General features: G+C 37.6%; 4 protein-coding genes across 4 annotated transcripts; 2 read left to right on the plus strand and 2 right to left on the minus strand.

The window, feature by feature from the left end:
* The first annotated feature begins 9,045 nt into the window (after nucleotides 1-9,045).
* Nucleotides 9,046-12,910, plus strand: LOC107185803 (striatin-interacting protein 1). Its single transcript, XM_015573564.1, has 12 exons — nucleotides 9,046-9,066; nucleotides 9,249-9,290; nucleotides 9,368-9,484; nucleotides 9,574-9,857; nucleotides 9,939-10,428; nucleotides 10,504-10,705; nucleotides 10,781-10,935; nucleotides 11,037-11,281; nucleotides 11,365-11,592; nucleotides 11,671-11,842; nucleotides 11,912-12,116; nucleotides 12,527-12,910. Exons 2-12 carry the CDS (start codon nucleotides 9,288-9,290, stop codon nucleotides 12,790-12,792), a joined length of 2,367 nt encoding a protein of 788 aa, XP_015429050.1. The 5' UTR covers nucleotides 9,046-9,066; nucleotides 9,249-9,287; the 3' UTR covers nucleotides 12,793-12,910.
* Nucleotides 12,911-14,031: 1,121 nt separating this feature from the next.
* Nucleotides 14,032-19,056, minus strand: LOC107185895 (glucose-6-phosphate 1-dehydrogenase). The gene is made up of 7 exons (XM_015573667.1): nucleotides 18,917-19,056; nucleotides 17,288-17,412; nucleotides 16,380-16,747; nucleotides 15,340-15,938; nucleotides 14,751-14,956; nucleotides 14,486-14,646; nucleotides 14,032-14,380 (listed from the first exon to the last, which is right to left on the minus strand). Exons 1-7 carry the CDS (start codon nucleotides 18,921-18,923, stop codon nucleotides 14,290-14,292), a joined length of 1,557 nt encoding a protein of 518 aa, XP_015429153.1. The 5' UTR covers nucleotides 18,924-19,056; the 3' UTR covers nucleotides 14,032-14,289.
* A 9,942-nt stretch (nucleotides 19,057-28,998) lies between these two features.
* Nucleotides 28,999-29,747, plus strand: LOC107185896. The gene is made up of 3 exons (XM_015573668.1): nucleotides 28,999-29,060; nucleotides 29,227-29,365; nucleotides 29,426-29,747. Exons 2-3 carry the CDS (start codon nucleotides 29,230-29,232, stop codon nucleotides 29,656-29,658), a joined length of 369 nt encoding a protein of 122 aa, XP_015429154.1. The 5' UTR covers nucleotides 28,999-29,060; nucleotides 29,227-29,229; the 3' UTR covers nucleotides 29,659-29,747.
* A 90-nt stretch (nucleotides 29,748-29,837) lies between these two features.
* Nucleotides 29,838-31,518, minus strand: LOC107185765 (the record flags this gene model as incomplete). The annotated part of the gene is made up of 7 exons (XM_015573522.1): nucleotides 31,419-31,518; nucleotides 31,162-31,348; nucleotides 30,956-31,084; nucleotides 30,710-30,895; nucleotides 30,236-30,503; nucleotides 29,967-30,156; nucleotides 29,838-29,890 (listed from the first exon to the last, which is right to left on the minus strand). Coding segments are annotated over exons 1-7 (1,113 nt in total), but the record flags the coding sequence as incomplete, so codon positions are not given.
* Between the last annotated feature and the right edge of the window lie 21,342 nt (nucleotides 31,519-52,860).

Below are 52,860 nucleotides of genomic sequence, written 5' to 3' on the forward strand. Positions count from 1 at the left end.
AGTAACTGGGCCAGGTTATAGGGATGGTTATCATATCATGCAGATTTTGAAGTTTTGGGTAACCAATACATTTTTCATAGAAAAAGTAACTGTTTTTGGAACACCTGCAAGAACAGTTACCAGTCAACGAATTTTCATTGTTTTTCAATAAAGATGCTTGATACGATAATCTTCCCTATAAGTATTTAGGAACACGTTTTTTAATTATAGATGAATATATCTCGAGATTTTATGTACACAGTTTCGGATCCATTTTTAAAAAAGCCGTTTTTACAGTGTTCATACCAAAATGTACCGTTAATATGTTGAATACATGATAACCATCGAAAATCAACTTGCAGGCCACGACATGGCAGCCACTATTTCGACGAACGTCAGAAATTGATAAAAAAAATGAATATAAAATGAATACTAACAGTATTGGACATGATTATTATTTATTCATTGAAAAAGAGTTAAAATGATTTGTTCCGCATGCTTTATCCGGTATGAATCGTCGAAATTAAACCGGAAAATCGAGGCGGTCGCGTTATTGGGGCCTGGAGCCGCGAACACGCCGAGAAAATTGAAGTCCAGTATCGATTGCGTTTGTACGTGGAAAGAAAGCTATTATTAAATTGGATACGACGATTCAAGCACGGGACCCGCTGACGACGATTCCTTTGTGTTCGAGAAATTGCGCCGCGAAGAACGTAACCGAACTGGAGAAATGTATTTCTCGAGCGGCTAGCAGCTTGGTCCATTCGTTTCGTTTCACACGGCTCTTTCTAACGTCCCCTCGGTCTAGCGACGTAATCGTCGGATCTCGGCTGTCCGATTTTCTTTCCTCCGAAATTTCGGCGATGTTCAACAATCCTTACACAAGGAACTAATACAGATTTGAGATGAAATGAACAGTGAACAGAAATGAACAACCATGCACCTCCTTGCTAATAAAAAATTTCAAAAATATAATACAGTAGTTTCTGGGTTTCGAAGAATTTCAAAATATATGGTATAGGATAAGACAAATTAATACAGTAATGGTATGAAATAGAAAATGTTGTTTGCTCGAATTTGAATGATATAAATATGTAAGTTGTTCTACTAGGGTAGTTGGTCTATTATGTATTTTACATTATATTAAAAAGAAAAAATAATCCTCCGGAGAATGTATTTGTATTAATACATTAGACACTGATTTTGTTTCACGTTGACGTAGAACGATGATAATGCAGTGCCCAGAAGCATAAAAGGAACCATTAAGAAGCCGTAGTATCATTATAGTCTAAAAGTTGCAATGGATATTTTTTCAATGAAGGATTGTGTAATAGTACTAATAACATTTTTTTGAGAAGAATGAGAGTTCAAACCAGTCAATACAGTAAATCATCGATGAGTGTTCGAAGATTCATTGGCACTGATTGAGAATGTTCAGACGCCATCCCCATCACTGGGCGCCTAACTACTTCCACAAGGACCTCCGAGCCCCCAGCGATGGGGATGACGTCAGAACACTCATCGATGATTTACTGTATAGATTCTCAAGAAACCACAAATACTTTACAAGATCAATTGAAGAAACACAACACTTTCTACGTATGAATATAACATGAACATTAAAATATTTTTGTCATTAACATCATAATTATTAAAAAAAAATGTCCAAGAACATTCCGAATAATGTCAAATAATGGCAAACAGGATACATTAGGTCCAGTGTTATTTCCCGGAGATTAATGTCATCGGTACCACCCGGAACAAAACAAAAATGGCGACTATACGTTTGCGTCGTTCATTTCATTTTACCGCATGACTGTTTATCGCGCGTGTATACACCGATGAATTCGGTTAAAACCGACACCAACTACATACATACACACGCCAATTGACAAAATTCATTTCGCACTCGTTTCCCGCGTCGAACTCGTTCGAATCGTTAAAATTATTCGCTCGACTTGGCGCCTTCAAAAGCGGACGGGCCGGCATACCGCTCTGCGCCCGGCAAGATGACGGTTTAAATGTTAAAATGCGTTTGGATTTCGTTACGGGCCAGTGAGCCCAGGTTCGCCGCGAGTAGAATGCGTGTTATTAATGTCGTGTCGAATATTCGGCATACTCTTCCTCGCCGCAATATCATTTTCAAATTAAATTTCTTCCTCCCGAATGCGAGACACGGGAATAACTTGTTGGAACCAAAAAATTATGTGCATAAGTCCAGACAATATGAAAAAAAAAAAAAAAAAACATTACGATATTCTTCGTTGCCTTTAAATTGGAACTCGGAACTGTACAAACTCGATGGACAGTAGGCCAATTTTCAATCAGCGCAAACATCAAGTTCTGATTTTAACGATTTCCGATTTCCGTTCAAGGATCGACGCCTCTTACGTTCGAGGATTAACGATTTCCGCTCCGAAGTCAGAGTGGATCGTTTTTCCACGACGTCCGAAAACGCGCGGATAACCTATTCCCGATCCCGAAAAGAGGGGAAAGCAAACAATCGCCCCTGTCCGCGACCGGCTGCAATGAATTTCATCTCGAGGATCAAAAATAGCATCGAGCCAGGTTTTTCCTCGTAGCCCCTCGCCGACTGGCGTCGTCCAGGCCCGCGATATCGGCGCGTGCACGGAACATTAAGTTTCTTCCTAACGAATGCGCGTTGCAATATTTTTCGGGGCACATATCCGCGCGCGATAAGAAAAGTTGCGCGCGTTCTTGGCCGGCGTTGCGATATTCGTCTTTTCCCTCCCACCGTGAGAGCCACTTTCGTTCCTCTTCGGCATTCATATGAAGAACAAACGGAATTATTATTATTCGTCTCGAAATTTTGTGTTCTTTAACACGTTGACTGCCGCAGAATTTTTGTACAAGAAATTTTATATGAAGTACTCAAGCTGTACGATACTACGAAAATAGAGTTCATGAATTTTGATTGAAAATGTAGCCCAACTTCACAAGTTGCCGAAGTTTCGATGGGTTCCATTTTACAAATTACTGTTACATCTATCACATTCTGAAAAAAAAATCAATATTCCACACAACTCACATATCTTTCTCCCTATTTTCATACTTCGTGCGTAACATCTATCCAAAACCTTCACCATCCTCGTACACTTACAATTTTGCTTCAGACTTTCGATAAACGTACCGATACTTTCAAGCAGGTGCGCGCAGTTGCGAATGTAGAATCCGTTTCTCTCGAAAGTTTCATAAAAAAACAAAAGTTTCCCGTTTAGCGGCGCGCTCGCGACGACACAAAGAATCGCGAGCGAGACACACAAACGAGGTATTCTAATGCAGTCCCAGCCCCTCTCTCTCGATTTCACGCGGTATATCGCAAATTTGTTTAAAGCCGCGTCACCGCGCGACATCGCGACGAGGAAGAATGGCGAACAAGGAAAAAAGTTTCCGCGCCGCGATCTCCATAACGAACGTACGACCGGTACATATTTCATGCGATAAGAAAAGTCTCTCCGCGTGCAGTTGGCCGACGCCGCGAGAGAGCATCCTCTTCCTCTCTGTCCCACCCCCTGTGTTTGCCTTCCGCCGCCTTCCGTCTCCGCTTTTCCTTATTACCCCCTAGATTCGCATCGGTCCAGTAAGCCGAAAACTCGGCTTCGTATCTCCATTCCGGTTCTTTCTACACCCCCACCTTCCCAACCCTCTCGCCCCCCCCCCCTTGCACCCCTAGGGATCCTAGTTCCTCCTTGTCTTGTCGACCCCTTTCTACCCTACGACCCATTCCTCCCCGCCACTTTTTTTTCTACTTCTACACCCGCGTCTCTCGTTATTTGTTATTGCAGAGTAACCGGCCACGTAATGAAATATACACGAAACAGTCCGCCATCGAACACGGAGGCATCCGCCACGGTGATTCATAACACGCGATCTCTCCTATCCCACCTAGGAAATATTGCGATTCCGCGCCACCGCCTTAACAACGGGAGCCTCGGCATCGTCTGTTTTCCAATTCCACCCCAAACCTCCCTTCTGCCTATCCACGTCCCTTCTCGCTCTGCCTACCTCCAGCCATCTGCCCCTCTTCCTGTCTCTACTCGCAGAAACCGACCAGCAACCCCCGAATTGGATCGGTGCACCGTGTTTACACACTTCTTGCCTGGCTCCGGCCACACGCGGTACCGTCCAGCCGACGACGATTTTTACCGCTTCGCGAACAAACTGAATCCGTAATTTATTCCTCGGGCTTACAAAACGTTGGTCAATCGTTTCTTATTCCCGCCGACTCGTGTTTTATTCTCTTGCGTAAGCGTGTTCCCAAGAAAATGGGGTCCGATGGGGCAGTAAGAAGAGGCAAGGGACCGGTGAGGAAACTATGAATTGTAAGGATAGAAAGCAACGGAGAAGAAGGACTGGTTGGCGCGTGACGAACGAACGAGAAACGCTCGACGGGAGAAACGACGGAGGAAATAATACGTGGCCGATAGGAGGGATAGCTAGAGGACTCTAGCGCGAGCGCGTGCTCGTAAATCAACGGGGAACACAATTTCACGGGAGGCTGCGACGGCGACGTGGTCCGTCGCACGCTCGATCGACCGGTGTCTAATTAATGGAGACGTCGATTCCTCGAACCACGGAAGAATGTTTCCCGTCCGAACTGCTCGCCGGCGTAACCTGTTTCAGAGACGCCGATGGGGCCGAGATATACGCCCGGATTTATGAATCACCGCCGCGGAGCTGCTGGAGAACGTTTTATTGGATCACGACGCGCGCGAGACGAGCGGCCTCCAAGCCCCCTTCCGGTCGGGCTCTCGAAAACGGAGCCACCGACCGACCGTTTAAAGCGGAAGAACTTTGACCCCGAAAACGACGATGAGGAAATTTGCTTAGTTATCTTATTTATGTATAAAAGTGTAGGAACGCACGGGTCAGTGATTGCAACAAATAATGTGTTGGACAACAGAGTAGGGTACGCGAACGTGTGTGAGCATATGCAAATGAGTAAGGGGCATGACTTCCGTACAGATAACGGTAGCGCAGGAAACGAATGTCTACTGTATTCTTCAGTGTTGCCGCTCCATAAGAGTCAGCACTAACGTAAACAGAAATAATTTTACTAATTCTTGAGTTCTGCAGGTCTGGGTCGATGTATTAAGTTCTCAGGAATAATTTGAGACTAATGGCGTTCATTTTGAGCGATTAATAACTGAGATATTCGCATTTTTCCATCACTAGGAATTTACACTCATCTGTCGGTATAATTTGGCTAGCAGTTTGAGCAAGTTACCGCGGGTGACGCCACCGGTCAAAAAAATGGTGGTATTCTGCAATTAAATACGATTTTAACAGTGTTCTGATCGTTTATTGTTATTGTCAATGGCAGGGGATTAATCTACGTTTTTTAAACTTCAAATCCTGTGCTTGAGGAAGACGACAGCTATACATATATGTGTGTACCATAGACAATTAATGGACATTTTATTAATGTTACTTTTTACATGTTCTTGTTTTATTCGTTTTTATATCTTGTCTTACATTTGTATATTTGTAACAGATAAATTCAGAATAGATGTAGTTTCATAAATAGTTTATCAAATCTACATGTGGGAGAATATATACACCGCTTTTATTAACATTTACATATTTATAATTTATATGGGACTATGAATAGTTTTACTGCCTATTGTAAGAATCTTAATACACACGAATAATTACTTTCTGGCAATTGGTAAATTTTTACATATGAATTTACTTACACGTTAGTTACTTACAAAAATTTTATTTATTGCGAGTAATTAAATAATGAACGTATGTTAATATTCAGTTACGTGTCTCTCAAATTAAGTGAAATACAGAAGTTTTATTATCTTGAAAATTAGTGTCAAAAAATACAGCAACTCCGTCGGTGCCGACGCGTACCGAACGGTGCCGGAGATGGCCGGAGCGGTCGAACGGGAGAGAGCGAGAGACTTAATAACTGCTTGGTATATAGAATATTAGGTGCGTAAACGAAATGATCGATGGAACTTTTTCCATCCCGTCTATCTCTTTCGTTTGAGTATTAGCGACTACGTTGCGTGTAGTTTAAGTTATTTTGTATTAATAGCATTAATTCGTATTAATTCGAATATTAAGATAATATTAGTTCTAAGCTGAAGAACGAAGACAACCGACGAGGGAACTTAGTTTTTTATAGGTTTAGGCTCAAGAAAGAAGTCATCCGCCGAGGGATTTTAGTACCGATAGTATTACATAGTTAAGATTTAAGTTATTTATAAGGTATATTGTGAAATGTGGGAAGATGTAGAACTTGTGATTCCATCTACCTGCCTTGGGCCTCCACTCGCAGCAACCTCCTCGTGGTGAGGCCTGGGCAATCGATATTATCATCGGTAAAGTACTGTAAACTGATGACAATATCGAGCTAATGGCTGCGAACTTCGAATCTATCTCATAAAACAATGTTCTATATTACATCGAACTAGGATGATTTTAGAAATCGATATGAGATTCAAAATGTAAAAATATCTAGTACTTTGAATGTTTTAGAAAATTATTCGAGATAAAGATGTACGGAGCTACTGAAAATTACTTTAGATTCCTTTTCCTTATTCTGTAAATTCTTTGATTGAAATGTGAATGCTGCTGGAAGTATGAACATTTTCACAGGACAAGGATATAAATGGAACTTTGAAACTTTTTTAAATGTTACAGTGATATTTCGTTGGCCTCCGTATTAACGCACTGCGCCGAACGCGGATAGCATGATATTGTAGTCGCAAGGGAGCAATTGAATTGAATAGACGTATTGTAGCGTGGCGCATCGTATTGTATTTCAAACTTTTGTTCCAAGTTCCAATTTCCGCCACCAATTGGTGGGGGCGCCACAAATGTGCAGGTTTTTCCGCCATCTTGGATTTTGAAAAAAGCGCGGGAAAAATGGAGAATTTATGGGACATTTAGTGGCGCCCCAACCACTTTGGTGGCAAAAATTGGAACTAATTCCAGAACTTTTCCAAAACTTAAAGTTTTAGAATTAATTATTTTGTTATTATTTATTATTTATTATTGATTTTTTGGTTAATTGATATTAGGAATAGGAGTGGAAATAGTGCCGGGATTAATGAATAACGCATATGCATAATTTGACTGTTTTTTATTGAAAAAATCGTACGAAAATATACAATTTACAATAGTATTTCTATAAATTTAACAACAATTGCCTTAAGTACTACTTACATACATGATTTTACAATATATTTATAACAATATTTGTATAGATTCAATAAAAGTGCCCTAAGATACTTATTTTACTTAAATCCTACTTATCGATATGATTTTACAATATACTTGTAATGATATATATATAAATTCAAAAAAAGTAGGCGTAGATATTATTCAGGCTTATAAAATATTGTAACTTATATGCCGCAAATAATTCCCTCTCCTGTAACTTGCAAATCTTCCGTACTGTCTTCAAAGCTTCATAAAGGTTTCATACATAAGGTTTGACGCCGAAATTTTGATTACCGGTGGCATACGGTAGACGTGTGTAATAATTTGCAGTAGTCCTCTGCCGGATTCAATCTGTTGTTATTACATGTGGATTACGGGACAATGAACGTTAGTGAAATGGTTTGCGTCAGTACACATTTGAAACGTGATCCTTTATCGCTGTTGCTCTTACAACTCTGTAGCTCGGTCGAATGTTGCTCGTGCAAATGTCGAATAGGGACTGACGCTTGTCGTGTTCCCGTGGACAAATTAGATAATAACCCCAGCAACCATGGCAGTTTCAGCAGATACTACTACAGCCCAAGTTTAAAAGACGTAGGCAGTAGTTAGTTTCTGTAGTAACCTGTTGAACCGGACAACTATAATTAATATAGGATTGTACAATATTTATGCAGTTATATTTAAGACCATACATTCCAATAAACACGTCAGGTAATATAAGCTTCATTTCATCGAATTGTCTTGCGTGTGAAATGTGTCGCGTGTAAAGAATTGTTAGATTTCTTCACCAATCAGAAACGATCACGAAAAACCACGAATCACTGTGAAAAATCACCGCGATTGGAAACGACCGTGATCGAATCACGAGTGATTCACAAGTAGCAGTTCACGCCATCTCTAGTGGAGACCAGTGAAGACATTACATGCGTGCAGCATTCCTTCTCCTCATCGTCCTCCAGTCGCTTTTTCCCTTCCCTCTACGTTGTGCGAGCATGAAAGGAGTTACTCCAGTGCTATTTCTGTCCTTTGGTCTCGCTTCATCCCTACCATAAGACACGCAGTCTATTATACATGCTATGCTGCGAACCAACCATAGAATATCCTGAAATTTAATCATTCTTATTGTGTGGTATGGATTTTCAGGAACCTATATTAAAAACACAGAAACGCAAAATATGATCACTGTGATCCGTGCAAACTGGGTTTCTGCCATTGGACTTCCTACCTTTTGATTGATACCGGGAATTATACCTACTAAAGTTTATGCTAAATTAACATTCGATTTAATTTTTATTTTAGTACTTCAAATAAATTTACCAAGTGGTAAGAGGACCTTCTATGCTACTTTTTTCCTTGACGAAAGCCGTGTTTGCTCGTAAGGGAACAACCTGAAAAAATTACTATAAAAATGATAATCCGTCATTGGTTCATTTTGTTACGGATAGGAGTGTGCCTACTTGCAATAATGTGACGATGCTCTTGTGGACAATCTAGCTAACAATACGACTAGTTTTTTTTTAGGATGGTTACTGGTTACTTAGTCTTCTAACGATAACACCTCTGATAACAAGAATCAGTGACAGGCACAGACATTGCATACCTATACGCCGGAAGGACGTTTCAATATAACCGAACGGAGTAAAGATACGTTGATCCAAACAAAAAAATAAAAAACATTGTTAATATAAATTCAGCGATAGATAGAACAACTTGAATGATTTAATTGGCCAAGAGAAATATTGATTCATTAATGAAGCCAGAGATACAGTGGACAATGCATCTCCAATCACTGTTAGAAAATGCTATGTGACGTTAGCGATGGATGTAAATGAAAATAGAAAGCATGATTGTTCCCGTATAGTTGGACATGCATGTATAATTAATACTGAAGTGAGTAAATGTTTCGAGAATTAAGTGAAAAAAAACCTAGTAGAAATAAGAAACGATTCCTACTTATCGTGGAATCGACTCATTTCTAACCTTTATCGTAGAAATACATACTACCGTTTGATGCCTGGATTGTTTCAATCTGTTCGCCAAAATACGCAATTCGTAAATACCATCTGGTATAGTTTTCCGTGTAATACTTGTTGAATTTACATATTCACAAAATGGTGTGTAACATATTTCTATCTTTGGTGTTTGTAAACTTAAGAATACAAACATTGAATTAGTATAACTTTTTTTTTAGGAAACACCTATATCTCTAGATGTGGACTTTGTTTATAATGATGCGGATACACATGCTAATGAAATTGCTGAGTTATACAGCTACAGTGAGCAGTATGAATTACATGTTAATCTTACTGTCAGTATACATAGCCAATAGATTGTTATTCACGATACACATACTATATTTGCCAAACACTAATAAACTATGGATGCATTCGTTCTTAGGCTTTCGAAGAACAAATGGAGTTTTACAAATTACGACCATGGTGGCAAAACTTGACAGAAATGGAACAGAAATCAGTAATTTACAAATTATTGGATCAGTTAGAGGTCTCCAATAAGCAATTGAGAATGAAGGCTGCAAGGTGTATCTTGTATTTAGCTCAGGGATGCTGGGCCGAGGTACAGTCTGATAAAGAGCAACAAGACTGGACTAGGACAAATGTAATGTTATTATACGAAGCTGGAGTTTTTCCAGCATTTGTTGAACTTCTTAATATTGAAATTGAGTGAGTCTGTTGTTCTCTTTGCATGGGCAGCTGCTTATCGAAAATAGCACTGTTCTTAAATGTGAATTTTCTGTCTCCTAGGAACAGTACAACAGCTACTTCGGCAATGAGGAAAATAACTGTTAGTCTTGACGATTCTATTGATTTAAGAGTAATCTTGTCTGTTTTATATATCATAACCGAGGTGATGAGAGAAGAAATGAAGAACTTAGAACACAGTATATATAGAGATAATGTTGAAACTTTCAAAGAAGATCTAATAAATCCGTATGGAGAAGAATTGCTGATAGTTAAACTTCTTGGTATGGTAACATGCTTCTGCAGTGGAACAGCACCGCACTTTCCAATGAAGAAAGTACTTCTACTTTTATGGAAGCTGATTCTAGTGTCTCTCGGTGGTATTGATACACTGAGACAATTGAAAAAGCAGTATCGCGAGGAAGCTGGTCTTGATACGGAACAGGAAGATACCATAGAAGTTGCTAAGACTATGAGAGCTAGCTCTCCTCCGAGCAATGCGGGAGACTTAATTGAAATGCAAAGTCAGAAGATAACTAGCAGATATCGACGAGTATGTTGCGCTGCATATTTAATTGCACATAAAGATTGTATAATCGGTAAAATTATATTTTGTAATTTATTTCAGCAATGTTTATCGAAACAAAAATCATTAGACGAATCACTGTTAGGTATGGTATACGAATTTGGTGACATGGGTAATGCGAATAATGGTAAAGAAGGAGAAGGAGAAATGAATGGTTCTAGTTGGTATCGGGCTTGTCACCTTGAAGAACAAAATAACCAACCACAAGTGAGGCCTAGTACCCCACCGGTTAATAAAGTGAAAGGTGTGTATATTGTTACATTTACATATGTTTTCATATGTAATACAATTATACATAATAATAATAAAATCTTTATAGGTTTACCATGGACACCAAAGGTCAGACAAAAGGATGTAGACACTTTTCTTGAAGTGTCTAGACTGAAATTTGTTGGTTACAAATTACAAGGAGACAGAGAAAGTCTGATTGGTTTGCCACAACCAATACACGAAGGTGTTAATACACTGAAACGAGTAAGTATAGATTCTGTTGTATCTCAGATTTAGGAAACCACGGATCTTATATTTACAGCTAACGAGTTATGTGAACATAAAACGGTCTATTATACTTTTAGCATATGTACACATCTTTAGCCGAAGTCCAAATACAAAAGGAAGAAGAAATAGCTAGGAACCCAATGAGTACACCAGAACCTCCGATTCGTCAAACACCGACGGAAATATTGTATCAAGCTATATTACCAAATCTGCCGCAATACATGATCGCGTTATTAAAAATTTTACTCGCGGCTGCACCCACCAGTAAAACTAAGACAGACAGTACAAATATAATGGCCGATGTTTTACCAGGACAAATGCCGTAAGGATAAAAATTTCAATCGGTTATCAAAAATTTCTCTTTGTTTATAAATATCTTCATTTTTTTTACGTTTCCTGTTTCAGTATGACGGTTGTACAGTCGATGACACTCGGTATTGATGTAAACAGACATAAAGAAATCATTGTTAAAGCAGTTTCTGCGATTTTGTTACTTTTATTAAAGCACCTCAAACTAAACCACATATATCAGTATGAATTTATGTCGCAGCATTTAGTATTTGCTAACTGCATACCACTCGTTTTAAAATTTTTAAACCAGAATATTATAGCTTACATTGAAGCTAAGCATGTGTACGTGTCCCGTGTATGAGTAAAATATTTCTTAATTGACCTGAATTGTAGACGTGTATTAACTCTTCTTTTCTACAGTATACCGATTTTGGACTTCCCTATGTGTGTTATCGGTGATCAACCAGAGTTGACAGTAGAAAGCCTTGAAATTGGGGACAGCCAAACATACTCTTGGAGAAACATTTTCTCCAGTATTAATTTATTACGTATTCTTAACAAGCTAACAAAATGGAAGCATAGTAGAATAATGGTAAATAATATGTTTGTTTAAAATTTGTCCTGTTTCGTAATAGACTTTAACTTTCTTTATTTTCTCCAGATGCTGGTCGTATTTAAATCTGCGCCTATATTAAAACGCACGTTAAAAGTTCGGCAAGCAATGATGCAACTATATGTCTTGAAATTATTAAAAATGCAAACTAAGTATTTAGGACGACAATGGCGGAAGACCAATATGAAAACAATCAGTGTAATTTATGCTAAAGTCAGACATCGTTTGAACGATGATTGGGCTTACGGCAATGGTAAGATACAGAATAATAAAGACTATATATTATTCATAGTATTGTTTTCATAATTTTGGAGCACTTCAATTTTAATGTTGACACTAAATTATTTGTTAAAGTAACTGTATTAACGTACAAGTTTTAAGGTTTAAAAAGTATCCAAGTTTGTACATATTACAGTAACATATAACAGTCGGTTGAAACTATTAACACGTTCGCCACCACGCACATTTTGCTAAACTATCTTAAAAGAGTATCGACATAGAAATACATTTGATACCTCGTTTTGTCTTCAATGATGATTACAAATATATGATGTGACACAAAAAAAACTCAGTGTCGATATTATTGATCAACATGTTTGGCGAACGTGAAATGGTTTACTCATTTAAAACACAATATTAAAATAATATTCTGTGATATCCCAGACTTAGAAGCACGACCATGGGATTTCCAAGTGGAAGAATGCGAATTACGTACGTGCGTCGACCAATTTAACAATCGACGATATTCTAATGCATCGAAGAACAAAGATATGGAACCAGTTGACACATCTGTTATATCAGTACTTGGGGCTAACATTAAGTTGAGTGAAGTGTTTAAGCAACATTACGAATTGTGGTTGCAACAAGAAGTATTTGAGAGAAATATTAACTGGGACCAGTTGTTGGATCCAGAATCGTGTGAACTTTAACGAGTATAATACATTAAAATCATATTTTCGACAACAAACCTGAATAAAGTTTTGACATTTTTACGAACTACGTATTATCGTGAAGTGATTACGAAAAAAAAGACGAAGTATTGTCATATCGGTGCACCAAGAACTGATTTAGTATTTGGTTTGTGTACATTCGACCTGTGCACGGTCCTAATCGAGCAGACATTCATTGAAAAGATTATTGTGAATCTATTCTTTTTATATTTGTTTGTGTGTATTTAATTTGTGCAATGATTATTACTTGTAGCAATATTTTATGATTACATAGTTGTAAGTGAATATATAATCGCCTCTTACGTATTTACGATGAACTAGGATAAATTTATTCGGATCTATATATATATACATATATATATATATATATACATCATTCACACTGTTCACAATTTATCTGTTTCTGTAAATTAAGTTTCAATAATGTAATAAGTATTCCGAAAATTGCATACCAACTCAGCCTTCCTGTATTTTATATCATTTTTATATGTACCCAATTTTTCCATTGTTACAGTGGTAATATACACAATGATAAACTTTACAATAATATCTACAAAAAAAAACAAAAAATACGAGTGTCAAGATATACGATAGAGCAATTTAGTTGTAACTGTATTTTTCTTTAAGAAAACTTTGCTAATTTTATATATTAAACATTTGTTCCGTTCATCATGTGGCAGTAACGTGTGTCTGACCTCTGTCTTTGTGTTCAGTTGATCTCTTAACTGTCTTAACGCAAGAGAGAGAGAGAGGAAGCTGAATAACAGATACAGTCTTATAAAAATTAATTAATTCAATTATCCATGAAGCAAATAGCCGATACTTTTTAATCGTCGCATTTTACCTCATTGGATAAGTAAACATGTAAAATGTAGAGCATAGAACTTATAGACTGAATAGTTCAACTTTCTCTTATTTATTTATTGTAATGTATAATTAAACGTTTGTAGGGCGACGTACTAATTATGTATAATTTATGATACTTCGTATACTGTACAGAATATTTTATGTGATTGACGACATATTTAAATCGTCCGAAGTAAATAAAATTATGCTCTATGTACGAATTGTAATTCTTAAATTGTTCATTAAGTTGTCGCATACAAAATTACATTCTTTGTATAAAAAATATATAAAAGATTTCATAACAATTAATATAAATTACCTGAGATTATAGAAATATACAAATCGAACGGTCATATTTTATTTAGAGGCACTTACATTTGTTTTTTTTTATTACTTAAACTGCATACTTTTACCACTCTACATTTAAAAACTGTTTTAACGAGTGAAAACCTTGATTTATCAATAAATTAGTTATATAAATTAATATATACGTATATAAAATGCCGTGTAAGTACCATGTATATTGGTATAAAAATATGGAATGCTATGATCACAGATAATAAATTGTAGTACAGATTTCTGTGGTTTGTGATGTTAGTAATGTTCGATATATCAAAGAAGTCCTAAGCATTACGGTTTCACCCATTTATAAGACCCGTAATAAGCAAAATTATTCAATTTTGCCATTTCATCGGCTTCCTTAGGCCCACGAGATCCGTATCTGAAATTACAGTGATACAATATAAATAAATATGAAAGTAACTGCGCATTATACATTTCTATGCTCGTAGTACTATGTACTTATTCTAAATCTATACAAACTTACTTGTACGGGATAGGTTTAATTTGTTCATTCTCTATTCGATGAAGCAATGGCGTGAAGATTCTCCACGCTTCTGAAAGTTCGTCGCTACGAACAAAGTGCATTTGTGATCCACAAAATACGTCCAAGATCAATCGTTCGTATGCATCGGGCAGTTTGAGATCCTACAGCACATATTAACATATCGACCAATTTATTGTATTGTAAAGTGTATTATAACATTCTTTCTTTTGGTATTTGATAAAGCTACCTAAGTACTTGTTCTCACCTTGTATCTACAACCGTAAGTAAGATCCAATTCAGTTTCCTCCATGTCAAACGTAATACCTGGTGATTTGGTCATCATTTTAATGTACAAAGCTTCGCCAGGTTGTACCCTTATCACTAACTCGTTTCTTTTGGCCTTTCCATCAAATATATCACCAGGTACGTCTCGATACTGCACTCTAACTTCCGCCTTTCGTTCATTTAACGCTGGTGAGCAATGAACAATCTAGTTAAATATTAACAATTCGATCAAACTGCCCTACAGAGCACCAATGAGGAATCTCAAAGCCAAGAATAATAACTATGCACATCAGATTAGTCTGTCGGTGCCTGCAAAACCCAAGTCAAATGCGGAATCAAATGGCTATGATTTTTTAAACAACTTTTGCCATTTATTGCTGGCAATTTGCTCGAAACTTGTACATAACTGGTTAGCAGGGTGCGATTCTGGGGTTAATATCTAGAACTAAAAGAGATAAACTACGCAGAATTCTAACTAACGATGGTAGCGCTTAGAAGAGTATCGTGACAGAGATACTTCTATCGGTGCTCTCTAGTAGGTATAACAAACTACGCATCATAATATTCACCTTTCCCACACCTAAGAATAAAGGGCACGCCATCCCACCGTTCGTTATTAATTCTCAGAACGGCCAAAGCGAACGTTGGGGTATTGGAACCGGGTGGTACAGTAGGATCATCCAAATATCCCAATCGTGCTTCAGGATCGTCAGAATTAGGTTCCCCGACATATTGACCTAGTACCACGTCCTCCAGTTCCAATGGTTTCATGGATTTCAGGACTTTAACCTTCTCGTTTCGTATATCGTCCGGATGGCAGGACGCGGGCTTCTCCATTGCAACCAACGACAATATTTGCAACAGGTGGTTCTGCATTACATCCCTTATGATCCCAAATTCGTCGAAGTAACCACCCCTCCCTTGTGTGCCGAACGGTTCTTTGAACGTAATCTGCACGGAGGCCACGTTGTCCCTGTTCCAGGTCGGGCTGAATATTCTGTTACCGAACCTGATGGTCATTAAATTTTGCACCATCTCTTTTCCCAAGTAATGATCGATACGGTAAATTTGTTCCTCTTTGAATAACGACGCCAGATGATCAGACAGACGCTGTGACGTGATCGCATCTCTTCCAAACGGTTTTTCTATGATCACCCTGGTCCAACCTCTGCAACCGGAAGCGAGGATATAAATGCCAACATTCGAGGTAGAGTTTCGCATTATATAAAAAGTAGAAAAAATATATATACAGTAAATCCCCGATAGGTGTTCGAAAGCTTCTCGGCACTAACAAGGTGAGGTTTTCAGGTGAAATGTTGACTTTTTAATGAGGCTTAGCACAATAATCGAGCTGGAAATTCCGAAGCCAATGATATTTGTTTCGGTCGCATGTTCCCATTGGTTTATGGCATATTTAATGTTCATTGCCGAGGATCCTTCGAACACTCACCGATGATTTACTGTATACATTTCAATGCGCATTGAATTCCCATATCGAATGTCTCGATATAAATCTGGATCTATAATACATTTAGCCTAGAGTCCTCTGCGGGTTAAAGTGGATAGTTCTAACGAATATACCGAATATACATATACACTGTGAACTCACTTCTGGCCCATGCACACGTTTCTGATGTGCACGGTGACGGTCTCGAACACGCTCGGTGGCAAGGCCAAATAGAACAACCGATGAGCATTCTGGTAGCCCTGCTCGTGTTTCTTCAGCTCATTGTTCAGTACCTCGAACGGTTTCTGCGAGTCGTACGTTCCGGCCACGTAATGATTCAGTTTCCAGAACTCTTCGTACTTCTGCTCTTCGCCCGGCTTCACCTTCATATACGGATGACACTTCTCCCGTAATTGGGCCACGGTCATGTTGGTCCGCGCAAAACCGTAGAACGTTGTAGTCTTCGGCAAAAGGTTGTCTCTGAACAGCCACCATAGCGTCGGGTAAATTTTCTTCCTAGCCAAGTCGCCCTACGATCATCGTGGAATGGGTTGAATTAAATTCACATATTCGTATATCTGTATTCTTTCAGATATTTGGGGACGGACGAATTTTTGCAAGTTTTTAAAATAATTCACAAACTATAGCTGGTAAAATGTCGGATTTTCTTGTGGTTTCTTTAAGAATTTCATGGTAACTGCAAGTTTTTCGAGAGTTTACATTGTGACCTTCGGATGACCTTGAATCTTAATAATCTTACTAAACAAACGAGACGTTACGCGACAGCTGGCGACCACTTGGATCATCTTCATCTATCTCTTGTTATTGGGCTGTTCATTTAAAAGAGACAAGTGAAAGTTTAGGAACGGCATACAGCCAGACATTGAATCGCCTCGAATATAATAATTTTCGTCCTTGGATCGTAGGGGAACGGCACATTTACCCCAAGAACATCAGGGAACGAAACCCCCGATTGAACAGAAAATCTTCAAAATATTATCATGTTCCGAACACATTAATCGTATAACTGTCATATGTTATCATAGTAAAGTGAACGAAGTAACACTTACGGACGCGCCAAGTGTAACGAAAACGTGAGGGTACAGTCCATCGAAGTGGATACCTTCGAGATGGTCCATTTCATCCGACTTCAAGGATTGCCTGATGAAGCGCAGGCTCTCTTCCGTAGACGTTTCTGCGGATACAAGTATGACAATGGAATTTTTATAACAATGAAAAACGTTAACATTTTCAAAAGTCCAAATCAGTTTTCGTAATTTTTCATTTGTTTCTTGGTCTCTCGTCAGTGTACTTTTGCTCTCTTGTTTACATTCTACCCGTACTTGTACGAATTGACATTAAACGGGACTAATCGAACTACATACACAAATGGTCCGAGCACTAAATACTGTTTGAGTATTCATGGAGAACTAGACTACGCCAAGGGACACATCAAACCTAAACTATATTTATTCCTATAACGAATGCTGACAGATCCATCAAAAATTAATTCGACTTATTCAACTTGGGTTGGTAAAATTATTATTCAAAGACGCTGAATTACTGAATTTCCGTTTCTCCGTGACTCTACGCGTGACTGTACATGTGAGCATCGCGGAATCACATGTAGGTAAACACGTGTTACTTCATATTCAAACCAACTTCTTCAACAAATCTTACGTAACGCCCGAGAACTGACCACATCATGGTACACGGCACTTTTTTACTCGGCACTGTATAAGCACAAATAGCTTTATGAAAAAAATATACCGAGAATGTATCGCGTCGATAACGATCATATAGAAAAAAAGGAGAAGAGATAAAATATTGCGATAAATCGTACTCCGAAACGATCCATGAAATTCACAGGCTTGAAAAAAAAAGGAATAAATATTGGATACACAGAATACACTCAATACACTTTTCAGCCATTTACGATCGCACTACACATTTGTCTTTCAACGAACTACACACTCGACGGACTAAATGAAACAAAACTAAAAATTCTTGCTCTTCTTTTTCGTATTGGAGCATAGCAATCGTCTCGACACGATTATAACACTAAAGTCTTACAAACGGGGATAAACATAATCATTATGCACGCTGAAAGATCTTTGAAAATAAAAAAAGATATTGATTTACTAAAAACAATTGGACTACGGATGTTTATGCAAATTTCGATTTCCAAAAATTTCCAATCTCAAGAAAAAAAATTCGTTTATTAACACACTCATTTCCAAGGCGGTCACCAGTAACTAACACTGACTTTGCCCTGTCGGTCACGGGCGACTGTCATTTTAATTTACAATAATCCCATTGGTGTGAACGAAAAGTCAGACGAAATACATCTTACGGTGAATGTATTAGCCAAAACTATGTGTATCCTTACTAAATATAGACACAACTCCATAAAATCCGTATGTATGTTACTATTCCGAAATAGGAATAATTAATTTTCTTTAATCTCTTAAAAGAATCGTATCGAGACATTCGCAGTTACCCAATACTTAATATTTCAAAGATTATAATCATCGAAGAAAAATCGTCCTCGGTTCTGTTATCGCACAATCTAAAAAATCTGGCGTTCGAGGGGACGCAATACGCAATCGGTAGCACGAGGCGGAGAAAAACGGCCACCGATAATGATTCGATCGTTGGAAAATAAAGAACTAAATTTCACAATCACCGAAAAAACTTACTCAACATGATTAGAACGGAAGACTCTGCACAGTCGAAGGAAAAGTCGGGACCCGTGAGGATTAGCTTTCCCGGAAGCGAGCGTAGCCGCGAGAGAGCAGACGTGAAACGACACCGACACGGATGAACCGATCGCTTCCACCGTTCGACACCGACTGATCGGGGGAATCACTGCCACAGAGTATTTCACATCTTCAAAGAGATGCCGACGGTCCCGCACGGAAAGCACACCTGCACGGATACGTATCTGTGAATCCGTCGAACTGCCCATTGGAACGTTCCGAGGTAATCTTATAATTATTTCTCACTCATCTTCGATAATAAACAGCCGAAGATACAATTGAAGATAAAGGATTCATACACTATTAGTGACGCTTATTACGAACTGATCATACTATTTTCAATGTAACATTAGATTAGGTATTCTTTGCTTTTAAATATACTAGTACAAGGTAGCTTTGTATCGAAGTATAGAACGATGACAATCTTTTTTAACCTATTGTTACACTAAAAATAAGTGTATGGATACTTTATTCTTCTACTGTACCTTTTCGTTGTTTCTGTACGCTGATAAGAGGCTTGTTTATACACTGTGGTTGGAAATGAGCTAACCTTATTTTTTATTAGTTTTTCGAATTTGGCATGTGGAGATGTGGTGGAGTAAAAATTACGAGAAGAAACGTTTTTTTTTTTTATTGACTGAGTTAAGGAATTAATTCTTTTTGTATCAGTTTTTTTAATTCGCAAGAAGGAGGTGTAGAGTTATTGTACATAGAATAAATCACTTCGCTGACTCTGATATTTTTTTCATGTAAGGATTCAATCAATGTTTATTGCATCATAAAATAAAGTCTCCGATAACAACAGACTATTTAAGGATTAACGGATCGTTCCAAGAATCAATGGATTATTTATAGAATTGAAATCGGTAAATCCTGCTTTCCTTTATTTCCATCAATGGATTACGAATTTGTATGAATTTTCCACACACCGTTATCGAAGTCAACGATAACGGAATTGTGTTCTGACACTAAACATATATTTTATTTCTAGTTTTCCATATACTGTATACATACATATATCAGCGAATACATGTTTAAAACCCTCAGTAAGTTTTTATTAAATTCGTTTTTATTCATTTAAATTTTCTGTAATGTTAATTTTGTTATTTATCTTCGATGACCTTCCGTAAAAGAACGCGATAATAACGATTTGTGTTCCCCTTCTTGTAAGCTTTATTGTTAATTAATAATGACAAACACAAAAACGTTTTACCACACGCAACCGTATCAGTGACCGTGGGCCCTAGCCATTGAACTTCATGAATAATACTTTGGTGAATTTTAAACAACGAACGACTTCGGTGACCTTCCTTTTTAATGTGCGTGTGCGTCATTCTGGCAGAAAATTCTTTTCTCGAGTTTTTCCTGATCATCGAAATTACGAAATATTGGGCTGTTGCATACAAAATGGCGGACCATTCAGTGGACCTAATATTACATTATACACATTCAAATGAATCTGATTGGAGAAAGATAATTCTATGACGTAGAAACTAATTAATTTTATTAGTAGATTAATGATTTTACAAATCTTTTACCGGTTTAATTATAGTAGTTTAATTTTTAATTTAACTGTAATTGAAACGACGTTTTTCGTTAATATTTTGTTGTCGTTCTAATAGGCCTTTCGTGCCTGTTCTGTTTTCCATGGTGAAGGGACACGAATAGTTTTCGTAAAGAGCAGTCCGATGACGCAACCGAATTTTTTTCCTCAAATTTCTAATTCTTGCTCGACGGCGACTCGTTTCAATTAACAAAAACGTGTCCGAATAATACCCAGTTAACTTTTCATATATGTTAAACGAGAAGGAGATATTCAGAATATTTTCGATGCGAATTGATTAAAACTTATACGACCTTTCGCGTGTGAATAACATTGTCTGCAATAATCATGCTGTTTACATAAACTGTTTTGAGCCATACACACTTTCGAATGTACACTTAAAAAATTGATCTACTGCGACTATGGTCATGAAAGTAGAATACTAGACGTTTTGAAAACATTTCACGTTGTTACTTTGTTCAAAACAACCAAAAAAAGTCAAGAAAATCATTTGATATTTTATGTGTTTTCTGTTAGACAGTCTTCAGGATGTTTGTACAATTACTTTGGTCTCACTATCTGCTTGATTTCAACAGAAACATTACTGCACAAAATGAGGCTACCTTTTAACTTTGTTGTGCTACCCAAGGTGATTTTCTGCATAATTACGCTGAGTTTGCATTACTTAAGCAAACGCAGTTCGCGATATAAAAAATTTTTAAATATTCACCCGAATTATTAATTTTACCATCTACATTATATAACTACATCGTATATTTTTACATTTATTTTAAACTTAACTCATAAAATAGACCTAAAACACACGGTCTGATACTTGCAAATTGTCCACAGAGTTATTAAAGTAAATGTATATTTTTACGATGCATTTACTGATTATTAACAAAACAATGAACTCTCATATTATATCCGAAATGATTAACCTCGTTAACAAGTAAAGTAACAAAAGCTTAATCTCGATTTCGTGTTTTTTTTACAAATAAAATAAAAAAAAAATACACAAAACATGAGAAATTATTGTAAAAAATATCTGACAGTAATAATTTTATATTAATCATATATTGGTTATTGTAATATTATTTACTGCGCTATTTTACTTACAATATTAATTATATGCTACTAACTCAGAATATTTACAGTAAATGGATATGGAGTTCATAAATCAAATAGATTAATAATAATCAGTTGTGTTTCATAGAGAAATTTGATTCACATTGTCGTATGACACAAAAGATTCTAATCTCAGCACACACTATTACACACTGTTACCTTCCCTTCCTACAATACCCATTACTAGAACCAAACTGTGCGTTTATCGTCGAAACGACACGCTACATATGAATTTTTATCACATTCACACACGATATACCGTTTCGACATCCCGCATGGATGAATGATCGAAACATTAAAAAACTATTAATCACCACAACAGCGTATTTACATTCGCGTAATCCCAACACGCAAGATCGACAATGTGTTTCCGGTTACAATCACAGAACGACATTAAACACAGACGTTTACAAATGGCAATCAAAAATAGACCTCTGCAACCATCTCATAGTATACAATATATTAACTGAGAAACGAGCATGTGGTAGGGGGCCCGTATTGTCTCGATGGTCAAGGACGACACTGATGCGAGAAATAATAGGCAAGAAACGACCATTCCGAAGATCATCCACGTCGATGTAAGATACAAAACGCTCCGATACGAGTACACACGAAGTCGTATAAAACTATGGTCCGTCGAACGAAACGAGTCAGTAGAAATAACGAAAACACTCACGTGCTAAGCCCATCTATTGGCTGGTAGCTGTCTCTGTCTCCTCCCCCACCTATATGGTCATTACCTCCCTTTGTTTACAGATACTGACTTGACACGTTGGATGAGGTACAGGTAAATATACAGTGGTTGACAAAACGTCTCACTACTGTTTCATTGATAACCAACAATTTTTTATACTTTTTAAGGAAACGTAATAATGACACTTATACCTTGGAAGCGTTTGCGAACGACTGAGCCAGGTTCGAACGTACCGTTTTGCAGCGATGTATCTTTGCTTGTGTGCGTAAAAAACAATAATGAGACGTTTTGTCGAACAGGGCGTAATACCTATTCATGGGCGTAGCCAAGGGGGGCAAGGGGGTACTTGTCTCCCTCTGGACGGAATGAATTGGATTTTGCCCCACTCCCCTTCCTTCCAAGAGAAACATTTCACCGTACTAAAGTTTATGTAATTGTACCCAGTGTACATGCACAAAGTCCCAAGTCTGGTTGTTACTTCATTACATTTTACCGATTAATTAATGTAATTTATTTTATGCGTTATAAGCGAAATTCGGATGGTACTGTTAACCCTCGGAGTATGAATCACCAGAACCGGTGACTGGGTCAGTAGTAACCCAGAATGAAATGTCACCAACATACAAATGCACACAAGACTATATTCTGGCGTGGTCGCTGCATAAACAGTTCGGTGATTGTGTTCATCGAACGAAATGGGACTAAGGATATGTTTATGTTGGAGCTGCGATAAACGATCAGAGCGTTGATAAGAGCAAAACGTAGAAATACAATCTATTGTTTTATAATGGAAGTGTTTATATTGGAGCAGAGAGCAGAGCAACGCTTACTATACGATGAACAATAAAAGCGAGGAAAAAAAAATTTATTACATTATTCCAGTTTCTGCCAATTAATTCCTGAATATATGTACCAGTATTTCCTTAAACACTCGCAGTCTATTAATAACTCATTCAGGGCTAACGAATAAATGAAGTAAGATTTCAAGCGTCAGGTGTTTACGACGCATTAATATGTAGCAATCGGAGGTTTTAATAAAGGATTTGAGGCTTTCACAGTTCTTACTGTGAGGTTTTCAGGTGTAAACCGTATGTCCTTGTGAAATTATTTACACCCAATGTTTCGCAAGCATTGCAACTATAAAAAATAATTACAAAATATGGAATAAAATTGTTTTATTTAAGGCTTTGGTTGAAATTAATAGAACTGAGCTAGCGCGTCTGTTCATTGCATCCCGTTTCTACTTACTACTATGGTGAATACGCGTGTTTTAGATTAACTTTTGAAGTCGATTTTCTTGAAAACTAGGACTTAAATGACACATTTTTATTCCATATTTTGTTCTTATTTTTCATAAGGAATCACCTCGTACCCGCTTATACATGTTATTCGGTCGCATCCTATACATATATGTATAGCTTCATCAGAGTCGAAAGAAGGCACACTAATACTGTATCAGTGGGTCTTTCGATCCCCTGATGAAGCTACACATATCGTAACCTTAATAAGTAAAACTCGTAAGTCCATTTGACGGAACTTTACAGGAGAGCAGTAAAACACTTTAGAATTAATTGAACTGATTAAATTACAGAAAATAAGTAGGTTTTTCGAACGTTCTTTAATTTACAGGAGTTGCGGAATTATTTAGGAAAATGTATTTATTTTGAGTGCTTTGAGTGACACTAAAATGTAAAATTAGCCCAAACCTGGAGTTACGAAGTTTACTTATATAACTACGATAAGTATATAAGTACAATACTCGTACAATACACGTTGGGTGTATGTAAAATTTACAAATTATTTTAAATATTACAAATTATTTTATAATTCCACAAGGACGTGACTGGCGGTTTTTGCGTTTTTTCGTATTTTCCATTTTCGTTGAATTACTTGCAATCAATCGCCGTACACACATTGTTCGACTTACACTCTCGTGCCCGCTTATTTATGCGTTCAACGTGAACGTATTACGCTGTTACGGTGGCATTGTCTTCGCAGCGGTCGACTATGTACGAATGCACGCAAAATGGCCATATCAGAGTCTTCCGCGGGTGCCAATGACTCGGCAAGTTAACACGTGAGTCATGTCATGCTTGTGTCGGCCAATGTGGTCCTCCAAGCGGAATCGGAAGATTATAATTGATTTCGATTTTTCGCTGACAGGTGTTTCGCGACTCTCGAGCCGGATTGTTGACGGGTAAACTCACGTGACCGCTGATAACACGAAAATACAATAAATACACAACGATTTCCAGAAGGCAACGTAGTTTTATTTCAGAAAGAATATTTTTCTTATTCTTCGGTTGTATTTAGTTGAAATATATTTATAAATTTGAGCGACAATCAATTGGTAGAAAATCCTTTTTTGTTAAGGAACTTCCTAGTGAATATTTAATTACAGTTTCGGAATGATGTATGAATGAAAGAAAAACTAAACGTACACATACGTGGCAGTATCCCTCAAGAGGTTAATCTCCCTCTATCATAATACAATTTCAGATTTAAAATCTGCCTCCATTTTCCTTAAATTATTTTCTTCTTTTCATTTTACGATATAAAATTTATCTACATTTTTGTTCACATGTTTTACTTCATTTGGTCTTCCTCGTCTATCTAAACCCTTCTCCCTCGACTGTTCGAAAATTTGGCTAAAAATGGTACAACATAGCTACCAGATCAGACAAACCACTACAATTTCACATTTTTCGATATTGGACTGCCAAATTTTATTATGAACTAACTTAGATAGTTTAGATGCAAAAGTAAGGTAAATTGCAGAGTAACAAATACTACGGTAAGGATCAAGGAGACCATCTTCTCTCGAGATATCTTGTTACAATCGCGTGTTCCAATCACGTTTCTGACACGAATCTTCACCTCTTCGTGTCACGGTTCGGTAATTACCGTAACTTTGTTATCGTAGAACACAGAAACGATCGTTGCCATTCACGTGCAATTATACGGGACGTTTGTTAAGCGGTTAATGTTTGTGACATGCATGAATACGCATTTAATCGTCAATTCGACTAAATGGATGAGGTACGTGAAATCGAGTTTGCTCGATTTATACTTTATAACCTGTTATAACCTGTTATAAGGGGTAAAACTCAAGTTACTTGGTATTATTGTTCGACTATCTGTTTTTATTTATCGATTTTCTATTCATTTACGTGAAGATTTAATCCAGAAATATTAGGTTTTATCGCCTAAAGACAATCTAAATATAGTATAATGAATAATATTGTAAATATAAGGACGTAATTGCGAATGTTTTTGCATTTGTAGTAACTCTATATATACCTGGAAAATGTTGTACAATACAGACGTTGTAACAGTTCGATAATATTTATTTAGAGTGTCTTAAATTCGATGTACTAAAAGTTTAAATCGCTCAAAAATGAATAATATTGTAAATACTGATAAGTTCATTGTTTTGCGAAAGTCTAATGATAATACAGAGATAACCAATACAGACAGATCTTGAGCGCCATTAGCTGATTAGCTCGGATACACGTAAACTTTGTACACCGAGATAACGTACCCATAAAACCTGCTTCTGAATTGCAACTTTGTGTTGCTAATGGCTGATTCGATTTAGTGACGTTAGATCGGTGTACACATTGTAAATAGAGACACGAAGGAAACCGTCGACGGAATCCTCTGAAAATGGAATGACATTTAAATCTACTTAAAGGAGTCATCGATGCATGTACTTGACCTTTAGCCGCATCATTACATATGTATTTACAGAAAATAAACTATCCCTGGCGTACAATATTCGACCAAACAAATACAAACCACGGTAAAGAATATTCATATATTCTGTGGAAGAAAAAAAATAATTACAGTGCAGAAAAAAAATATTTTCAACATTTTCATAGTCGAATGCTGTTTTGTTGTTACCAATATTTAACCTTTACACTAAATACACACTCGTGGTAAACACATAATTCCTTTGCTTTCTGTAAGAATATTGTATATTGACATAAATGATGTGTATAAATTTCGAGAATCGGGGTATGATTATAAACACGCGTGTACAAATAATATGTACTTTCCCGCGTGGGACTTATCAACAGCATCACGCGATCCATTCGAGTCGCGTGATTCGTACGTAACATCGACGCACTCTCGATGATCGTAAGTACTTAGTCTACGCACATTCGTCGCTCTTCCCTATCTAAACTTTCAGACTCTTATATCTAGGGTTACTTTCCGTCGACTACAATCTTTCTGATAACATTTTTATTTGTTACTAATGTTGGACTAAAAAAAGCGAGAAAATTTGAGAAAATTCATTTTATCAACCCAAAGACGTTTGCAGAGAGGAAATGAATAAAATGAAAAATTATTCATGCGAATAATATTCAAAATAGTCAGTGTCATATTTGAAACTTACTCGAATATTTCTTTAACTCTATTTTTTAACACTAAGCGTTCCTATAGCCGGGTCACATTTATTGTGACATTTGTATTATTTGTGACATTTTGTTGTGAGTCACGACTGACCCATCCGTCGGCTTCGACGGACCGTGTTCCGTGGATTAATTTTGTTTCTCTATAGTAGTAATGATTTAAAATATGTATACTGTTATATTATTTTTGTATCAGGACTGTACACAGAACGCGCCGTTCACATCCGTTGCTTGCGTTAAAATGAAGGAATTGATTCGTTCACTTTGGCAATGAAGAAGGTGATTGTTCCTCGCGCAAACGCAGAACGGTGTGGCGTCGTGGTTTCGCACACACAGGGAATCAGTAGGTACTTAACAGTATTATACGTGTATATGTGTGTATATACTTTTCTTTGAACATGCTTCATTTACGCCAGACCTGACGTTGGTAGTAAGTGATCTTCTTTATCGGTTGTTGTATTAAATTGAATAATTTTATCTACATTTGATTTGCAGACTGAAATGTGCTAAAAAAGTTAATAGCACTAAAAATTATCTTTCCGTGAACGAACAAATTCAATTTTTCAATTATGTAGTAAAGTCAGTCCTAAATAAAGTGAATGTCTAGCAGTTGTTCTACTTTTCAAATTGGCCTACAATGAATCGCTTGTAGCACTGGAAGTATTACGCAAGCAGATAAACGTAAAAGTGTAACGTGCACAAAAACGCAAATACAATCGCGTCCATATTCTTTTACATAATGATTATATAAATTCGAGAAAATAAGTATAAAATAGGAGCTAGAATTTGGTAAAATTTATTTAGAGTAATAAGTAAAATTGACATCAAAACTTATTCAAATAAAATTTTCCTTTTTTGATTGGAATCTATGAAGAATCTAGAATATGAGAAAGATCTAGAATATGAGAATTAAAAATGATGTATCATTACTTAACGGACTGAAAAACAAATTCGAGAAAGATATTCAAATTAATCTTGAATTAAATATGTTATTTTACGTACAAATTTTCTTTAAGGGTGCTTTCTATTGCGTAGTCGGCATGTTGGTAAGAAGTTCAGTTTTAAATGATTCGCGATAAATCGTGAGACAAGTGTTAACGTTATCTCATTTGTTTTTTATCAAACGGACGAAAAATTCATCGTATGATTTTATCATGTAAATATAACTCACGAACTATATACATACAGTGAGAAAACATTCACCGCAAAAGTTGTCGATATATGTATTAGAAATTCATGTAAGTGAACAAAGATATATACATAATATAAAGAGTAAATAATAGTAAGCATAGTACAAGTTTTGAAAGCTTGATAGAAATAAATTAACCAAAAGTAAATAATGAAGAAATATTGCGAATGTAATAAACAGTCTGCGGATGTTTATGTAAAATTACATTTTTTTAAAACAAAGTTTAAAAATCGGGTCTGATTAGAGGTTTGTGTTCTTTATTAATAGTTTTATTAGAAACAAAAATAAACGGTCTTAAACATCATGATTTCTTTTCTTTTTTGAATTTTGCATACTGCGTCAATTATGAATACATAAAATCCGCGGTCTAATGATAAATTGTTAATGTTAAAAAATATTGAACTTACTCCTAACTCTCTCCATCGTAGATGTAGGTAGAAGAATATGGAAGATCAAATATTTGATTGACAACCTTATAGATTATTTCAAAGCAATCCTACGTCTTCAGCGACAACACGCTATGTATATGTTTTAAGAAGTATTTCAACTACCGTCAAAATGACACTATCATGTATCACTTCCTCCTATGTACAAAGTTGAGGTTAAGCATAAAAAAGCAAGGCGATGGTATACGCGACACTGATCCACACTGATCAACTGGCATTTTGAAATACTGTTCATAAAGACCCCTTCATTTCATCGAAGTCTTCGCTTCCCCTCCATTTCGATCAACCGATGATGAATAGTTACCCATACTTTCATTTATTTTGCGAATTAGACTCACGATTCCATCTTACATATAATATTTGATAATTCATTTAAATTGCTGTAACTCTTTTGAAAATTCTTTCTAAATTATTTATTGTATAATTTTCATGTATACTAGTAAATTGATATACAAGTAAATTGATATTATGAGAAAATAATATTTTACATATTTCTAGAATACTATAAGTAATGCTTTACAATCATTTCGTATTTGTTAACGTTGTCAAACAATTGCTGACTACAAACAATTGACCTTTCATTTACTGAACACATTTAAGTGTCGATGACAGCGCCATCTACCAAAAAAACATTATTCGATGTAACTATTGCAAAAGTTATACGGCCGTGTAAGTAACTTATTTAGTAAAAAAATATTTTAAGTAGTGTTCTTCACTTAAGTAGTATTTTACAGTAACCAACAGAATCATGTTAATGATTGTGCCTTATTTTCAAATTTCAGTTTTTTCTTTCTTAACCTGAAATCCTTAATCGTTGACTCTTTTTTCCCCTTAGAAAATGAAACTTACGCATTATTTATGGCGTAGAAGACAGCACGCAAGGGTAGCCCAAGATATAAAAAAAGTACCATTTAGAGAATATCTTCCTTTATCGTTAAAAGATTCTGTCCAGGGAGCGGCGCGTAAGTCGTCTGGTAAGTTTTATATTGTACAATGTATCACGATCTTTTTTAATATTTTTTTATAAATTTCAGAACAGAATTGTTTATACGAAATGACATTACTTTTTACGTGCTTAAATGATAGTAATTTTGAAAATCAGCTATGCGGTAACCAAATTAAAAGCTTGCAAGAATGCATGAAGAATTATACAGAACATATGGAAGAGCAGAAAGTGGCACGAAAACTGGAAGTTCCAAAGCCTAATGCTAAGACTTTCACAAATACTCAAGTTACTTATCTTCTGCATAAATATCCAAATGTTTAAGTATTACCAAAGTATGTACTGTAAGGTCATTGTGTATATAAATATATTGTAGTAAAAGTTACAATCCTTTTTTACAATTAAATTCTTGATCTTTCACTTATCTTCTTCAATACATTTTAATAAATTAAGTGCAATAATTTAATACATAAAGTAAATTATGAAAAATTTTCCATTTTATTTTGTTTATTTAATTGTGACTGCAAACGTTTGAGAGCCAATCTGGTAGAACAACCTGTGTATAGAAATAAATAAAGGTAGTTTGAATTTCTATCCTATAACAGATATTGATTAGACATGGTTGTACATACGTGGTGAATGATCAGTAGTACAAATGGGTGTAACTTCTTGGATAGAATTTAACTGATGTTCAATACGTTTTAATACTTTATAATTTTCCACTTGTTCATCTTTATAATTGTAGTATATGTAGAACAATGTAATTATACATAAAGTAAGGGCAATTTTTCTGTACATCCATGTTGTACTTATCAAGTTTTCCTAAATCAAATAATAACTGTCTTCCTCGAATTTGAAGTAATAAATTAATAACATATTCATAAAATTAGTTTCATGTTACCTTACTGTCATCAGAATGTGGTATACTGTTACCATAATATTGAACTAACATTCGTTCTACTATCACATTCATGCTTAAAATTGTGAAGAGTGTTATTCTAGCATCCACTGTTCTTTTAGAAGAACTAAACAGTGCACACAAAATGCAACTAACTGTATAATACATGATAGACTGAAACCATGAAACTTCACCTATAATCCAGTTTTGAAAAGTACGTAAGTATGAAAAGATCTCGAACAATAATTCCATTTGATTTTTTGCCGTTTCTCTGTAATTAATAGTAATATCAAATTTTTCTAATAATTCATTGGAATGATGAACCTGGATTTATTTTAAAAATACATACTATAGTTGATGAGTATGTGAAAATTGTATCTCCACATGCAACATATATACAGATAAAATAAAGCTCCATCTGTGTAAACTAATCAAATTTTTTATACGACTAACTCATAATATACCCTAGAAACTTACTTAAAATCTTTTACCATATTGTTAACACTCTCGGATGAAGATTTCAATATTGTACCAAGTTCTTTCCCATGGTCTAAAAGTTCACTTTGTATTTTTAAACTTTCCTTTTGACTTTCTAACATAACTCCTTGCATTTCTGAAGCTTCTAATAATTGATCTTTCATTCTTGAAGAAGCTTCATACAATCTATTCACATTAAATATAAATTAATTTAGAATAGACTTTAGTTAGTCACACAAAACTTACTGTTTAATGGTGTTATCAGTTTCAGCTTGCCAAGCTTCATAATTCAGATAAAAGCACATGTGCGTAGTGTGTATATAAAATTCATTATAAACATTAAATGCCCTGTCAGACATATTATTGATGCATTCCCTGCAAATTTAATATGTGTATTAGATTAAAACTGAACCAGGTAAATGCATCTATTACTAGGTAACACAACAGTTTACCGTCTTTCGGTTTCTGAGCTACTGAGATGGCAATCATAAGTTTCATGTCCTGAATCTTCTAAAAAACAATACGTCAACCTCAGAGCAAGGAGAGAATGCTCTACATCTCTTAAATTATTACAGTTAATTTTCATTGTATTAATAGCATTATGCCAACATGTACCATGCTGTGATACAGAAGATTTAGCTGAAAGAATTATAATATTAAATAATACGGTCCAAATATATTTTTAGAAATTCTAGTGCATATGAACTACCTCTTATCATCTTATACTGTTTCTCTCCTAGATCTTTCAATATTTCATTTCCATCAATTACAAGGAAATATAAAATAAGAAACAATGCAAAACGAATCATTATATATAATATGTACCACTTAGTATAACCACTCTATCCATTCACTGCTAGTACTTCATTTTAATAATTATTTTAATTACATATTGTGAAAACGATTACATCACTGGCCAATGAAAACAAATAATTTTGTGTTAAATTACACACAAACATTCATTGATGCAGAAATTACAAAATTTTGTTATTATTCTGATCATTCAGACATTAGTACAGTTAAAAGTTTGATGACGTTTATTGAGATTTTAATTTTATTATAATTAGTAGAATTTTCAACAGAGTAGAGAAATTTATGTTTGAATCCACTTTCTGTAAATCAGTCCATAAATATTTATATTGGCATAAACATCCGTGGTCTAATTGTTACCGTTAAATTTTCGTACTTAACACAACACTACATCTTGTTGTTTTCATTTATTTTAGAATTGAATTCATTTATTTTGAATATTAATATTCAACAGGTGATAGTAACATTGGTTTCATAAATGAAGGTCATTATTAAGTCATTATTTAAGGTCATTATTTGTATAACTCGCAAAATACAGAGATTATTGGAGCACATGCATTTAAAATTCTATGACAGTTACGTACGAAAGAATGAAAGTGTTTGGAGCGCGCTGATTTGTAATCGCTAAGGCGTTATTAGTATTAAGGCGGTTCCTCAACTGCATTTTATGGAAGTTATGTAATTTAATGGATATATACAATATAGGTTACATATGATAAAGAAATCTATGTTGTTTGTCAATTTCTACAAATAAAACGAACAGTTCCAGATTGAAAATGATTTCTCTGAAAATTCCTTATTCCATTCGGATTCTTTTCAAGCAACGAATAAAATGCTCTTATTCAAGCATAGAATGCACAGTAACGTCAAAAGAAAACGTCTTCCACTTCATGTGCCATCTGACGGTCGATTTCATTACTACTTTCAAACGTACATAAACACGCACTGACGTTCTTTAAATTTAAAAAAAATCTGAACTAAACTAAATACACAAGATCATTAAATATAATGAAAAACGATAAATAGTTCAATAAATTAGCGATAGTCTGTCAGATAAAATATGATACAATAGTTAGTCAGCTGTTCCTTTTCAAAGAAAATTTCCCATATAAATCTTTAAAAATTAAGAATAGTAGTTAAACCACGTATTGGATACATCTATATGAGTCTGTAAAGTATAATAAAACAAAAACTACAATGGAATACAATAGTGTTTAACCTTGAATCTATAAAAATCCTTGACACAAATTAAAATTCCGTTTAATTCCTATCTCTATGAATAATATGTACAGTGTATTACTATGAAATGAAGATAAATAAACGATATTTAGATTCGTAGTCTAGTGAGGTTCAAACCGAAAGTTGTTTCCTCCGAGGTCCGAGATCGTCTTCAGGAAACAACAAGGGGCGTGCACAACATTAATTCGAGGGTCCGCCGGCTCCGTATGCAAGTCACTCGTTATTTTATCAAAACGGAGATCCGTCCAAAATGAACAACGCGATTGTAAAAAGACAACGCGCCGCTGGCTGCCGGCCAGTACCTAACTTTTGCCGTTGGATTCGGACGGAGCGAAAATAAGTGGTGGGCACTAGGACAGGGAACAAGTGACACGGGTTCGGACTTCGGACGATCCTCGTTCGCGTCCCTTAAAGACCGGTTTATGCTCCGGCGAACATCGAAACAGCCCACGAGATCATTGTTCGAACGTGCTGCCCGACGAGACGCGGCGCGCAGCAGCGGGTGAAAAAGTTATCCGCGCGTGCGTTGACGCCGCTACCCGATGATGAAGCGTATTCTTGGGGACGACTCTATCGATAGTTTTTGGGTAGATTGTTAGTTATTACGCGTTGACAACAACACAATACGATATACAAGGTGTTCATTGCGATAGCGATCACTGAATCCAGTTGGAAGTGGCTGACAGAAAATTTGTTTTCAGCTGCCAATCAATTACAATAATTAAAAGCGTCGGAATAGTTTCTTTTGTTAGGAAATAAGACCACCTTTACTTTTTTGTACGAATGCGTGTTATTCAGTCTTTTTGGGGTAGCAAAGCTGCTCGAAATGAATGTAACGATAATGATAACATAATTCTTATTCTTTATCCAACTTGTTATATGTATTATTTTAAAAAAAAATGTATGGTTTCTAGATTTTGCTTTAAAGATAACTATTTGTTTTCTCTATCTTTTACTGGAATAAGATGCCTGTATTCAGACAGGAATGTTTTATCACAAAATGCAGTTCATTAATAAACAAAATCCAGTTGCAAAGGATTAACAACTCTGAAAAATATAGAGAGTAAATGTATAAAGTTTTAAATTTATCAGGCTCATAGTTTGTATCTCAAAAAAGTTCCTCAATTCCCTTATCTTGCTGCCACCGAGGATGGAGGATCCTCTGAAGGGCGTAATGACTGTAAAAAACACTTAAATCATCTTTATGTTCCACATATTTTTGGAAATATGGAGAGAAAATGTGCAAAGTTTCAAAATTTATGAGTTCCCAAATGTTTGATGTTCCTCAACAAGGTTTCCAAAAAGAAGCCTATCTGCTACCTCCGAGAATAGAGGATCCTCCACGAAGGTTAATAATTTCAGGGAACACATATAATCCACCTTACACGATTTTCGGATATACGCTTTGGAAATGTATGAAACTTCAAAAGTCAGAGTCTGTTCGTTGTAAAGTTTCCAAAAGAAGCCTCCTAACATGAGAAGATCCTTAGGAATGACGAAGCCTGCCAGTCATTTGAACGGGGCTTTCAAAACGGGGCCATCTAGTGATGCAAAATATCGGTCGAACGAATGATCGAAGCCCGCAGCAGAAATTTCTAAGCTGTGGTTGCTCAGTGGAAGGGTGGAGAGAGAGAATTATTTACTTAGGTACGATCGAGAACGACGAGAGGGGAGGGTGATCGATCGATCACCAGTATACACTGGCGGTTTGCCGAAGTGTACAGAAGCGCAACATCCACGCCTAGGCTGCTTGACGTCATCCACGTAAACCCGTGTACAATGGCCGATTAAAAATAAATGCGCCACCCGGAAAACAGTCAATGTCGGATAATTGCAATCCGATCTCTGTCCCATCTTCCGGTTCCTCTCGAGGATGTGGCGAAAAACCAGGCGGCTGCGCGGCAACGTTGCTCCCGCGAAATCAGAATACTTAAGGGGGGATTCTCAATAAATGTTTGTTAGATAAATCGAAGGTACAACATTTCAAAAATATGATCTGAACATTTGAGACTCGAATTCCCAAAAATTAAGAAGTTACAGCCTGTTTAAACGCGTTTTTTTTTCGAAACTATGTTTTCGAAAATGGCGCGCAGTCGTCGAAATTCGTTTCTATCTTGCTGGATTGATGATAGTAGTGAAACTGACTAGAATACAAAAACACAACTACATGTTACTCCGAATATTTCGATTTAATTTTATATCTTGATATTCAAGTTTAGGGTTACGATTAGCTCCCGCAAAATCGAAACGCTCAAGGATGGAAAATACGCGCGCCACAGAGATAAAGTATGACACACTTGGGCGTCGCGACGAAAATCGATGACGACCACCCTATGCAGTGTGTCAATGATTAACGACTTCGTTTGCTGGCCCGCGGAGTAACCAGTAGACGGACACGCCGGATACTATGATTAATTAACCCTCGAAACTCACCCGAAGAAGAATCGGAATCGGTGCAGCGATACGATAACGCGGATGGTCGTGGAATTACAATAACGGGGTGCTCTCGTCGATGAGGAAGGTCGTGAATGATGAATCAACGATCGGGAAATTCGCTTATCGAGGCTCTCGATACAGGTATCGAGTGCGCGCATAAATTCTGATGGGGGTTGTACACGGGGTGGTGCGCCTGAAACGGGACACCTGGCTGAGTTGGTTATTGAATCAGCAAACTATGGAGCTCTGCTCATTATTGTTGGGTCTGTTACGGAAATAATGAGCTGACTGGGGATTTTATGCGCTTATGGGCATCCACCGAGCCAGATTTTTAACCCTTTGCCCCACCTTGGGGTTAAACGTAACAACGCTGGGGTGAAGTTGTACCAGAAATAAATTAAGTAGAATTGTGAATAGTGAAGGACACGAAATCATTAAAACGCAGCTTATATTTACAAAGAATCAACATAACATTATAATTTTCTCTTTAATTGGCTCAGCAGAACAATAATACGTAATTGAAAAATAAAATTTGAAAAAACCGAGTCAAGCTCTTACGAGTCACCATGCTCTTGACTTGTATTTACTTCTACGATCACGATCGATCGCTGATCTACTTATGTTTTATATCCGTAACCTCGTACCGAATATTCGGCACTTATTCATCGATTTAATATTTTCTTTCTACACCTAGGTTTCGAGAGTTTCGAATCACGATAAAAGTGCAGTTTCGAATTCTTGAAACTTTCTTGGATTTCGACGTTTTCAACGGTTCCAGAAACCCATTCCTACTAAAAATGCTTCAGTGACTGTCTGTACGACCGAACAGAAACCATAGGTGAAATAATGAGCTAAAGCCAATTAATTAATTGGTCAATGAACCTACCTGCATCTCGTTTCGGTGATCCATGTCTGAACAGACGACGCTTATTATCGTCGGGCATAATTATTATTATCCAGCGGTGTGCGTTCGAAAAGGGGATGAGACGCGAGTGGATGGAAAGCTATCTGTCTCCTCAACTATACAAGGTGTCCCATTTAAATCGATCTACTCGATTATCTTCGAAACTATTGACAATATTAAAAAATGTTTCAGACAAACATTAAACGGATCAGGGTGCATAACTTTCTAATGTAATTTTTTTCTACGTGGACGCATGGCGGTCATATGAAGGTCAACTTTTTTTTTTTTAAATAGAATCGTATATTCTTTAGTATACAACATGATTGTACTTGTTATTCCCTACATAAAGTACTAAGCTACTTGTGGCGAATTAATGCATTAAAAAATATACGATTCTATTTAAAAAAAAAGAAAACTGACTTTCATATAGAGGGCTCAGAAGCCAATCAGTGTAAGTTACAAAGTAAGTCAACAGAGATAATGGTTTAGAAGATGGACAGTAAAAAGTAATATATGCTATTAACAAATAAGAAAGGATTCGTGTATATACGATACATACATATTAAAACTGGTTCCGTACAAAATAAACAATGAAAGTGTATCTAGACGACACAAGTCATTTTTAATGAAAAAGTTACTTACAATGATTGACTTCTGAGTGCCCCCTGATTCCATGTACCTTTTGTCTGAAACATTTCTCGGAGATGTTCAAATGGATCAATTTAAATGGAACACTCTGTATAAATTGGAGAGGAACCGGAAGTAGGTGGGAACCAAGCGACGAACATCAAGGAACAGCGGATCGTATTCAGGACGATGGCTCCTTCGTTGATTTACGCCTCTATTGGAATGACCCGAAAGGACGTCTGAATGCATAATCCACGTACAAACTGAGTTTCTCTGTTTTAGATGCCCGTCGATGACGCGGCCGATTGTTCGTGCGCGTTCCTGTTTTCTAATCGATCAGACACGTCCACTCGAACCGGCTCGAAAAGAGTTCGAGCACCCAGGATCCATTGGGTTGGTCGCCGAATTTTTCGGACGGAAATTTCTCGTCAATGACGTGCACCGTCGATTTAATGTTTTGGCAGGACGCCCGCGGTTTCTCTCTCTTTCTCTCTTTCCAGATGTCACAGTACTGTCGTATGTAGCGTACCTCTTTCTTTATTTCTTGTTTTCTTTTTCAAATTCGTCGTTTTCACTCGTTCGCGAAGCACTTCATAAAGCTCGTACAATTCATTTCCGTCGATTTCCTTTCACCGGAAATAAATTCGCCCATAAATTCGCGGTAAAAGATTATCGACCGACGAAAGAAAAAATAGTAGAAGGAGTAAGTTGGTGTGCTTTTTGTTTTGAATTTTTCGGTACGATTCACAAGGACGATTGAGTCTACATTGGTGCGATACGAAGATGGGCAAATTTATTACCTGAATAAAGAGTTTGGGACAATGGATAATGCATAAAAAATTGGTTAGTAAGTTTTTTTTTAATAGACTTGAAGATTAACGTTTTTAACTCTAGAACTACCTAAAACGGTCTGGTTAGAATACTCTTATAATGATAGTTATAAATTGTCAATGTGATAGTTACGAATGTTATAACAATGCATTTGTCAGATCTTTTACAATTTTTATTGCAGTACCAAATTGCAGAAATTAATTAGCTTATAGATTTGTATATTTTCAAAAGTTCGTCATGTTTATCGATTTGATAGAAATAGATATACGATTACCGTCGGTAGTTCTAGTGTTAAAGTGCCGTGTCTACAACTGAAAATTATTTATCAGTTTCCATAAAACAATTAATTTGAAACATCATTTGAGAATGATATACTATGTACGATCTTAATACAAAACAAGCATACTGTTTCGACACTATTCTTGAAATAAAATCGATAAAACAATGTGAAAAGTTCATCGGTTTAAATAAAATTTTTACTTCGTATTTCAAATAATCGATATCCTCTTATTTGTTAACTTGTCAAAAGAATAATTTTTCCAATAATTTGAAATACAAAAGTTTGAGGACAATCAATATATGTATACTTTTCTCACCCTTACCATTTTTCCCCCGCTAAAATTACAAGGAAGGAAGCGAAACATCGGTTAACTGTCTTAAGCAGCGTTTATTTCGTTTCTTAATCAAGTCAGAGCAGTTCTTTTTAAAAAATCAGTTTCACGCTTTCGTGGCTCGTGGCGAGAATGCGTTACAATTACGGTTTTTCACGTTCGGTGGTTCGAGGAAGGGGGGAGAGTTGTTTCCAATGGGCGGGGATGACACGATGTTTCGCGCGTGTCTTGTGTGTCTCTCTCTGTTTTTTATGTATACGTGTGTGCTTCTTACGTGTACATGCCTATGCACGTCGTACGAACGCTCAGTAATCGTATCATTCGTATGCACTTAACGCCTATTTATGTAGGGTGGTTTGCCATTACTGATACAGCCGAACAGAGGTTGATCTTTCAAGAGAACAATGTCCAAAGTGCAAAATAAAATTTATTGCAATGCCTACGTTATCTGCTAAAAATTCGAAAATTTCCAGTTTTTGGTAAAAAGCTATATGTGGTATGATCAATTTTGTCCTGAACTGAAATTAATATTTTTAATAACAACTATTATACCTCTTACTTTTCGAATTTTTCTTGGCAAGTCGACTGTTATCGACACAGAGATGTCACAATTTTTTACACATAACTACTGTTAAAGTATATTAAAACCTTTATATTTTTTTATATTTTCCAAGTGAAAGTATAATAATACAATATGGTGACGACAACTGCGATACTATTTCTTTTTTTATAATTAACAGTGCAATAGTCAAGTGATGATTGTGTATAATAATACAATATGGTGACGACAAAGCACGATCTTATGGAACAGTAAACTTGCATAAACTCTACTCCAAACTTCAGACGCACTTTCTCATGAAAAATCATCCTCTATGCTGTACCATGAATAACGGGACCACCCTAATAAATTGTAACCCCCTTGGCCGATGCACGACGACTTGCCCCGATTTCTCGCCCCCCTGCTTCGCCACATCCACGTAATCGTTCGCGAGCACAACGACGAGGAGAGGGCGAGACCGTATGAGAAAAATGGTGGACGCAACGAGCACGACTCTCCGCGTATTACAATTACAATTACGTTATCCTCGTAGTATCTCTAGCGATGTATGTACGAGTAAAAGAGATCAAAACGTTGCATTGTCGTTTAAGAAACCGCAGTTTTTTAACCCTACGAGAGAACTTAGCGAGTAAAGTTGATGCCGATGGGGAAGGAAGCGGTCATCGGACACGAGCGAGTCGATGAAGATGGATGGGCTGACGCGCGTCAATCTGCTGTTTCCACGGAGAAATTCGAGATGAAAATAAATTTAAAAAAAAAAAAACAGCGAGTTGAGACTGTCAATGAAAGATTTCGAACTGTAGTGTTTAGCGTCAGTTTGTAGGTTATGTTAGCACGTACGTTATTTGCACGTTAAATTGAATTTAATCTTTGCCTGTTCACAGAACGATCTTTCGATTTTGATCAATGGATTAAGGATTTTGTGCATTTACAACGTAGCTGAATTTGGAAAATACAGGACATTGGAGTCTTTCACCCTTTAACGCTCAGTGTTGCATCGGTGTGTCCCAACATTCATTTTAAAAGTGCGTCACATTCTGTCGTCAGTTAATATCTAACCATTGTCAGCAAGGATCCGTAGTTTCACTGATGTGAAGTAGACCTTTACGTTTTCAGTTAACAAATTCAAGTATTCCCTTAAAAAAACTTACACCTGGAATTTGCGGATTCTCGCGTATCAACCCGATCGCTGCCGCTGCAACCGATCCGAAATACGCGACCAAAGGGGGTATACACCGGAAACGCACTGAACTCGGCCGCTTCGCTTCACGAGACTTTCCTCCATCGGGGGGTGTGTGATCAATTCTTATTTCTCCTTTTAATATAGTTATATATGTATATATGTACAAATCGAGGTACACAATCGAATACAGACGCTCATAAGTATATATATGTATACGTGTATAATTCGAGGAATTATAATACAATTTATGCGGTGTGTGAATGGATGATGGACAGGATTAAAATATCGCGACGCATGAAAGACTATATTTTATTCTCTCCCGCACTTCGCCAAGGACGCTCAAAATGCACGTAAGGAAGGACAGACAGGACATTCATCTTTCTCGTTCACACTGTTGCAGCAGCGGCGGCGCGTGGGGGTCGAGCAAAGACGACTCGCAACGCGACTTACGATTAGAGAATATAGAAAAGACCTTAAGCGGGTAAGACTAATAAAAAAAAATTAACGAGCATCGATAATTGTAATTAAAAGTAAGAGGACTAAAGTGTAAAAACATCGTCGTGGGGAACAAACACACACCTTCGTCATCGCGAAGACGGTACACGCGAAACGGGTGTATCGTGAAATTGGGGGTTCTAGGAGTTAGGTTAGGATTCTCTGTGTGTTTCATAGACACATATAATAGACTGCGCACGCCCCAACAGGGGATATCAAATCGACACAAGAGAGGGCAATATCGAAAGTTGTTGATACTCTTTCTAATACAGTAAATTATCGATGAGTGTTCGAAGTGTCTTTGGCACTGAGTGTTCAGGCGTCATGTCCACCACTGGGAGGATCCCCCGTCGAACCAATCAAACGCCCAGTGGTAGAGATGACGTCTGAACACTCAGTTCCCAGGACTTTTCGAACACTCATCGGTGATTTACTGTATGTATTTCGATTCTGCACGGAACATCATGAATATTTCAGTGGTTTATACAAGATTCTAACGGCAGGCACGTGCTTTCCACGATTACTGCTCCCTTTTGTTTTTCTTTCCATCTCGGTGTATTCGATACAGAGAATCCCCTCAGGTTCGCGACGAGGCAATCAATCTCGGTAATCGTGTGCGCCGTGTATTTTATCGAACTGGGACACGTGATCGTTCGGTCGCGAAACGGTATAGATACATCGATTCTCATTCATGCGCACGCGGATAGGTGTTCGCGTCAGAAGGTAGCACGGTCCTGCGATTCGTCGCGTAAAAACGTTTGGTACAGTGCGCGGGAGGGGGGGGGGCAGAAAGCTTTGTCGCTGTATTCGATTAATTCGACCGTGGTGTAATTTTCTTTTTTTTATATTTTCATTCCGCTCGAACATCTCAGAGTAGTAGACCCGTTTCTGGAGAACAATTTGACCTTTTGTTCCAGGGATAAACTTCGAGAAACTTCTTTCACAACATGTTTGTCGAGTTTTCCTGAGCCAAACATGTATACTGCAGATCTATTTCGATTTGTTAAAGAGTTACAGCGATACTATTTCTTCTTTTAATTAACAGTGCAATAGTCAAATGAAGATTGCAAAAGGCTGACGAAATTTTTTTGCAAGCCTCTCCTGGGGGAGCAATGTGAATTAACTAACTAACTAACGGCCCTGCAAGAGTCACGTGGTTTTCTTTATGACGTGTCCTGTGTTTAACCTGGCACTTTACGGAACTACCTACCATTGTAGGAGAAAAAGAAATCAGCTAATCGGGACCTGGAATTTGAACCCAAGTCTTTTGCTTTCAGGTTTGCTTCAGGTGATTCACATATCCTGAACAAAGATGGCCACCATGCTTTTTCACTTGTAAGGTTTCAGTAATTATACAACGAACTCTGAAGTCTTCTAATGAGAAGATGCCTATGATATTCTACTTTTGACAAAGTTCAACAATATTTTTACAAATCGAAGCAGATCATTGATGCGTACAACATTTTTAACTCGGAATTCCCAGTTAAATATGCGAGTTGGGTCTGCCGGTTATATGCCCTGGCGTGAGCTGTAGACCAGAAAATAAAATACACGGCGCGGTGTACGTTTCGCAGCGAATAAAAACGCACGCTTCGTTGGACGTGAAATAAAGGTCGTGATACGGCACGGCGCCGCGATCAATCCGTCGTTCCCACCCCGGAAGAGAGGTGCGCGCGGAGCGAAGAAATAAATACTCATCGAAATCCACCAGTTCCTCCATCGTCGTGACAGCAAAACGAGAGAATACCCAACGGACGATCCATAACCTATCCCACTCTCGTTTTCGCTTGTTCCTCGTTCATTGTTTTCTCATTTTTGTTCTCGTTAATACTCGACCAGTTTACTGATCTTCGTTCGATATCTAATACGATTTAAATCGATTACAAACTATCGTTAAACGATATTCATTGGTTATTAATCCTCCCTTTTCTGATGTAGACTTCCATGCGATTCGGGTGTGTTCCTTGCGATTTTCAAATGATTATTAGACTACTATTACTGCCTGGTACTATTAGGAAACATTATTTGTAAATTTGTACGATTTTCGTAGCGATTGGAATTAACCTTTATCCGTCCCTTGTGTCGATTTGAGACATTCTTCGTCCTAAGAAATTATGCTATTCTGTCGTGTGTAGGTATATTTAGCTTAGTCTCCCTGACTTTTATTTTAAAGAATTGCTTTCGTTATATTAATTTTTTCAGACTGTGTCAATTTGACACCGAGGGGCAAAATTAAGTTAGGAAAATGAGGATGAATGAGGGTGAATTAACCAGGTGATTTTTTGTTCAGAAACAGCAGTGTAGGAATTTTAATGAGAATTCAACTTATTGATCGTGAATAAGCATCCTATAAGTGTCTAAGACAAATCCTCATCAGACGTTCGACGTTAATCGTTCGATGCGAACATCGCCTTTAATACGTATTAAATGAGGTATGTTGTATCAAATGTACTACAGAAATCTTTGAAAATGATTATCAGAAAACGATGTTAAAATAGACAACACTTCATTTATGTTGAATATTTCATTCATTGGAAAAAAATCCGAAAAAAATGAAAAATTTTCAGGGCTTCACGGTGGCTTAAAAGTAGATTTACAATCGACCAGGAATTTTGAAAATCGATGCTTTCGTTCAAGATTCAAGTCGAGATGAAGACGGACCGAGGTTTCTTCACGTTCGATTTTTAGAATGATCGGCGAAGAGAGAGCGAAAAGAGGAAGATCGAAAGAGGGAAGGTCGCGGAACGAGGGCGGCCGCGTTCAACGAACTTGAAGCCACCGCCACGCTGATCACTTCAATAAATCACTGTCCCCAGAGATTAATTACGCACCCTTTAATTATCGTACAAACGCTCATGAGTTGCAAACATATAGAAATCTATATGTACACACAGATAGAGACAGCACGATCCTTCCTTTTCCTCATGGGTTTCCTTAAACCTTTTCTCTTCCTCTTTTTTAATTTCCTGTTCTTTTTATTAGCACTTCAAACCACCGCACGGAATTATTATGTTCTTGTTATTAAAGGGAGGAATTTCAAGAGGAAATTCATGCAGCGATCTAACCGAACGAGTACACAGGGTGTTCCGCTTAAAACAAGCCATCTAAATATCTTCTCTATTTGTGATTATACGAGAACTCTGAGAGACTGCCAAACGCACTGGAACCAACGTTTGCATACTTTGATCTTAATTTTTAGTGTTAAAATCGTCACAACGAGTTTCACTTGTCATTATAATCCCAGGTGTTAAGTCAGTGTTTCCCAACATTTCTGGATTATGTTCTCCCTAGCATAATACTAAACCATGTTCGAAAGAATTTAACATTAACAGCTGTTCCAAATAAAAAAAAAAGCACATAGGTAAAATTGTTATCGATGAGGTGACGAATATTACTGATTTGGTAACTGCTCCCCAAAATATTCAAATTGCCCCTCGGTGGGGCGTACGTCCGTACGTTGGGAAACAGTGGGTTAAGTATACGGTACACTGTGATTAGATAATAACAACGATCGAAAACATCACGTCCTATTTCTTACGCGGAATTTATTAACCTGGTGAACATGCTTTATGTCGGTAAAAGTGGACGAGGTTAAAGACAAAACGGAGGAAAAAAAAGGACGAGGGGATTCGATTTGACAGCGATCAACCAGAACGAAATAGGCACGATATCTCGATCTGATACGCACTGGAAGTAAAACGAGCAAGCGAGATGGGTAAAACCGTGGAATCGCGCACTTTCTCTTTCGATCATCGCGATTTTCGTTTTATCGTGTGAATCTTTCGCGCGCGCGTCTTCAAGACAATCGGAACACACCCTCGTTCACCTTGAGTTAAAGCATCGACCTTGAAACCGTCTCCGCGCTCACCGTCTACGTTTTATAAAGCCTAAAGCTATCACTTAAATCTCACTGGAGGGGGCGTTCTTCGAGTGGGATAAAAAGGAAGCGGTAATTACAAAAAAAAAAAACGAGAAAAAATTACAATAAGTAATAATTATAATAATCAATAGTAATAATAGTAGGTAGTAAAAGGAAAAAAAACAGGAAAAGAAGAGAATAGATCGCTTCGTCATGTAATCAGGCATCCTTCGACGGTACGATAGGATCCTGAATAAATGAATTTCTCCGCAATCTTCTTCGAGATCAGTCGACAACTATACACACAGAGTGGAGTTTTGAGCCGATGCTGCAATGGGCAACAACGAACGTGTCCGTTTCATACACGTTTCATCACAGTAACAAAAGCGGGAGTAAGTAGTGTGTGTGTGTGTGAACGTGTAATGTGTACGGTGATCGATAAATTATGCGAATGAAAGTAAACTAGATCGATCATCTTTATTAATAATAAAACGGGAGAAGTCAACAACCCTGATAACCAATTTGTGTACAAGTTTCGAGCAAATAACCAGCAATAAAGGACAAAAGTTGTCTAAAAAACCAGAGCCATCTGTTTCCGCATTTGACTTGGATTTTACAGGCAACGCCAGCTGACAAAATGGTAAAGCAAATTGGCAAAAAGTCTTACAACATGACCTATGTCAAATTGAGAGCAAAACCGGAACAAGGTTTGCGCAAACCAATTTGCTGCATATGTTGCTTATAGCAAATAAAAAAAAAAGTTATTTTCATAGCAACTTGTAGCCATAACTTTATAACAGGCATTGGACAAAATTTGGCTTTGCAGGTTCGGCTGACGGAATGTTCGAACCCGTTGCGCGTCTGTTGTGTTGTATGTGTGTGAGTGGGTGTTTTTGGTGACTTTAACTTTCAGTTGAGAAGACAAGTGGCAGTGTTCAGTGTGTTTCTAAAATAAGGGACCGAATTGTATGATTATACCCTACTTCGATTGATCGTATTGAATACGGTGTACAGGGAGATTCAGAATTAGCGTATAAAATTTGAACGCGTTGTACGGGAGGTCGTTCTACGTAAAAATGTCATATGAACATAGATCCTATTTTCGATACCTAGACAGGTTTCATCGCGTTCCGGATAGAACATCTCGTTAAATTTTGTTTACCAAGCTTTGGGACAGTCACGTGTCCATCCACATGCTACAAGACGCTGCGATCAATGTTCTTTCAAAATTACTAGAGTACTAAAAATGACTGAGTGACTACAACCGAGTGAAACACATGTTCATATGAATTTTTTTTTCATCATTTCTGTTACCTGTCCCTCTGAAATGGGACACATGTGTTATGAAACCGGCCTGTATCCAGCTTATATGATAATTTAGGAAATCGGTATAAAGTTATTAAGGAAGGTTATAACACCATCGGAAACAGTACAACAATAATACCCTATTCCAATAGAGCCTACCTTTCGTCATCGTGAAGTCACTGTTTCCCTTGAGTCATTCCTTTTCATCGATCGTGAATCACTCCTTTTTCCGAGATGCTCGATATACACGGAAAAATTCTGTCAGGTTTCCTCGTGAAACGGCAATTGAGATTATGTCGAAGTCAACCGATCGCATTCGTACCTCAAATTGACAGCATAAACGCGGTATCTGAGGTTATGTCGCAATTATCCGTTCACATTCGTACTCCAAATTGACTATACTTAGTAAACGTGTATTTGTCGAAGAATTAATTAAGTGTTCGTGTTTCAAGGATTCATTCATCCATAATTTCGCCAACTCCAGACACAACAAACGTAATCCCTGAACCAGAGTTCGTAAATTCAAAACGACGCACTGCAACGTGTGTATTCTTGCTCAAGGCCGCCATATTGGAAATTTCCTCAAACACGGAACTTGGACTGTCTTTGCGACTCTCGAAGAAACACACAACTCAAGGATCTATGTTTATACAACATTCCTCGATTAGCACACCGAGTAGAATACACATCGAAAATTCGGTACCTTGTTTCAGAAACACCCTGTATTGCAAAAGGCAACACGCGATTATTTGAAATTTCGTGGCGGGGACTAGGTTTCGGTAAACAATACACACGTCGTTGCTCGGTACTAACGAAGAAAATCGAGAGCCGATACTGTTTCGAGGCATCGATCACAATCGATGGTATCAACCTTGTCGATATTGGATCGCGCGAAAAAACGACGAATACGATAGAAAAGTTTCATTCTTCCGCGGCGTACACCCTACGAAGAGGCGTTTCGAACGATCGCTGTAATCACAAAATACAAAATAAAAAGACAAAACATCAGGGGGGTGTGGGGGTGGAAAGAAAAGGGAATCGTGAATGACAGCCATATATGCATGTGTCGTGCAACGTTTTCACGAGACCGTCGTTCTTTCCCGCTCCTTGTAACGCATCTAGACTCTACTTCTCTCTCTCTCTCTCTCTCTCTCTCTCTCTCTACGCACGCGCTCTTACACAATCGTGCCGGTTTCTTCTCCATCGTGAATACTTTTTTTTTTCTCCTTTTTTCCCCCCGGTTTTCAGCATTACAACGTAATATAATTATATACGCACTTCATTATTTATATTTATTTATATATTCATCTATATTCGTCGGTGCAAACCCCGACGTACGCCTAAATTCCATATCACAAGATATCCTGTTCAGTATCACGATTTTGTTTTTTTTTTCTCTTTTTAACAAACCCCTCGCTTGCTTTGTCCTCTGTTTCTCTTTCGGTTTCGATCCCCACGGATCGTACCTGTCGCTCGTTACCTGGCTATTTTCATTCCTTTCGCGTATTTATTATTCCCTCGTTAGGGTGGACATCGTCTTTAGTAATTTCAAGTCGCGCAACTATTCAGTCGTTTCTTCACGATTCGTATTTCTAGATGCATTTCGCAACTGACAACCAACTTATTTACGTTTTCTCTTTTTATTTTTTTTTTTTTTCGTTAGAGTTGTAAATATGCAGAATACGGTGACTCGACTGCTGCGCGAGTTGAAGGAACTACAATGGAACTCCTGTGAACACTCGTCCCGCGACCTCCGTTACTTCTCGCTAGTCATACTACGCGTCCACATCGCTTCTACGGACTGGTCCAAGCGTATGACCTTTCACACCGTTTCACAGATAACAGACACATCGTCACGCATTATCGATGGAACAAATACGATGATTTTCGTTGGACTCACTCAACGACACACATTGCACACAATTGAACACCCCTTACGCGCTTCTGTCTCTTCTAGACATCGAACTCTACTGTACGGAACGCATATTCTCGGCGAAACAAATACACAAGCGTTTAATGAATACACTCTAGGATGTCACACGGTTGGATTCTCAAGTGTTTACGGTTCACGAACGGGCCCAAAACTAAAGCACGGATCCTTTCTGACTTCTGGCGACGAGATTTTGTACAGACGACAACGTTAAATTGACCAATCCAAATCCACTTGTCCCGACTCCCTAGCCAATAGATGTTTCTTGAAGAGGTATAAAGACATTGGGCGAATTGTACCTGTTGAGGGTACCGCTTACCAGACCACGTGAAGGACGACAAAAAAAGTCGCTATATCCGTTACACCGAGAATAGATAGTCCCAGCACAATAGTTGTATTGTGTCTATTAGAATAAGGGTAGCAATGGAGGCAGAATAGGAGATTCAAGGGTGACAGAATGGTGGAAGGTACCTCGGTTCTAAAGCTTTTGTTGACCAACTCTGAGGTCGATTCTCTGCCACTGTCCTTAGCACATGGAGGTAGCCTAAAGCGCGTTAGGGATCCCAATCGTGAACAAGCCAGATCTAGACGATCATGGGATTTTGTAGTTAGTCCCGAATAGCTATCTAATACCTAGAAAATACTATATTTCTTCCATCCACAATACTACCTTCCGTAGTCACGTCTTTTTTTACATTTACCTCTGATTGCACAGATCGTGAACCACGGACTCTAGAGCTAGATACTTTTTCATACCCGCTGGACAAAATGTAGCGACCCCGTAGAATTTTTCTAAGCAGTCACACAAGTGTTTTTCACACCTCTGGATGACCCTCTTCACAAAAATTTTAGACGGGACTATTTTAAAGTTTATTTAGGCCCGTAGGAAGCATCTCACCTCGGATTCGTTGGCCACCGATTTCACTGTAAAAATCAATGTCACCAATGTTTCGACGGTTCTCAGGGCAGCTAATTTCATTCGTTACATATTATCCAGCAAGCATCGATGGGTCGTCACGAGACTTCGAATCGTGGCGACTGCTCGAGCAACAGGTCGGAGTAATCGACAGGCAAACGATTCCAGGAACAGAAACGCGACACTCCCTCGTTACATGCTTCTCGGCGGTCCCGAACATTAATGTATAAAGAGGTAACACACTTGTATATCTCTCTTCTCATTCATCGCGTTATCGTTCATTCTCTTTCTCTCACGCGTCGATCGTTGTTCATCCACGCGTCCACGTTCTCCACGCGAATCGCTTATTCGTTCCGTCGTAACTAAAATTAGCGTGAATTCTCGTATTGTGCCGGGGAGAGGGGGGCGTCGCCTGCGAGGTCACATGACACCGATGCGCCCCTGTGATTCGCGCACGTCGATACTCGATTCTACCAACCGTACAGAGATTGCCCCAAGCGAATTTCGACGCGATTTTTCAGTTCGTTCTCGACAGACAGAGGGATAAATGCGATTCGATTAAATGCATCGCACTGGAATTTTACCGTACGGGAAACATCTAAATGCTGTACGTAAACGTGCCCATTTTTTATTGTTCTGACACGTTTCGATTCCAGTGATGGGATCAAGGCGCGATATGGAGACGAATCATGCTCGTTCAACGGTGAGCAATAGATACGAATCTTGGACACTGAATCGGTTGATACTTGTAAGTTTTTCAGCTTGGTCCCATCACTACTTCTGGTTATGTATCGTTTCATCGCTACTATGGATCAGATTCCTCGCCGTGGAATCCTTTGTAACGGGATGGAGCAGTTAAAACACATTTTTCGGTCGTGTATTTTTTCCCCGTGTTTTGAACGTCGTATGAGAGGGGGACTACAGATTTTATACAATTGTAGAATTATGTGATACTTTACGACACTGTCGACAGTGTATCGGTATTGCATATGGTTTAACCATTCTATCGTGTGGCACGAGAAAGACTCGGGTAAGAGGACGAATCGTGAATATTAAAATAAAAGTCTGATTTACTTTTGAAATCGGTATGACGTGGACTCAGAAACAGCTTACAGAAAATTCATTTCGCTATTTTACAAGATACATTATTCGAATTGTGTGGATCAAGCAATAAAAGTATCGAAATATGTAAAAATTAATCATGCACAGCGTGATTATTTAAAAGGTACGTTAAAACGTGTTTTCCTTTTATAAATTCTTCGTTTCGAATAAGAATATTTACAAGTATAAAAGAAATTGTGTATCTTTTATCATTTGTTTGGACTTCATACGGGTTAGCTCGGCTACGGCCCTCGGATCAGATTTATTAGGCTTACTAATATATAAACCGTCGTCTTTTAAATTACACGCCAAATGTGGTTCCAAGTAAAAATAACTTCATGGCCTTTAGCTCAGTAAATTGGTGTAGGCTGTTATGAGCTGAGTATGAATATTGATAGTATAGTGTGTTTATTTTCGTTTCCTTAGACGGGAGTATTGATTCTGGCAGAAAATAGTAGATTATTGGTACACGTAATAATATGGAGGAGCATACGTGTTAGTGATATTTTTGTCGAGTTTAGAGAAGTTTTTCAAGAAATAAGAACACAATTAGGTCGGAAAATATTGGAGGACCATAATAAGGTTGTAAAGATGAAGTGTTACTGGGTCAGAAAACATCTGAAGGCCGTAGGAGGGTTGACGAGGTTTTTATTGATTTTGGAGTCCGGTAGAACCCTTGATAAAGTAAACAAATCTTTTATAAATTATTCGGAAAAAATCTATATTTGCATAAACGTCCGGAGTCTAGTGATGCGAATACTGTGTTTCGGGTGACAGTTGTTGCATATAAAACTGTTTCATGAAATTGCTGCGTATAAAATATCGGTTTTTCCAGTTGGAAACTTACGGCAAATGTTAAGAATATAAAAAAATTCTTTTTCTGTATTATTTACCGCGAAACATCTGAATAAATCAAACTATCTGAAATAAATACAGATCCATGAAATAATCATGATTAGGACTTCCGACGCCATTTTCTCAAAATGGTGTCTTGAAAAAGGGCCATATGAGATTTCTCCAAAGTGAGATGATCTATTCACTGATAAAGGTGTACGGTTAAAAATTAATCGGTTAAAAAAAAAATGAACAAAGGCGACTGAAAAGTTCAAATCACTAAAAGGACAATAAAACAAACGCAGTGTAAAATGTAACGCGACGTTTCACACGTTTCTCAGAAGGATAAAATGATATTTAAAAAATGATTAAATATATGCAGTCTTAAAAAGAATCTACGAACCTTCGAGGATTGTTTCACATGCAACAACCTAATATTTAATCTCTCGACTGGATCGCGTCTAAAGTTATATCGTAAGTATATTAATTAAGTATAGCTCAATTATCGACTATTTCACGAAGTATTCTCCCCTTAAGTATTAAAAATCCTACGGTATCTGTTAAAATAATAAAAACGCTAATAGTATCGAATACACACAAGCATCGACCCTGAGAGAACAACAATTTTCATTCGCGCTGTATCTTTTAATGTCATTTCCGACACACGCTACTTTTGTTTCGATCACACGCAAGCATGGATCGTCGAAAATGTATATTTTAATTGCACCACCCAGGTAAATCAAATCATAAATGCCGCTAGATAGGAACAAGCAGAGGAACGACTAAAAAAAGAAGATACTATTAAAAAGAACACAGAAGAAGAAAAAGGCAGTGATAAAATGCAGAACACAGTCGTCGAGTATTTACACGTAAAACAAACAATCGTGACGCCGATTGAAACTTAAAGCTACGCGATAACGATTAAAAAAAAAAACGGGCGAATCAGCAGGCAGTCAAAGGCAAACGAGAGAGAAAGAAAAAATATAACGAAAGAATAATCACTCTAATTATGCCCAGAACTAGAAAGACAGTGGTTCGGATGGTAGAGGAGTGGGGATTAAGTATCTGAGCGTGTCCTTTATCGATCCTAAGAATCATACGTATACGATCTGTCCCGTATAAATTACTAAACACGCATACCGTATACCGCATAATTAAACAGCGTTCAATCAATTGTTGTAATTCCTGTAGAATCGATTTTCACGCTGGCAAAGGGGGAACACCGTTCGCGGGGCTCGTTAGCGACCTGATTCCTAGAATCTATCCGCAATTCCCGAAAAACTGGAGCTAATTGAGCCAGATCCTCCGTCGTCGTCGATCGTTAATCGATTAACAAACTAATAATAAAAAGAAAACTAAAAGAAAAACAAATGGTCGCACGTTGTATCGCTTCGATGGATCGTTCGGGGACCGAGGGCAATACACACGCATCGACTTCGTTCGTTGGCTTAAACGCCCTATAAAACGATACGATTTGTCGTACAACCGATCGTACAATCTTCGACTATTTGAACGACAGTTACAACGTTTGTGACGCGGCCGTACTTGTAGACAATACGGCAGGCGAAAAATCTGTCGTTCCAACCGTCTGTCCAACTCTCTGTGCAACAAAACATATCGTCTATGGGAGCCTTTAGAGTTCGTGCGTCCGCTGGCTAGAGCTCGTGTGTCCCATTGAAAGGGAAAAGGAGACAACAAACGCGACGGAGAAGAGGGAGAGAGCTGTCGGTGGCTCCTTTTGATCGATAACAAACGTTTGTTCGTGGCAGGGACAGGAAATCAACGTTCTCTTCTCGCCCGATATCGAGCCAGCGTCACGGAGGAATCTGGGCTGACCTAAAAAGACCGGGGCAGATCACTCTATTCACCAGGGAGTGGGGCGGGGGGGGGGGGGGCACGTGCCCTTTGATTATTAGATTCCTGGCCGCGGTGGTGATCTCGGACAGAGCCCCCGAGTCGTCGACCGAATAAATCGTTCGTTGGCTACGCCTCCTGGAGACGGTCGATTCATCGACGTTGCGCGAATCTTTGGTTCGACGGCTTCCCACCCCGGCACAATAACCTCGCTAGCCGTCCCCGCGAGACCATCAAGGACGCAACTAGGCAACGGCAGGCTACGCGGCGCTACGATACTCGAGTTCACGAATCTCGGCTGAGTCCAGGTCGTTACCTTCCATCCCCCCATCTCCTTCTCTCGGACGCTTCTTTCTCATGAGCAATCTTCGTGTATAGCTCTCAAGAGCAGAGATGGACCGTTTGGGAGGAGTTATTTATAATTGGACGGCTAGTCGAGACTCGATCTGGTTTACAATGTGCTCGTTCGATAATATTCATGTATCCACATTATTGTTTACCTAATTCCTCTAATCAGAGGTTAGGGGATAGCCCGATCTCCTATTTCCTAGCCGCTCAGGCGCACTAAAAGGGTTAATCTTAGCTGGAGAGAGCTATACATAGGTCCTGTATCAGACGTACAGCTACCCAGTGAGTATAAATGATCGTCAACCGGCT

Source organism: Dufourea novaeangliae, unplaced genomic scaffold (genome assembly GCF_001272555.1).
Source record: "Dufourea novaeangliae isolate 0120121106 unplaced genomic scaffold, ASM127255v1 scaffold56, whole genome shotgun sequence".
Classification (NCBI taxonomy): Eukaryota; Metazoa; Arthropoda; class Insecta; order Hymenoptera; family Halictidae; genus Dufourea; species Dufourea novaeangliae.

What these genes read in the sequence shown, in the direction of transcription:
- LOC107185895 (XM_015573667.1), bottom strand. An exon ending in TATTCTTAGGTGTGGGAAAG is followed by an intron (nt 14,957 to 15,339) that starts GTGAATATTATG and finishes ATTGCTCACCAG; the next exon opens with CGTTAAATGAACGAAAGGCG. An exon ending in ATTAAACCTATCCCGTACAA is followed by an intron (nt 14,381 to 14,485) that starts GTAAGTTTGTAT and finishes CTGTAATTTCAG; the next exon opens with ATACGGATCTCGTGGGCCTA.
- LOC107185896 (XM_015573668.1), top strand. Translation starts at nt 29,230, where the DNA reads ATGAAACTTACGCATTATTTATGGCGTAGAAGACAGCACGCAAGGGTA. An exon ending in AGCGGCGCGTAAGTCGTCTG is followed by an intron (nt 29,366 to 29,425) that starts GTAAGTTTTATA and finishes TATAAATTTCAG; the next exon opens with AACAGAATTGTTTATACGAA.
- LOC107185803 (XM_015573564.1), top strand. An exon ending in GTTTTACCAGGACAAATGCC is followed by an intron (nt 11,282 to 11,364) that starts GTAAGGATAAAA and finishes TTCCTGTTTCAG; the next exon opens with TATGACGGTTGTACAGTCGA. An exon ending in TACATTGAAGCTAAGCATGT is followed by an intron (nt 11,593 to 11,670) that starts GTACGTGTCCCG and finishes TCTTTTCTACAG; the next exon opens with TATACCGATTTTGGACTTCC.